This window comes from Phocoena phocoena, chromosome 17, assembly GCF_963924675.1.
Source record: "Phocoena phocoena chromosome 17, mPhoPho1.1, whole genome shotgun sequence".
In the NCBI taxonomy this organism is placed as follows: domain Eukaryota; kingdom Metazoa; phylum Chordata; class Mammalia; order Artiodactyla; family Phocoenidae; genus Phocoena; species Phocoena phocoena.
In genome coordinates this window covers 25,536,199-25,608,287 of record NC_089235.1, presented here as the reverse complement: position 1 = coordinate 25,608,287, position 72,089 = coordinate 25,536,199, and positions in this window count along the sequence as shown.

Below are 72,089 nucleotides of genomic sequence, written 5' to 3'. Positions count from 1 at the left end.
GACAGAGAAAGAAATCAAACAATGGTGCAGGCTTGACACACCTTTGGCCTAACAAGTAGAGATTTGGAGAGAAAGTACTACCATCACAAATGCCCTGCATCAAGCTGGTATTTAAACCCCTGGCAGGCTCTTGTCACCGGATGTGGATTTCACTGGAAAAGACATGACTTTGTTGAGGAAGCTCTCTACTTCTGACGAAGGCCATGAAGGAGCTGACAGATGGAGGCTCACCACACTCCCCATACCTGGGCAGGAAGTCCTTTCTTGAAGTGGTGTCTGGGTGGTACGTCTCTTGTCTACTACAGTGGACTAGTGGCCGGCAAGGAGGAGGAATGAATAACAACATCTACAGAGAAACCATAGTCCCTTTGCACTTTTCATTTAATCCTTATTCTTTATAATCTCAGGACTAAATTATCATAGTTAATAAATATATAAAAAAGAGAATTATCAATTTTACTAATGAATACAGAAACAATTATAAATAATATATTAGTAAATTAAATGTACATATTTATATAAAATTATATTGCAGGGATTTTTAATAGGCATATGAGTGTTTTATTCAGACCATTTCTAAGGATTCTGCTTCAAAATTTAACATGCAGCATTCATGCTTATCTTAATGAATACAGTCTAGTTTTTGAGAGATGATATATCATCAAGGTCTGTAGAATTTTAATTATCATTTACAACAAGGACTTCTCTATTCTTGCAAGTTCGGAAGCCATTCAGATCAATTAGAATGGTGGTGACTGTGTATATATGTACATAGTACATTAAATATATACACACATATGCGTCTATGTGTGTGTATGTGTATGTATATATATATATATATATATATCTCACTTGTATATGAAATCCAAGTGTTGGAATTACTGGTACATAATGACCAAATGACTTCTCCAGTGTTTCCCCCATATGTCTATCTAGGCTCCCCAGTGATGAGAAATTCATGTGGCAACCATATTTATTGTGGGTTGATTCCTCAAAGGATTAAGTTAACTGCAAGGCTTAAAAACATAAGCAAATAATTGAAACCCAAATGTGGATGACTTTAGTAGAGGTTTGACAACAGCAGACTCACTGTTTATAGTAGCTTTGAATATCTATATCATGTAGTTATTTTTAGGTTTGCTGTTCATATAACTTGAAAAAACATGCATGGCAAGCAGGCAAGGGAGATAAGCTGATTGCCAAATACCACTACCAGTGAGGTTGGAGTAGCAGTTGTAGTATTTGGAATTGCATTTATTTATTCAAATAGAAAATCCTCACAAATCTTGTTTGTTTATATAAAATGTAAAATGGTTTATAAATGAAAACACACAGTGGGAGTGGATAAAGAAGTAAAAAATTTTTGGATAAAGACAAAGAGAGCAATTATTCTAAGCCATAAAATAGTAGTCCTGGGGACATTACATATTGTCTTCGGGTTCACACACCGGGGTTATTGAGATGTTCTCAAGATATGTTGCTTCGTGTCAAAATCTATTCTATTATTAGCCTCCTTGACAAGGAAGGTCACAGGTTTTGGGGCACAGGTTTTTGAGAATAAATTCTTTAATGACTCACCAAGGTCATTTCAGTATGACCTTGTTCAAATTAATTAGCTTTCTTCAGTTTCAACTTTCTTATTTCTAAAATAGTCAAATAATACGTATTTGGAATCTATGAATATTAAATTAAATGAAGTATGTCAATAAAGTTACCCCACTTATTCTTAGCCACACTACCCCCTCCTGTTTCCCAATCACTTGCAAAATTTTATCCTTTACTTGATTATACTACAATCATAAATTTATTTATTCTAATAAAACATTTAAAAATATGTCCAGGCCTATATAACAGTGTTTATTTATTTATCTATGTGATTATTCTAATATCTTCCTGGATAATTAGCTATTCTGGATAAAATTTTTCAAACTTAGTTATTACCACTTAATGGAAAAAGAGAAATAGAAAGATAAGAGTCTTAGAGAAAATCAGTAGTATATTATGTAAGGAAAAATATCTAAAATCTGCAACTAAATACAATAAAGCTAAAATTATATTTCAAAAGTCTAAGAAATTATGTTTTTTTGGTGATGTATTATTAAGAAAATTAATATTTTAATAACTCTATTAGATTCATGAAATGCATGATGCTTTACATTCTGTTATAATTTTAGATTAGAATAACATCAAATACTTTCTAGTAATAATTTTAAATTCACTTCCATGTGTAAAATAGACCCACATACAGAATACTGAATCCAGTGTTATTTACCTTAAAGGACCAGGAAAATTTATTCAAATATATCTAAGTTTAGGAACTGAATGTTAAACTAGTATAGTCAGTGCAAGACGAAAAGCAATAAAATTTTCTTTTTTCATTAAGGATTAGTTTGGAATGTTGATGACTAATGATAAATATAATAAAAATGATCAGTTTATCTCTTATTTGCTTTTGAATAATCTGTCATCTGGAGTTATTCCAAAATAAATAGCAAATGGACCCCCCGTGCTAAAAAAAATGAGATAGCAATCCAACTTTCTAGGCAAATATATAATGACGTTTTCCGATAACAGAAGAGAGCTGAACAGCAATGCAATTAGATTTCCCTAGCAATATATGTCACTCAAATCTATTATTAATTTTGTGCCTTACCCAGCACATAGAGGTGTAGTTAAGATTAGAGTCCATTAGATAATTTAAAATTCATAAAGTTTCTTGAGCTTCGCAGAGTAAGGTGCTATATAAATATTAAATAGCAATAATCATGATAATGATGAAATTATTATTCTAATCTTCATTTTGCACATGCTGTAAGTAATTCTCAGCCACTTTACCACTTGGCTATGTGCACATACACAAAGCCAGGGAGGTTCTGGGGGTCTGGAATTCCCTTTGAAATCAATAGGAGCTCTGCAATCAATTCAACTCGGCAGGGGGCTGGGGAAGAGAGTGGGGAGGAAAGGAAAATTGCACTATAACACTGAATAATAATCAAAGCAAATAGAAAAAAACACAGTTCAATGGTTTTAAAGTTAAAAAAAAGATACGACTGCTGTTTTTAATTAAAGAAACAAAATTCTAAGTATTATTTCATAGGAAAAAAATAAACATAAAAAAAATAAATTTTTAAAAAATAGCCATGCACTTTCTTGTATAAGAAATAAAAAATTTCCATTTTTTTAAATATGTTCATTTATGTTTCTTGCAAGTTCCTAAACCTTATTTTGGATGTGAAAATATCTTTTCCAGTATCATATTTTAAAATCCTCTTTGTGTCTGCTAAAATTGGTTCCTGTAATAGTCCTGAAAAGATGGTGGTAATAGATTGTATTTAAAAAGACAGCCTTCTGTCGTTACTGAGAACTGCATTAGCACATGTGGCCAAGAAAATCATAAAAATTGATGCCTTCAGAAAAGATGTGATAAGGTGGATTTCCTTGTAATTAGCATAGTGGAAACTACAAATATGTTCATGTTTAATATTGAAAACATGGTGCAAGATTCAGGGAAAGATATCTTTTTGAACTGCTATTTATATATCTTAAAAGCTGTCTCTTCTAATTTTATCCTTAAACCCATACTTAGCCCAGAGATGGAAACCATATTTATAGAAACAATCTTCTTGAGATTCTTTAAGATAAGAGGGCACAAACCAACACCTACAAATGTATAGTTTACTCAGCCAGCTAGTAACCATGGAAACAGATTGACCATTTACACAGAGCGAGCCCTTGTGAATTCAACCCTGCCTCTCTGTCTTGAAAATTGCTAACAATGTAATCTGATTACTTTGTGTAAGAGCGTATTACCATTCAAACAACCAACCAACCAATCAAGTATGTATATTAAAAAGTTCTCGTTACATCGTTGTATAAAAAGGCTTAAGACATGTCTAACATAAAAGTTTAACAAAATCCTTTCCACAGAATCTTCTTTTACTGGAGCAAGATAGAGATGTTGCATCAATAAGACCCTTGATTATTGCCATCTGCCCATGTTGTTATCCTACACTTCATTTTTCTGTGCATCATCAAACTTTCAAATGCTGTCAAGCATATGTCCTTTATAATATTACTTCACATCATCCTCAGCCTCCATGTAAATGTGTTAGAACAATGACTATTGACAACTCTTTGACAAATTAAATACATTATAAGTCTTTGATCTTAAGCAGTGACAATTACCTATTTTATTTGATACTATTATTATAAATAACTGTATTTGCTATTTTGGTATGTCTTATAGCTTAAAATGAAATCTCACATATATTATTAATATTGAATCTCCCAACAGCTCTGGCAGAAAGACATCATCATTGCTGCTTAAAACAGAGAGAATTCAAAGAGTTCCAAGACAGTTCAAACATCTTATCCAAGTTAAAATTAAATGAAGAAAAAAAATATATAAATAAAGTTTTTTAACGGCAAAGTCAAGATTTAAACTTTAAACATTTGACCCTAAGTTTGTCCTTCACTCTATACCTTTAATTATTCAATTCCCAGTTAATATCCTAAGACAACTAAGCTTTTCTAATTAACCATACTTACCAAAAAATCAAAGTTTCTCTGTACATCTAATTCTCATCATACTTCACTTATTCTTCTTGTATGGCCTGTGGTGATTATAAAACTTTTTATTTTGGCCTAGGCTATGTAATCAAATATCAAAGATTAAAAGATTACACTAACAAATACTATTATCAAAATAGCAGTTCTCCTTTTGCTGTTACCAATCACCTATTGAAATCATATATATATATATGATACTTCCTGCCCATGATAATGAAGCTATAGTTGACATATTGGAAAAGTTAATTCCTTAATATTTCTACAATACTATAAATTGAGTGCTTTTATTTTCACTATTTCAAAAGTTTCAAAACAGAAAGATAAATTTTAAAAAAATGTATGTAAATATGCTTGTTTCAGTTTTTATGGAGGAGAATTAAAAATTAAATTGTATCCTATTCATATTTTATTGTTTACAATGAAGATGGAATTCAGGTGAAATTGTCACCTAAGACATTTAAACAAATACAGCAAAAGTAAAATCCCTTTAGTATCCCCTACTACTGTAAGTTCCTATATGCAGTGAATCAAAATTCTTTATTACCCTGGCATATTGCTTATAAAATTTATCACATTTTATGTTTCTCATCTGTTTCTATGTAACTCCTGAAATGTAGACACCATAAGTTATTCAATATTTGTATAAAATCTCAGCATAGGTCATGACACTTGACATTCAATAAAAAAACTTATGAATAATGTAACTTAGCAACATGTTATAGATGTTAGCCAAGGCCAAAGATACCCATGAGGTTAGGATTACTTTGAAATCTGTAATAGATTATATATAAATACATATTATATGTATATAGATTATAAATACATATACATGCATATATGTGTTTAATGTGAAGAAAGATATCTCCCTTGATACTGTTTAAATAAATAAATTTTTATGGGAATAGCATTTTTCAGACTTTTTTTCTATAAAGCTGAGAGTCGAGAAACAAAGAATTTCAGAAATCATAAGGTATAATATTACAAGTTACTTAAAATTTTGATTTATATTAAGCCAGTGGTAAACTTACCCCACATATGAAATGAGTCAAACTCTTGCAAAACACTAAGAGTGTGTTAAAGGAAAGGAAAACTGTACTAAATAGTTCATGCTGCTTTACAAGATTTCATTTTTCACAGTGGGAAAAAGTTATTTCCTCCAAAAGAATGACTTACTTGTCAAGGCTCACAAAATTATTGGATATTTTTAGATTGGACCTAAGCCTAGAAATATGGTTTAAGAACTTAAGTTTACAGACACTGCATCATGTGCCTCCTTGTATATCCAGACTCCTTTACAGAGGCTCTTAAAAACAAAAACTACTCTTATTGCCTATGATATAAAACCAACCTAGATGTTAAAAAGATATATATATATTTTCTCCCATTCTGAGGGTTGTCTTTTTGTCTTGTTTATGGTTTCATTTGCTGTGCAAAACCTTTTAAGTTTAATTAAGTCCCATTTGTTTATTTTTGTTTCTATTTCCGTTACTCTAGGAGATGGGTCAAAAAGACCTTGCCGTGGCTTATGTCAAAGAGTGTTTTTCCTATATTTTCTTCTAAGAGTTTTATAGTGTCTGGTCAGAATGGGAGAAAATATTTGCAAATGAAACAACAGACAAAGGATTGATCTCCAAAATATACGAACAGCTCATGGAGCTCAATATCAAAAAAACAAACAATCCAGTTAAAAATGGGCTGAAGATCTAAATAGACATTTCATCAAGGAAGGCATACAGATGGCCAAGAGGCACATGAAAAGATGCTCAATGTCACTAATTATTAGAGAAATGCAAATCAAAGCTACAATGAGATATCACCTCAGGCTGGTCAGAATGGCCATTATCAAAAAATCTAGAAACAATAAATGCTGGAAAGGGTGTGGTGAAAAAGGAACCCTCCTGGACTGTTGGTGGGAATGTAAATTGATACAACAACTATGGAAAACAGTATGGAGGTTCGTTAAAAAACTAAAATTAGAACTACCATATGACCCAACAATCTCACTACTGGGCATATACCCTGAGAAAACCATAGTCCAAAAAGGATCATGTACCAAAATGTTCATTACTGCTCTATTTACAATAGTCAGGACACGGAAGCAACTTAAGTGTCCATCAACAGATGAATGGATAAAGAAGATGTGGCACATATGTACAATGGAATATTACTCAGCCATAAAAAAAAAGAAACTGAGTTATTTGTAGTGAAGTGGATGAATGTAGACTCTATCATACAGAGTGAATTAAGTCAGAAAGAAAAACAAATACCATATGCTAATACATATATATGGAATCTAAAAAAAAAAAAAATGGTACTGATGAATCTAGTTACAAGACAGGAATAAAGAGGTAGACATAGAGAATGGACTTGAGGACATGGGTGGGAGGACAAAGCTGGGGTGAAGTAAGAGTAGCATCGACATATATACACTACTGAATGTAAAATAGTTGGCTGGTGGGAAGCAGCAGCATAGCACAGGGAGATCGGCTCAGTGTTTTGCAACAACCTAGAGGGGTAGGATAGAGATGACAGGAAGGAGGCTGAAGAAGGAGGAGATATGAGGACATGTGTATGCATATGGCTGATTTGCTTTGTTGTGCAACAGAAACTAACACAGTATTTTGAAGCAATTATACTCCAATAAAGATCTATTTTTAAAAAAGATATTAAATCATTTGAAGCATTTTCATTATCTAAAAAGAAAACAGAACATTTTATGAATATTTTATGTTTTAATAGCATATTAGTTTTCTATTGCTGTGTAACAAATTACCACAAGCATAGCACTTTAAAATCCATTTATTATTTCTGTGTTATATAGGTCAGAAGTTTGGGTGGGCTTCACTGGGTTCACTGCTTATGGTTTCACAAGGCTGAAATCAAGGTGCGAGCTGAGCTGGCTCTCATCTGGAAATTCGGGGAAGAATTCACTTCCAGGTTCATTCAGGTTGTTGGAAGAATCTAGTTCATGTGGTTGTAGGACTGAGGTCCCTGTTTCCTTGGTGACTTTCAGCTAGGAGTGGCTCAGCTTTTAAAGGGTACGCCTTGGTCTTTGCACTTGCTTCCTCCATCTTCAAAGCCAGCAATGGAGCACTGATTCTCTCTCTATACTTTGATTCTTTCTGACTTTCACGTGGAAAACTCCTCGGCTTTTAAAGGGCTCATATGATTAAATTACTCCTAGCAGGAAAATTTCCCTTTTGCTATATAATGTAACATAATCCCAGAAGTAACACCACAGGGTGAAAATCATCAAAGCCATTTAAAAATTCTGCTTAGGGCTTCTCTGGTGGCGCAGTGGTTGAGAGCCCACCTGCCGATGCAGGGGACACAGGTTCGTGCCCCGGTCTGGGAAGATTCCACATGTCGCAGAGCGGCTAGGCCCGTGAGCCATGGCCACTGAGCCTGCACGTCCAGAGCCTGTGCTCCTCAACAGGAGAGGCCACAACTGTGAGAGGCCCGTGTACCACAAAAAAAAAAAAAAAAAAAAAAAAACCTCTGCTTAGCACAAACAGGTATTAAAGTCTTAGTTGTTAAAAGAGCAAGTGATTAAAAAAAAAAAAATGTTTGTTTTAAAGAATCATAGGTTTAGTTTAAAATAACACCCAAATGAAGGGTAAAAGCTATTAATGACAATTTTAGTTATGTGTAAATTTTCTGTATATAACAATATATATACAACATGCAAATGATTTTATAGTAGAGGTTTTGAGGATATTAATCTACATAGCTGATAACCTAAGTAAACCATCTAAATTTTACTTCACAATATAAGACAAAAAAATAGTGTGGATAAAAGTAGAAAATTAAAAATTGTTTCACCATGTAAAGTCTATGCATTATTTGAAAGTATCCAGTAATTAGGTAATGATAAGGTAAATTAGTATTGAGATAAAATTTATATGTAAGAAAATCTTAAAAAAAAAACTTGAAAAAAAAAAGAAAATCTAAATAGATTATATTTTGACTTCCTATAAATGATGCCAGAGTCTATTTTTACCCATTTCCCTCTTAGCACTAAAACAAAATTAAATTTAAAAAATAAATGAAAAGAAAACTTTACCAGAAGAGATATGGGAACATATGTATATGTATAACTGATTCACATTGTTATAAAGCAGAAACCAACACACCATTGTAAAGCAATTACACTCCAATAAAGATATATATATATAAAAAGAAAACTTTACCTTTAATGTAACTATGCAATAGACACTATCTGAAATTAAAATAGTATGATTATCTACAAAATGAAATGAAGTGTGGTCCAAATCAAGGACAACACCAATTACCATATACCAGCCAAGATGTTTGACAAGATGCATATTCTCAATATATTGTGGTCCCCAAAATAATTTACATAATCCTTAAAAACTCTAACACCACTCCTGTTCTTGAAGCCATGTGAAAAACACCATTGACAAGCCAATGTCAGAGTCAGGAAAGATTCCTATTGGTCCTTAGGGAAAGTGGAACAAAAGGTGATAAAACTCAAAACATGCCATCCCTATCATTTTGTGTGACTCTGCTTGAAATCAATAGAAGTAGCAAGAACTTGAAGAGTAAAAGAGATAAACCACAGTCACCATCCGGCTGTTGACCAATATCATTTCAGCAGAGTTAAATAAGCACAAAACCAACAGCTTAAAATGCTGGTGGCTGTCTTATAAGGTCAAGAGAAATGTCTGCTTGAGACGCTCTACCTCTAAATTTTCTTAATGTTTTTTGATTACTTGTGTCATTCAAATCTCCGCTCACATATAATGCTAACAGCTACATTTCCTGACCGACTTATCAATCAATCCCCTTAACTGATTTTTTCAGATAGCATTAATTGATCCTAAAATCATATTTACCACCTTTTCTACTAGAATATATGCACTAATAGTGGAAGAAGAAATTTCTCCTATATTTTTTACTGCTTTATCCCTAGCATTTAGAATAATGTCTATTATATGCCAGGCATTCAATTTATACTTAATGAGTGAATGGATGGATGACAAATTAAAACTTATTTTTTAAATGTGTACTTGAAAGAGGCACATCAAATTCACCATGACAGTTGCTTCTGAGGAAAAATCAGAGAGAGAGAGTGTGTGTGTGTGAGAGAGAATGAGTTATGGAGAGGGAGAGGAGAGACAGAGACAATCAGAGTGAATGAGACAGAGAGAGAGAAAAAGAAAATATGTTTTCACAAGCTGTGGTTTGCCTTTTTATTTTCTTATAAAAGGGATCTAAAGAGGACTCTAATTTTGGGGCAAACATTCATTTTATCAAAACTTGAGTTTAAAAATGATAAAATATTGACAAATATTCATTCTGAATGGCAGCTACACAGGTATTCAATATTTGTAGTATTATTCTCTATGCCATTTGGGAGTTATAAAAATATTCAAACTTTAAACATTTCAAGCATATGAATTTAACTCAAAAATAACAAAAAATTGATTTGTTTACAGATTACCTTAGAGATTAATGAAAGAAAACACACATATACATTAATAGCAAAAACAACAGTAAATAGACAATACAGAAGTAAGGAATTCTTAAAACAAAACTGCAACATAAATAAATGACAGTAATAAGAATATATACATATATATATATAACATGTAATACATTATACTATATTCATTATAATTAATAAAAATATATTATAAATGGGAAGAACAAAATTGGAGGACTCATATACCTCCTAATTTCAAAACTTACTGCACACCTCCAATAATCAAGACAATGAGATACTGGCATAAAGTAGACATTTAGATCACTGGAATAAAAATAAGAGCCCAGAAATATATTCTTACACCTTAAGGTCAATTGATTTTCAACAAGGATGTCAAGGCACTTCAGTGGGAAAAGAATCATTTTTTCCACAAATAATGCTCAGAAAATTGGATATCCACATGCAAAAGAATGAGTTTAGACCTCTACTTCATATTATATATAAAGATTAACTTAAAATGGAGCACAGATCTAAATGCAAGAGCTAAAATTAGAAAAATTTTGGAAGAAAACGTATGAGTAAATCTTTTTGACATTGGATTAGGCAAAACATTCTTGAATATGACTCTAAATGCTAAGATTACAACAGAAAAAAATAGATAAACTGGATTTCATTGAAATAAATAATCTTGTGCTTCAAAAGACAACATTAAGAAAGTAAAAAGACAATCCATAGAATAAGAGACTATAATGCAAATCTTATATGTGAGAAGGAACTTATACTCAGAATATATAAATAACTCATAACCCAATAATAAAATGACAAATAATCCAATTCAAAAATGGGAAGAGGATTGAATAAACATTTTCTGCAAAGAAGATACACAAATGGCCAATAGCCACATGAAAAAATGTTTAACATCATTAGTCACTTAGAAAATGCAACTCAAACTAAAATGAAATATTATTTCATCCCACCTAGTGCCTAAAATTAAAGACACTGATAATGACAAGCATTGACAAGGATGTGAAGAAACAGGAATCCTCATATATTGCTGGTGGAAGTGTAAAATGGTGCAGCTGCCTTTTAAAATAGTTTGGAAGTTCCTTAAAATGTTAAACACATATGTTTAACAAAATGTTACCACAGTGCCCAGCAATTCCAGTCTTTGGTATACAGCCAAAAGAAATGAAAACACTTTCATACAAAATCTTGTATATGAATGTTCACAGAAGCCTTAAAAATCTATAGAAAAAAAAAATGGAAACAACCCAAATGTCTTATCTGGCAACGAAAAGGAATAAAGTGATAGTATATACCACAATGTGGATGAACACAAAAAACATTTTTCTAAGTGAAAGAAGCCAGACAGAAAGGACCAGATATTGTGTGGTTCTATTTACATGGAATAGACAATCCTAGAGAGACAGAAATTAGAGTAATCATTGCCTAGCAGTGAGGGTAATGGTGGGAAAAAAATGGAAAGTAATTGCAAAGGGTATGGCATTTCTTTTTTAGAAGGCAAAAATATTATAAAATTATATTGATTGATTGGTGATGGCTGCATAACCCTGTGAATGAAGATACTAAAAAAGGATAGAATTTCATACTTTAAATGGGTAAATTTAAATGAATGCAATGTATTGTATATGAAGCTATTGAAAAAATATGAGTAGAATCAACTCATCTATTTATTGGAAGGAAAAAGGAATGTCAGACTAAATAAAGAAGAAATACCCATTTTTTATGTAATATTTAAAAACTGCATCTAAAGAAAATAGTTCAGAGACTTTGCAAGTAACAGATTATACAAATATACATCAGAAAGAAACAAAAGGCAGAATTCATGATATTAATACCAGAAAAAATTGAAATCCAGACAAAAAACATTAAGAAAACAAGCTTTGTCTTATACATGAAATGTCTCAAATATACTTTAAAAATCATGTAGCATAATATGATGAACAGCTATGTACCCTCCACTCAACTTATGCAAATCTTAACTTTATGCCATATCTACTTCAGATTTTCTTTTCTTTTGTTCTATTTTTGTGTATGGAATTCTGTGTGTCCTCCCTCATCATATTTCTCTGCCTCCATCCTTTACCTTTCTAGGTACCTTCTCTTTAGAGAAAGTCTTTTACAAGGTCATATTGCAACAGTGTTCATAGCCACATTGTTCATAAAAGGAAAAAATTATAAACAATATAAAGTCCCATTGATCTGTATATTGAGGAATATTCTTGCAACTCCATATATTATGGAAATTAAAAATGAATGAACTAAGGCTACATCTATCACTTTTAAAATATATTATTAAATGAAAAGAAAAACCAAGTTAGGATATTATTTATAAAATGTGCAAAATCCTGCCAAATAATAATATGTATATATTATTTGAAAACCTATACAGTATTAAAATCAAGTTAAGAAATAATAAGAAGTAAAGTCATGTGTTATTTTTACTGTGCAAAAGATTTAAATTTTAATGAAATCTATGTATCAATTGGTTCTTTTATGAATTGTGGGTCTTTTTTTCTTCTCTTGAAACTAGCCTTGTCAACCACAAGACAATAAATATAATAGCCAATATTTTCTCCTAAAAGGTTTTCTCTTTTGTATTAAGGTTTTATAACCTAGCTAGAATTGATCTTTATGCATAGTAGAATTAGAATCTAAATTTATTTTTTTCTATAAAGTTAGTCAATTGTCCCAGACCATTTATTATATTCTTTCTCTATTGATGTGCAATGCCCCATTTGTCATGTATCAGGCCTCCATATATTCACAGACTGTTCTAGAGATCTTTGTTACATTGATCTATTTTTATCTCCACCCTAATATTACTCTGTCTTTATTTTCTTATATATAAGGAAAGTTCCTCCAACTTCTTCAAAAGTGTCTTGGTTCTTCTTGATCTTAGATCTTATGTGTAAACATTAAGATCAGCTCGTTAAAATTTTGTGAATATTATAATCCTTAAAATGGCGTATCCCTCACTTAATCAGATTTTCTTTTCTATCTTCATAATACTCTTCTATAATTTTCTCCATGTACACATTGTCATATTTTATTAAGTTTATTCCTAGATACCTTACCTTATTTGGGAATATGTAAAGTCTTTATCAATAAAGTACAAGCAAACAATACATAGTCAAAAACTCTTGGCTGCCATTATTAAAGTGTTTTTTGTTATATTCTCTACTAGTTTTTAAAATTGTATAAGGATGATTTTGAGTTTTTCCCTGTTGATTTTATATGTAAGAACACTTACTTCACTTTTTTATTATTCACGAGGCTCTTTTGTGATGTTCTTGGATATGCTACTGGTTTTAATATATTTTATCACTTTATGGATATAATCTTCAATTTTTAGCTTCCTAAGATATATATCTTGAATAAATGTTAAATTGTTCAAAGGTTTTCCTTTTATATTTTTCTTTAATATATTAGTATTATTCCATTACTGGTTGGGTTTCCCAGCATGAATATTCTGAGATGGAAGTTAACATGTAGAAAGCTGATGAGTTCTGGAGTCATCATCTATGAAAAGAAAGGGAAAGAAGCAGGATTGGACAGAGGGAGAAGTTAGGCTGTAACAAAAATCTCAAGAAAAACATCAGCTAACACCACAAGAATCTCCAAAGGGGCCATGTACTTGAAATCCCCCAGTCATTTGATGCAAGTTATTTAGGAAAAGGAATTTGACCATGGACAAGGTGACTCTCTTCAGCCAGTCATTTTTTTTGAAACTGGCCAATAACTGAGGTCTAACTGATCGTAGCATTCCCAGACAGTAGGAAAATAGTCCTTAAGTCCAGAAGGAGTAGTTAGTGGTACATCACAGTATCAGCTAAATATATATTTCAATAATAAATTTTGTGGTGTTGAAATTCCTCAGATTACTGGGATAAAACATATTTGATCATAATGTGATTTTTATATACATACTGATAAATTCAGTTTGCTAATATCTTATACTGTTTTACAAGCACTACTGAGTTTTATTTGCTAATATATTCTTTCCCATCTTTAAACTTATATTCATAAGTTATATCATTATACTTTTTATTCATTTACTTATGGAATATTTACTGAGTGCTTTGCATGTGGCGTATACTATTGGACTGTCTCACCCTCTGTATGTCACCCCGTTCTGTCAAGCTCTTTTAATGATGCCTGTAGCCGACCCTACCTGTCAAGAATATATGACCATACTCCTGATGTGTTGAGGGATATGACAAATCCAATCAAGATACTTTGGGCTCTTGGAGATTAGCATAACCCCCAGACGAACTTGGAGGCAGTTTTTTTCTGCTAATCTTGTGAGCAGGGTACCACCATAATCTTTGTTTTCAACCAATGAAATATTTTATGTGAAAACCCAATGTTTGAAAACCTCAATGATCTTTAATGATAGGAACTAAACTCTGGCATCTGCCACTCATTTATTAACCTAGAGACCAGCAAGATTCACAAGGTCAGCTCTTCTTATCACTGTTCATATTCTGCCCTATAGAGACATGTGCCCTTTATTTGAGCCTATCTATATCTCTGTATTTGTTTTTATTATGTTATATATTATTAGCATTTAGATTTAAATGTAAACATTAATTAATTTTACCATCTTGTCCTTAAATATCTGAGAGGCACATTAAATGATAAATAATGTAGTACTGCTCTGACTCTCATTGCAACAAATAATAGCATCTATAACCAGACATAAAATTATTTAATGAAAGAAAGAATATATAAGAATCTAATGAATCTAATAATATTTTTCCATCTCTGCAGCTTGGAAATGCAACTTCTTTTTGTAAGCATTAATGTTTTAGGCACTTTTATATATTACCTTATTTAAGCCTCAAAACAACCCTATAATATATATGCCATCATTCTATCATTTTATAGACAAGGAAACCAAAACACAGAGAAGTTAATTAACATCTTTAAAAGACACACAGCTGTTAATTTGTGAAGCAAGAATTCAAACCTAGGTATCTAACCTCAGAACCAAACTCTTGAGGGAGTGGCCAAGATGGAATGGTAGGAAGACCCTGAACTCACCTCCTCCCATGAGCACACCAAAATTACAAGTATTTACAGAGCAACTATCAGTAAGAATGATCTGGAGACTAGCAGAAAATATCTTCTACCAGTAAGTCATAAAGAAGGAACCACAATGATATGGGTGGGAGTGGTAGGGACACTGCAGAGTCAAAACATATAACCCTAGTAGGTGACCCATAAATGGGAGAATAATTATAATTGTAGAGGTTCTTCTCAAGGAGTGAGGGGTCCAAGTCCCACATCAGCCTCCCCAGTCCAGAGGTCTTACACCAGAAAGACAAGCCAGAACATATTGCTTTGAAGGCCAGCGGAGCTTAATTTGGGAAGACCAAGAAGGCTGTAGGAAATAGACACTCCACTCTTAAAGGGCACACCCAAAATATCACATGCTCCAAGACCCAGGACAGCAGCAGTAATTTAAATGAGCTTGGTCAGACATACTTGCTCATCTTGGAGAGACTTCTGGAATGGCAGGAGAAACTGAGACTCACCCTGGGGATATAGATGCTGACAGAAGCCATTTGTGGGAGCTAATTTTACCACAAAGACATGGGTGCTGGAAAGTGCCATTTTGAAACCCTCCCTTTAGCTTATTAGTGCCAGGGCCCGGCCCACCAACTAATTTTTTCCAAAGTTAGGACAGCTTAAGAGACCACTGTGACAACATCAAGTATACTAATAGTCATATTATAGGGATCTCAGAAGGAGAAGAGAGAAAGAAAGGGCCAGATAACATATTTTAAGACATTAATAGATGAAAACTTCCCAAATGTGTGAAAGGAAACAGACATCCAGGTCCAGGAGGCAAAGAGAGTCCCAAATAAGATCAACCCTAAGAGGACCACATCAAAACACATTGTAAATTAAAATGGCAAAAAATAAAGATAAAGAGAGAATATTATACCAGCAAGGGGAAAGCAAATAGTTATATACAAGGAAACTTCCATAAGATTATCATGTGACTTTTCAGCAAAAAATTCTTCAAGCTAGAGAGAGTAGCATGATATAATTAAAACGTTGAAAGGGAAAAACCACAACTAAGAACGCTTTACCTGGCAAGGCTTTCATTCAGATTTTACAGAGAGATCAAAAGTATTACAGAAAAGTGAAAGCTAAAAGAGTTGTGCACCACCAAGCTAACGTCATAAAAAATATTAAAGAGACTTCTTTAAGAGGAGAAGAAAAGGCCACAACTAGAAATATGAAAATTACAAAAGAATAAACTCTTTGGTAAAGGCAAATATACGGTAAAGGTAGTATTTCAACCACTTATGAAGCTAGTAGGAAGGTTAAAAGACAAAAGTAGTAAAAAAAAAAAACATTTATATCCACAATACGGATACAAAAAACTGAAGGATATAAAATATGACGTCAAAAGAAGTAAATGTAGGTGAGAGAGTAAAAATGCAGGGTTGTTAAAATGCATTTGAACTTAAGAAATCAGAAACAGAACTATATATATACTTTATGGTAACCACAAACCAAAAATCTATAACAGATACATGCTCCAAGACTCAAAAAAGAGAAAGGAATACAAGCATGACACTAAAGATAGTTTTCAAATCACCAGGGAAGATAACATAAGGAGAGGGAAGGAATAAAAATGAACTATAAAAAAAAACTGGAAAACAATTTTTAATGGCAATAATATATAACTATCAATAATTATTTTAAATGTAAATGAAATAAATGGTATAATCAAAACATAGTGGCTAATAGAAAGAAAAACAAGACCCATATATATGCTGCCTACAAGAGACTCATTTCAGATGGAAAAAGGTATTCCATGCAAACGGAAACAAAAAGTCAAGATAGCAATACTTAGACAAAATAGACTTTAAAACAAAGACTCTAACAATAGACAAAGAAGAATATCACTAAGTGATCAAAGGATCTATCCAGCAAGAAGATATTACAATTGTAAATACATATGAACCCAACATAGGGGAACCTAAATACATAAAGTAAATATTAATAGACATAAAAGGAGAAATTAACAGAAACACAATAATAGTAAGGGATTATAAGAAGACTTCAATTACATCAATGGACAGATCATCCAGACAAAAAATAAGAAACATTGGCCTTAAACAACACATTAGTTCAGATGAGCTTGATAGCTATATATGGAACATTACATCCAAAAGTAGCAGAATACACATTCTTTTCAATGCACATGCAACATGCTCTGAGATAGAACACATGCTAGGTCACAAAACGAGTCTCAGTAAATTTAAGAAGTCTGAAATCATATCAAGTATCTTTTTGGACCACAAAACTGTGAGACTACAAATCAACTACAAGAAAAATATTGCAAAAGCACAAACATATGGAGGTTAAACAATATGCTATTAAACAACCAATGGGTTAATAGAAAAAATCAAAGATGAAATTTAAAAATACCTGGAGACAAATGAAAACAAAAACACAGCATCCCAAAATCTATTAGACACAGCAAAAGCAGTTTGAAGAGGGCAGTTTATAGCAATATAAACTTACTTCAGGAAACAAGAAAAATGTCAAATATACAATATAACCTTATACCTAAAAGAGTAGAAAAATAGAAAACAGAACCCAAATTAATAAAAGGAAAGAAATCATAAAGACTAGAACAGAAATAAATGAAATAGAGAATAAACGACAATAGAAAAGATCAATGAAACTAAGAGCTGGCTCTTTGAAAAGATAAAATTGTTATACTTTTAGCCAGACTCATAAACTAGAATTAGAGAGAGGATCCAAATAAATAAAATCAGAAATGAAAAAGGAGAAGTTACTACTAACAACACAGAAATACAAAGGAGCATAAGAGATGACTACAAACAATTAAATGCCAATAAAATGGATAACCCAGAAGGAATGGACAAATTCCTATAAATGTACAATCTCCTAAGTCTTCATTAGGAAGAAAGAGAAAATATGAACAGACCAATTATCAGTAATGAAATTGAATCAGTAATAAAAAAAAAAAAATCTCAACAATCACAATCCAGGACCAGAGGGCTTCACAGGTGAATTCAACCAAACATTTAGAAAAGAGTTAACACCTATCCTTCTCAAACTATTCCAAAAATTTGCAGAGGAAGGAATGCTTCTGAATTTATTCTGTTAGGCTGGCATCACCCTAATACTTAATCCAAACAAAGATACTACAAAAAGAGAGAAATACAGACCAATATCACTGATGAACATAGATGCAAAAATCCTCAACAAAATATTAGCAAACCAAATTCAATAATACATTAAAAGAATTATACAACATGACCAAGTGAGATTTATCCCAGTGATACAAGGATGGTTCAGTTCCACAGATCAATCAATGTGATAAGCCACATTAAAATTTTGAAAAATAAAAATCATATTACAGAATTCTAAAGATGCCACTGAAAAGCTACTAGAACTCATCAATGAATTCAGTAAAGTTGCAGGATACAAAATTAATATACAGAAATCTGTTGCATTTCTATACACTGATGATGAACTATCAGAAAAGGAAATTATGAAAATAATCCCATTTACAATCACATCAAAAAGAATAAATTACCTGAAAATAAATATAACTAACGAGGTAAAAGGCCTGTAAAAAAAATTGTAAGACACTGATGAAAGATATTGAAGACAACACAAACAGTTGGAAAGATATACCATGTTCTTAGATTAGAAGACTTAATATTGTTAAAATGATGGTACTACTCAAGACAATCTATAGATTCAATGCGATTTCTATCAAATACCAATGGAATTTTTCAAATAACTAGAACAAATAATTCTAAAATCAGTATGAAAGCACAAAAGACCCTGAATAGGCTAAACAGCCTTAAGAAAGAAAAACAAAACTAGAGACATCATGCTCTTTGATTTGAAACTATACTAAAAAGCTACAGTAATCAAAACAGTATGGTACTGGCACAAAAACAGACACAAAGATCAATGAAACAGAATAGAGAGCCCAGAAATGAACTCACATTTATACGGTCAACTAATCTACAACAAAGGAAGTAAGAATATACAATTGGGAAAGAGAGCCCCTTCAACAAATAGTGTTGGGAAAACTGGACAACTACATGCAAAAGATACAAATTTGACTATTTTCTCACACCATATATAATAATAAATTCAAAATGGAATAAAGACAAATTTAAGACTTAAAACCATAAAACTCTTAGAAGAATACATAGGGAATACACTCTTTTGATATTGATCTTAGCAAAGAAGACACACTGATGGGCAACAGGCACATGAGAAGATGCTCAACATCACTAATCACCAGGGAAATACAAATCAAAGTCACATTGAGATATCACCACCACATGTGTCAGAATGGCTATTATCAAAAATGACAACAAATAACAAGTGTTGGCAAGGATTTGGAGAAAAGGTAACCCTCCTGCTGTGTTGGTGGAAATATAAATTGGTGCAGCCACTATGAAAAACAGTATGGAGTTTCCTCAAAAAATTAAAAATAGAATTACTATAAGATTCAGCAGTTTCATCCCTGGGTATTTATCCAAAGAAAACAAAAACACGAATTAGGAAAGATATATGCACCCTTCTGTTCTTTGCAGTCTTATTTACAATAGCTAAGATACGGAAGCAACCTCAGTGCACATCAATAGATGAATAGAGAAGTTGTAGTATATATAGAAATAGTACTCAGGCACAAAAAAGAATGAAATCTTGTCATTTGTGACAACATGGATAACCTAGAAAATTATGCTAAGTGAAATAAGTCGGATAATAAAAGACAAATACTGTATGATTTCACTCTATGTGGAATCCAAAAAACAAAGCAAATAAACAAACATAACTAAGCAGAAACAGAGTCATAGTTACAGAATAAACAGGTGGTTGCCAGAGGGGAGGATGTGAGGGAAATAAAGAAATAGGTGAGGGAGATTAAGAGGTACAAACTTTCAGTTACAAAATAAATGAGTCACAAGTATGTAATGTACAGAGTGGGGAATATAGACAATAATTTTGTAATATTTTTGCATGGTGACAAATAATAACTAGACATATCATGGTGATTATTTTGAAATGTATAGAAATACCAAATAACTACGTTGTGCATCAGGAACTAACATAATGTTGTCAGTCAGTTATACTTCAGAAAAAAGCAAACAAGCAAGCAAACTCATAGAAAAAGAGATCAGATGTGGGGTTACCAGATGCAGCATTGGGGGGAGGGAGAATTGGATGAAAGTAGTCAAAATGTACATATTTCCAGTTATAAATAAGCACTAGGGATGTAATATAAAACATGATAAATATAATTAACACTGCTGTACATTATGTATGAAAACTGTTATAGATTCTAAGACTTCTCATAACAAGAAAATTTTTTCTTTAATTTTGTATCTACATGAGATAATGGATGTTCACTAAACATTGTGATAATAATTTAATGATGTATGTAAGTCAAACCATTATGCTGTACACCTTAAACGTATACAGTGCTATATGTGAATTATATCTCAATAAAACTAGAAGAAGAAAAAAAAAGACATGGAATCACATTTAAAAAAAAATAAAACAATGAACTCTTGCCTGGAGGAAAATCACTTAGAGATGTACAATCAGCAAATTGCCATGTTCTGGAAATGAAGACAGAGTTATATTACTGATGATAATTACACTGTAGGAATGAATGAGGTTACACAAGAAGGCATATAGCATGAGAAGGAGCTGAGGTTAAGACTTGTAGAAACCCAGTTTTAAGTAGAAGTTAGAGAAGAACAGCAAAGGAGATGAATAATCAACCCAGAGATGTGTCTTCCAAGAATCCAAAGTAACCTTCATATAACACAAAATATTACATTTTGGGGTTTGGGAGATTATAGGTTATTTTTTAAATTCCCTGTTAGAATAAACAGGGATAATTTTCTTGATACTAAAATTCTACAAAAATAAGGTAGCATTTAAGTAGACCAAATGATTCGAGTAAAGTCTAGAAAGTAGTATTTTTCAAGTATCATTTAGAATTAATTAAATTGAGTAAGATTTTTGCTTTACATAAAAATTCAAATGAATTAAATATCTTGAGATGAAAAGTGCATTTATAGAAAAAATATATTAATTTTCCTGATATGCCATGACCCATATATTCAACTTTTAGTAAATTGTAATATATTAGAACAAGATTTAATCACAAACTTCACTGATCTGGATCAGCATTTAGTTTAGATTCTTAGTGTAATACTGTTTATATTATTTCAAAACACATATTCAGTTTAGATTCTCAAACACTGTTCAGGTTAATTCTTTTTTATACACTGATTTTAGATTGAGATGCATACCTTTCTCTGCTTCACACTCAATACAGTGAGACTTCATAATTAAAATTTTATATTTTGTGATAAATTGATTGATACCTGGATTCCACACTAATCCATCAGTTCCATGAGTGCAAGGTCTGCATCTATTTTTTCACTGACCTTTTCATTCCTAGGCATAGTGGAATGCCAGGATCACAGGACGAACTCAATCATTATTTTTGAATACATGAATCATTATAGATAGAGAATTCTTGATGGAGTATTTCAAAAGCTGCTTTGGGAGGAAAAATACAGCTGCTGTTTTTCCTCCTACCACAGTTAACATAGATGAAGCCCAAAACAAAGTTCAAAGAAACAAACACAAAATGTTTTTATGAGGGAGGAGTCCTAACAGGCCTATACAGCACTAAAACAACTAAATTTTTAAAAAGTGCACTTATAAATCTGGCTACCCAAACAATCAATCATGTTCTTAGCAATTGATATGAGTAAATCATTCAGAAGTCTGAACCAGTCATTTTGATATATTATCTCATCCCTGAAAAGGAGTCTTGAAACAGGACTTCTGAACTTACTGCTGACTCCTGAGTAAAGCTAGTGATTTGTACACAGAGATAAATTAAACATCTCTTCTTCCCTCCCAGACCCACTGGTTCCCCTATTCTCTGGCCCAATTAAAAACTCCCTCCTCCTTTAGTCGTTCAAGCTGGAATTCTAAAATATTATTCTTTAGTCCCCACATGTAATAACTTACCAAACCTTGTCAGTCACACCTGTTCAAAGTCCCTCTCATGTGTCAATTTATTCTTATTTCCACCACATTAGTTCATGCCATCATCTCTTCTTACCTAGACTACACAATAACTTGCTACTTGTTCTTTTTTTTTAATAAATTTATTTATTTATTTTATTTTTGGCTGCATTGAGTCTTCATTGTTCTGTACAGACTTTCTCTAGTTGCAGCGAGCAGGAGCTACTCTTCGTAGCAGTGCGAGGGCTTCTTATTGCAGTGGCTTCCCTTGTTGCAGAGCACAGGCTCTAGACGCGCATTCTCCAGTAGTTGTGGCACGTGGAGTCAGTAGTTGTGGCTCACAGGCTCTGGAGCGCAGGCTCAGTAGTTGTGGCTCACAGGCTTAGTTTCTCCACGGCATGTGGGATCTTCCCGGACCAGGGCTTGAATCCGTGTCCCCTATATTGGCAAGTAGATTCTTAACCACTGCACCACCAGGGAAGTCCCTTGCCACCTGTTCTTAATTCTAGTTTTGAATAAAAGATTTATTTTGTTAAAATTACTGAAATCTGGGTTCTATAATTTCCTGAGCTATCAACTGAAAAGAGCCTCTTTTATCATCTATTAAATAAAAGGATGGGTACTCTCAAAATTCCCCTAAAATCATATTATTTTCCCCCAGTTAAAACCTCCCTTCACATTTCATTATATTCTCAATGTAGATCAAATATCAATTTCCTACACAAATGCTTCCCACAGGAACTCAGTGTCAACAGAAAAAAAATCCAAGTAACTTAGAATGGGATTCAGCAGTACCCAGCATCTGTACCCAACCTAACTTTTCATCATTTTCTGTCACTTTTTTCTTCCAAGCACATGCAATCCAGAAATCCCTGATTTTTTCATTTCCCAAATCTGCCCTACACTTTCTTCCTTCAATAGATTAACCCCTCTGAAGGACCCTCCCTTATAAAAACACATGTCAGTGCCTTACCCATCCTTCAAGAGCTGTGCTAATGCCATTTCCTCCAGGATTCCTGATTCCTGGCTATACTTAGAACCTTCCTCCCCTTTATATCCATCAAAACTTGTTTAAACTTTCATTTGCTTTGCTTTTCATTTTGTTTAGTCTTATCAACTAAATTTTTTTCTTAGTCTGGATGAGAACTAATTTATTTTATATTTTTTACAGCACTTACTGCTTTCCAATGAAAATAATAACCAGCTAAAAAACTTATATAAATAAATATTGCAACTCCTAATTTATTTATCTCCTCCTCCTTTTTCTTTGCTTTTTATCATTCCCTATTACCTCTAATTTTAAAGTAAAAATATTTTTCTTTTTAAAATGTAATTTGTTTGTGTGGTGCTTATATTTAACTATACTTACATTATTTTCTCAGTCTACTATGCAAGCAAGTAAGATGCTAAAATCACATATGCTAAGATCACTGATGAATTTTCAATGAATTAGTGATATTCTTTCATGTTATTGTGAATAATAATAGTTCATTGGCTTACATAGGTATATATTTGCCAAAATCTACTTTGGATGAATACTTGGATAGAGTCTAGTTGAGAGACATTATGAACAACACTGCTATGCACATTCTTGTTTATGTATTTTGGTACATTAATAACTCTTTCGAAAGTACCTAGGAGTAGAATTGCTGGATGATAAGGAAAGTTGATGTTCAACTTTAGTAAATACTGTGAGATAGTGTTCCATAGTGGTTATGCCAATGTACAGTCCTGCCAGTAGCAAATGATACTTCCACTTGCTTTACATTCTTGCCAAATCTGTGCAGAATCAGTCTTCTAGATTTTAGCTACTCACATTCCAGCCTTTGTATCTGACACCCAAGGGATGGCCCCTGGATCACCTGGCTCTAATAGCCAATGGCACTAACATTCATGAGTCATAAAATACTGTAGCAAACAAAGAAGCAGTTCTTAAAGGGCTAGCAGTTGATCATTCAGACTATGCCCCCAGATCTCAGTGCAGAGTAAGTGTGCAAAAACAACCATTTCCCAGTCTTTTTCTGAAAAGGAACTCACTGTATAGTTTACAAACTGCTGTCTGAGGGTCCAGGTTCTTATTAGCCAATAGGCACTTCCATTGCCTTCTCCCTCCCTGTTTACTCCAATGATAAAACCAGGTCACAAACACCTCTCTGGAAAAGCTTGTACTCATGCCCTGAGTGCTAGCTTTTATGGCTGTTGCCACAGAAAAAAAAAAAAAAACATTTTTCCACTGATGTTCTGCTGTATCACCTTTGTCATTCTGTTTCTAGAATCTCTACATTTCCTTTAGTCTGTATTTGGAATAATCCTATACTGTCTTCATTAGTGTACTTTTACTAAATGCTTTGATATCTTGTTATTCAAAATTTTCTTGGTTATATGTGGTCCAAGAATTCTTGGTTCATATAAAATTAAAAATCAGTTCGTAATTTTCATACAGAAGAAAAACATGATGCAATATTAACTGAGATTGCATTGAAGTTATAGGTTCATCCGTCAAGGAATAATGGACATCTTTACAATATTAAGTTTTATAAAACTAACTACACTTTTTAAATCTCTGGTTCAAAGAAAATAAAATAAATCAGCAGAGCAAATGAAACAACAAGGAAGGATGAATTTGAGACAAAAAAAATAGAAATACACAGTGTTGAACAGATTGAGATGAAAAAGTTATTATCAAAGAATGAGTTGCATCCTCTATATCTCCTGTATCATCTAATATCATCTATGGTTAGATAGCATAGCTAATTCAGCAATCAGCCCTTCATTATTATAAAGAGATGAGTTATCTAAAAGAAATATGGAGATGAAAAATTAGTAAAAGTCAACAAAATCACTCATAAAAATCATAGAAATACATTAGATGTATACCAATTAATTTAAAATTATATCAATTTGAAGGACAAAGAAACTAAAATACTTACATATCAAAATATGTAATAAATAATAAAAAGAGAGTTTGTTTCAGGGCAGCTAATAGATTGGCTAAGAAGATCACTTGAAACAATAAATATGTGGTCAATATTTTTTAAATTTGCTGGTAATATAAAGAATCATTTTGATCCAAGGGATCTTCTCTAGCAAAACGTCAGAAGTCCAATACCTATATCAATTAAAATTATAAAGGTTTAATGCAACAAGGATTTTATGGGTATAATATTATTCTCAGTATCTATATTTTCTCCACATCTTTTTTTTTTGCACAAAGCCTTCCAATTGGAACAACTGTGATAAAAGTTTGAATTTAATGATATCTATAATAGCTCCATTTGTAGTGAAGCATATGGCATAATTAAAATACATCTAAACCCAAAGCTTCAAGAAGTGAGTTGTCTCATTAATAAAATGCCTAAGTAGTCTAAGAAGAACAAAAACAGTCCATCAGAGTATAAGGAAGTTTAAAATAAATATTACTCAGGATACAGTAATGACGTGGCTTTTCAGTGCTTGTGTCAATGGAAGATGACTTTCTGCTTTCAATAGAAAATCAGTTGTAATATTATGAAGATACCCTTATGTTAGAGAGAGTAATGTTTATAAAAATTATAAAGATAAAAATGTTCCAAAAATGGGAATAGTTCTATTTTCTACTTATACACATACATTTTTTAAGAATGCATATGAAAAGAACAAATAAAAATATGTATGGAAGGAGAACCCAGGGATTTTCATTAGTCTTTCTAGAAGGGTGCTTTTAAAAATCTATTAGGGAACTTATGAAAACGATGATAACTTTCCTGTGGGAACCTGAGGAAAGAAACAAAATTCTCCCTCATTATAGATATTAAAATACAATTTTATGCCAATGACTTCCAAAGGCTCCAAAGACCAAATTTTTCTCACAGCCTTTAATAACTACTGTTCCAGTAACATCCCATGCCCTTCTCACATTTTTCTCACTACATTCTAAAAACGCTGGCACTTTTCAATCTGTTAACTCACCACATATGTTCTGGCCTCAGGGTTTCTGCACATGCTTTTCCTTTACCTAGAAGGTAATTCCTTTCACTCTCAATCAGCTAAATCCTACCTATTTTCCTGTTCTCAGAAAATACTGCTTAAATATCATTTGCTCGGAAGGTTATCTCCAAATCTATTTTGTTCTCTTTTAAAATTCCTTTTCTAAAAATCTTAACAAATACTCTAATATACAATAATGTATTTATTTTTGTTTATTATTTCTCATAGTAGTCAAGCAAAAGAATATTCAAAAATAGGCAGCTAGAATTACCAAGAGATATAGAAAAATGATTAGGATTTTCACTGAGAATAATAACTATTAAGAGAAAACAGGAGGTTGTAAAATTAAGATTTGTAGGAAAAGATGAACAGAAATCTATGCAAAATTCTATATATGGATAAAGTTAGATTATGTTTCTACACCACCATAAGCCCACAAAATTTACTTGTATAATAAAAACTACTCCAAGATATGGATAATTGGAAAATATTTTATTTTAAATATTCAAATGTTGAAATGTTTTAAAAGTAACTTCATGAGTAATTTCAGATATATTCTGGCTTTAATTTAGTATCAAAATATTCTGCCTTTTTCCCAAGACTCCAAATACTTCCTTTAGAGATAAGATATGGGATTGAATCAATAATTAATCTCATACAACATAGAAATACTAGTGTTCTTGATCCCTTTGTTTAGGGTAATAAATTCTAGCAAAGATTTGCTTCTCTCTGCTTTCATATATTTACTATAAACCCTACTACCAGCAACTTACGACATATACAGTGATAAAGAACAAAGCGCTCATGGTTTGCAAAATACAAAAGTGTACACCAAAACTTAGAGAAATAATAAAATCTAAAAAATTCTACTTGTGTGTTATGATAATTATTTTCTTGAAGTACAAAGAAATAATACAACAAATATTCCATTGAAACACAAATAACTCATGCAATTTAAATATGAAAGACATGAGGTAGAATAACCATAAACATTCAGAATAATGAGTCAAGATGTTTTAATATGCATAAGTGTTAGGGGAAAAAATCCCTAGAGTCTTCAAAATTATTGGATACTAAACTATTGTATGGTCTTTTAAATAACTAAGAAATTGTGATAAGAAAAACATGTGTTGGAGAAATCTCCTCTAGTGCCCTGAAATTTATGTACGTATGGAATTTCCTATATATACAAACTTTCTTAGACCAATTTTAATTGTTTTAATGGATTTAGTGTTTTAGTTTTCAGAAACACAAAGTTACAATTAGAATAAGAGTTAGGCAAGAAACTAAAATAGAAACACTCAAGTGAAAAAAGTGCCCACTTTCAGTCTAAGCTCAGTAGATTCTTAATATGTCTTAGAATAATTTCTGAGATCTTTGTAACATAAAATATTGATGCTCAATGCAGTACAGTATAACATAAGAATTACTGTATAGGTAAGGATGGATAGAGAAAGACAGGTCATATTGATATGCAGATACTAAGTATCAGTTGAGGACATTCATGGGCTAGATGGCAGTTCTCCCAGTGCAAATGATTTAATTGTTTGCTTAAACAAAATTTCAACTGTAAAAACTACCCAATTAGTGAAACAAGGTGGCAAATTTGACTTGGATCCAGACATAAAATCCTAATTTTTTTTTTGGTTCTTGCTGTTTCCCACAGTTGCCCATTATTGCAATGACATTGTACATTGTGGACTCCAAATTTCCTTGTTCTACATTCATAGAAATAATCTCCAATGACTAATGGTTATTAGTCAGGTGCTCACTGTCATCATTAATCAAGACATACATGTGTATGAATTCTTTCAGGACACTGTCTTGTCTGATAGTCTTCTATTGACATATTAGAAAATGGGTGTGGTTTAAGGACCATAGAGAAGGACTGAATATCCCAAATTAATTCTTAAGTGTTTCTGATTTTAGGTCTGAAATTTAGCAGTTAAAACTTAGTCTATTAACTACAGTGTAAATTCTTCAAGGGAGAAGTAATTCTTCAACTGCTAATTATGTTTACCTTCATGTGCATAGACGATCAAACAAATGACTTGTTAACAAGCAGAGGGAAAAATAGATTATGGATTTCTAGGAATGGATAAAGAAGGGGTTTTTGAGGGTTGGAAAGTTATTAATCTTTAGCTACTTCACAGATTTGTCTGTGACTGAATCCATTATCAAATATTTGGCAAAGAAAACCAGAAGGAAAAAAATGGATTGTGCATTTGAGGTTTATTTTTTATTTTTATTTGCAGTAAAGGTAGCCGAGAGATATTCTCCTGATAAGCTAGAAAGTTTACCCATTCTCTTCAGGTACCTGAGAGATCAAAGAGACTTCAAAGCAAAGAGGAAAAAATGAAGAGGCTATTGAAAATCTCACAGCAACATTAGAACAGGAGGTACTGCTTCCAGGAACGTGTGGCACCTGAGGCCATCCTGTGCTGTGTCAAGATTAAGAATTCGTTACAACTCAAGATTCAATTTTCAGGTAACTGAGATTGAAAAAGACCTGTGACTTCACATTCTGCAATGTGATCGGCCATTTCCAACTACATGGCCAATGTTCAGAATCTGAATCATATCAAACCAGGTATGAAAACTGAGTTCAGTAATTTAATACAAAAAGTCCCACAGCTTACTTTTTTCTGTGGATTGCTAGAACATTCTTTGGGGAATTTTAAATCATCAAATTTGCCTCTTCTCCCACAAAGTTCATACTGTAAATCGTGACCAGCGGCTTCAGCATCATCTGGCATTTGTTAGAAATGCCAAATACTGGATCCCACTCCAGACCTACTATATCAGAATGTGTATCTTAACACTAAAGTGCCTTAGATTTGTATGAATTAAAGTTTGAAATACATTAATCTAAAATCTGCTTCCTTGATAGTCAACCAAGTCTATGGGTCCTTCCCTTGGAGAACATAGACCACTGATTATTTGTGTATGGTATCTTAATGACAAATTTTAGTGATCCTTGAAAATCTGTGTTTCTATTGATACTTAATTTAAGTGAAAATAGTAAAAGTAATTCAACATTCTCTTTGGATAGTACTGAATATTAATTTTCCTTCTCCACTAACTTTTCTCTCTTTCTTCAATTCCCTTCTAACAATTACTTTAAATTTAACACAAACCCAACACAGCCAATGATGAGACTGTGAATATTTACATATTCAATTCCTTACCAATATATAACATATTTTGTAATTATAAGTAACATTATAAAACGTATAGCTAATGTCACTAATATTCAAAATATTAATGTATGTATAAGGTAGTATTTTGAATATTTGTCTTAACTCTAATGTACAATTGTCAGCTTGTATTTCCACATTAAACTCCTCCCACATCAAAAAATTAAACATAACCAAAGCTAAAAGTAAGCAAAGAGTTTTCTTTACACCCAAAATTCCTTTTTTACCTATGCTCTCTTTACTGGTTAATGACATCTCCTCCCTCACAAGTCATTCTGGACAATAATGAAGTCATGTCCTGTTCTCCCTATCATCCAAGTCCAATCTGTTTGTTCTATTTCCTTTCCATTCTGCTTCCAATACTGTAATTCAGATCCACATCACATCTCAAATGAACCATGGTGATAGCTTACTAACTGGGTCTTTATATCTTTAATTTCTATCTTCTCCCAAATTGTCAGCCATCATTAAACTGAAGTACAAGTTAGATCTTTGTAGCCCTCAAAAACTTTTACCATATTCTATTTCTTGTAAGGATAAGATTTTAAACTCCTTACCCTTAGTGTTTAAGGCTCTTCACAGTAACACATTTGCAGACACATCTCTTGCTGCTTCAGCCATGAACCCTATTTTCCAGCCACTTGTAATTTCTAAACATTGTTTAATGTTCAAATATATATTCACTCTTACACCTCTATGACTTTAATTATCCTGTTCTCTCACACTGGACTTCCCTTTCCTCCTTCACTCCTTATCTGCCTGTTAACATTTGCCCATTTTTTCAAGGTTGAGCTTTATGATGATGCTCTTAGCCTTTATTTGTTTTGTTTTGCTTTCCTTTTTTTTTCCTTTCCCTAAGTTCCCTTATTTATGTTAAAGTTCATTATTTGGTGACTAACTCACACACTCAACTGTAAGATCCTTAAGAAATGGGTTTCTAAATAAATTTCTTCTCTAAATAAGATGTAACACAATTATACCTATTCAAAATATCTGTTGACTGAAATATTTACTTTGTTACAGCAGAGAGAAAATTTAAAGCTTGTCAAGAGACAAAGGATATTTATTACAGAAAAAATGTTATAAATACTATAATTATATATTAAAAAATGGTCTTGAAGATACAGATCTATGGTTGAATCTGTTAAATTGAATCTGACACAGGTAATGCACTGGGTTGTATTTTTTTTTAATTTTTTAATTTTTATTTTTCTAAACTTGCACCTCAAGCAATTAGAGAAAGAAGAACAAAAAAACCCCAAAGCTAGCAGAAGGAAAGAAATCATAAAAATCAGATCAGAAATAAATGAAAAAGAAATGAAGGAAACGATAGCAAAGATCAATAAAACTAAAAGCTGGTTCTTTGAGAAGATAAACAAAATAGATAAACCACTAGCCAGACTCATCAAGAAATAAAGGGAGAAGACTCAAATCAATAGAATTAGAAATAAAAAAGGAGAAGTAACAACTGACAGTGCAGAAATAAAAAAAATCATGAGAGAGTACTACAAGCAACTCTATGCCAATAAAATGGACAATCTGGAAGAAATGGACAAATTCTTAGAAATGCACAACCTGCCAAGACTGAATCAGGAAGAAACAGAAAATATGAACAGACCAATCACAAGCACTGAAATTGAAACTGTGATTAAAAATCTTCCAACAAACAAAAGCCCAGGACCAGATGGCTTCACAGGTGAATTCTATCAAACGTTTAGAGAAGAGCTAACACCTATCCTTCTCGAACTCTTCCAAAATATAGCAGAGGGTGGAACACTCCCAAACTCATTCTACGAGGCCACCATCACCCTGATACCAAAACCAGACAAGGATGCCACAAAGAAAGGAAACTACAGGCCAATATCACTGATGAACATAGATGCAAAAATCCTCAACAAAATACTAGCAAACAGAATCCAACAGCACATTAAAAGGATCATACACCATGATCAAGTGGGGTTTATTCCAGGAATGCAAGGATTCTTCAATATACGCAAATCTATCAATGTGATAATCCATATTAACAAACTGAAGGAGAAAACCCATATGATCATCTCAATAGATGCAGAGAAAGCTTTCGACAAAATTCAACACCCATTTATGATAAAAACCCTCCAGAAAGTAGGCATAGAGGGAACTTTCCTCAACATAATAAAGGCCATATATGACAAGCCCACAGCAAACATCATCCTCAATGGTGAAAAACTGAAAACATTTCCACTAAGATCAGGAACAAGACAAGGTTGCCCACTCTCACCACTATTATTCAACATAGTTTTGGAAGTTTTAGCCACAGCAATCAGAGAAGAAAAGGAAATAAAAGGAATCCAAATCGGAAAAGAAGAAGTAAAGCTGTCACTGTTTGCAGATGACATGATACTATACATAGAGAATCCTAAAGATGCTACCAGAAAACTACTAGAGCTAATCAATGAATTTGGTAAAGTAGCAGGATACAAAATTAATGTACAGAAATCTCTGGCATTCCTATATACTAATGATGAAAAATCTAAAAATGAAATCAAGAAAACACTCCCATTTACCATTGCAACAAAAAGAATAAAATATCTAGGAATAAACCTACCTAAGGAGATGAAAGACCTGTATACAGAAAATTATAAGACACTGATGAAAGAAATTAAAGATGATACAAATAGATGGAGAGATATACCATGTTCTTGGATGGGAAGAATCAACATTGTGAAAATTACTCTACTACCCAAAGCAATCTACAGATTCAATGAAGCAATCTACAGATTCAATGCAATCCCTATCAAACTACCACTGGCATTTTTCACAGAACTAGAACAAAAAATTTCACAATTTGTATGGAAACACAAAAGACACCGAATAGCCAAAGCAATCTTGAGAACGAAAAAAGGAGCTGGAGAAATCAGGCTCCCTCACTTCAGACTATACTACAAAGCTACAGTAATCAAGACAGTATGGTACTGGCACGAAAACAGAAAGATAGATCAATGGAACAGGATAGAAAGCCCAGAGATAAACCCACGCACATATGGAAACCTTATCTTTGATAAAGGTGGCAGGAATGTACAGTGGAGAAAGGACAGCCTCTTCAATAAATGGTGCTGGGAAAACTGGACAGGTACATGTAAAAGTTTGAGATTAGATCACTCCCTAACACCATACACAAAAATAAGCTCAAAATGGATTAAAGACCTAAATGTAAGGCCAGAAACTATCAAACTCTTAGAGGAAAACATAGGAAGAGCACTCTATGACATAAATCACAGCAAGATCCTTTCTGACCCACCTCCTAGAGTAATGGAAATAAAAACAAAAATAAACAAACGGGACCTAATGAAACTTCAAAGCTTTTGCACAGCAATGGAAACCATAATCAAGACCAAAAGACAACCCTCAGAATGGGAGAAAATATTTGCAAGTGAAGCAACTGACAAAGGATTAAGCTCCAAAATTTACAAGCAGCTCATGCAGCTCAATAACAGAAAAACAAACAACCCAATCCAAAAATGGACAGAAGACCTAAATAGACATTTCTCCAAAGAAGATATACAGACTGCCAACAAACACATGAAAGAATGCTCAACATCATTAATCATTAGAGAAATGCAAATCAAAACTACAATGAGATGTCATCTCACACCAGTCAGAATGGTCATCATCAAAAAATCTAGAAACAATAAATGCTGGAGAGGGTGTGGAGAAAAGGGAACACTCTTGCACTGCTGGTGGGAATGTGAATTGGTTCAGCCACTATGGAGAACAGTATGGAGGTTCCTTAAAAAACTACAAATAGAATTACCATATGACCCAGCAATCCCACTACTGGGCATATACCCTGAGAAAACCAAAATTCAAAGAGAGTCATGTACCAAAATGTTCATTGCAGCTCTATTTACAATAGCCCGGAGATGGAAACAACCTAAGCACCCATCATCGGATGAATGGATAAAGAAGATATGGCACATATATACAATGGAATATTACTCAGCCTTAAAAAGAAATGAAATTGAGCTATTTGTAATGAGATGGATAGACCTAGAGTCTGTCATACAGAGTGAAGTAAGTCAGAAAGAAAAAGACAAATACCGTATGCTAACACATATATATGGAATTTAAGGGGAAAAAATGTCATGAAGAACCTAGGGGTAAGACAGGAATAAAGACGCAGACCTACTGGAGAACAGACTTGAGGATATGGGGAGGGGGAAGGGTGAGCTTTGACAGGGCGAGAGAGAGTCATGGACATATACACTCTAACAAACGTAGTAAGGTAGATAGCTAGGGGGAAGCAGCCGCAAGGCACAGGATATTAGCTTAGTGCTTTGTGACAGCCTGGAGGGGTGGGATAGGGAGAGTGGGAGGGAGGGAGATGCAAGAGAGAAGACCTATGGGAACATATGTATATGTATAAGTGATTCACTTTGTTATAAAGCAGAAACTAACACACCATTGTAAAGCAATCATACCCCAATAAAGATGTTTTAAAAAAATTTATTTTATATTGAAGCATAGTTATTAACAATCTTGTCTTAGTTTCAGGTGTACAGCAAAGTGATTCCATTATACATATACATGTGACTGTTCTTTTTCAAATTATTTTCCCATTTAGGTTATTACAGAATATTGAGCAGTGTTCCATGTGCTCTACTGTAGGTCCTTGTTGGTTATCTATTTTAAATATAGCAGTATGTACATGTCAATCACAAACTCCCATTCTACCCCTACTCCCCAGCCCTTCCCCCCTGGTAGCCATAGTTTGTTCTTTAAGTATGTGAGTATGTGTCTGTTTTGTAAATAAGTTCATTTGCATCATTTTTTTAATATTCTGGATATAATCAATATATATTTGTATTTGTCTCACTTCACTTAGTATGATTATCTCCAGGTTTATCCATGTTTCTGCAAATGGCATTATGCCATTCTTTTCAATGGCTGAGCAATATTCCATTGTATATATGTATCACATCTTCTTTATCCATTCATCTGTCAATGGACATTTAGGCTGCTTCAGTTTTATGGTATAAAATATATGGGAAATGGGCTTCCCTGGTGGCGCAGTGCTTGAGGATCTGTCTGCCGATGCAGGGGACACAGGTTCATGCCCTGGTCCAGGAAGATCCCACATGCTGTGGAGCGGCTAAGACTGTGAGCCATGGTTGCTGGGTGTGCGCGTCCATAGCCTGTGCTCCACAGCAGGAGAGGCCACAACAGTGAGAGGCCCACATACTGCAAAAAATAAATAAATAAATAAAAATATCTATCTATATATATATATAGGAAAGACATTTAAAATGTGACTTCTACTGGCAAAGTAATATTGATTTCTTTTGATGAGAGATTTTCAGATATGCCATAATTTATTTTTTAATTCACATAGTCCCAGGAATAATACACCTGCAATAGAAGGAAATTACTACTGGAATATAAGATGCAGAAAACCATTTTTGTTCACTAATGTATTCTAATCATCTAGTACAGTGCCAGACACAGAGTGAGTACTCAGTAAATATTTGTTATGTGAATGAATTACTGGTTAAATGAAAGAATTAGAGGTAATTTTTATTCATTTGGGACTGTTGAATCAGGAAGAATAAAATCAATATAGCCATGAAGTAACATATGTATGAAATTAAAGGAAAATGACAGTAAATGGTAGGGATATTTGTACTGGACTTCCTTCTGATATGCTTACATATTGTTTACTCATATGAAATCACAACAGGAAATTGATTTATACTTGAGAGAGGTATTCACATTCTCCTAGCCCTGCAGAATCAATGGAATGGACTAGGAGGTACCAGAGATTGTATGTGATTCCTTAATTCTTCAACAATGTTAGTGATGATACCACTACAAATACACTTAGCATTACTACCTAAAGTCAATTAGTCATCCCAATTCTCCACAAATTTGTAGACATCAATTGAAAGTCATCATTTTAGTCAATTGAGCCTTTCAAGTCAATGAGGTATCTTTTTTGTTATTATTCTGTTTTCTCTTAGATTTTTTTTCTACATGCATTAATATAAAATTCATGGGATTGCTTTTCTGATGATATAATGATGACAACTTCCATGTTTTCATAAGTAAAACAAAGGAAGTTGAATTTGATTTTTTTTTTATTCAGACTAGATATTGCTGGTATATAAGGAATTTAATGATTCTTTTATATCTACTTTATATTTAACTCTTATTCTATGTATCCTGACAATAATAAAAATAATGACAATATAATAATAATAACAACCCCAGTACTCACACTGTGCCAGCCTCATGATTAGTTTTTGAGGCATATCATCTCATTTAAATTTCTCAAAATGAAGGATAAGCACAAGTAGCATGCCCATTTTAACCCATACAAAATGAAATTTAGAGAAGTTGAACTAGTGTCCAATGTTAAACAATTGTCCAAGGCAACAAATGGCCCAGCTGGATGTCAAACCTCAAACACAGGCTCATCATTATATATGCTACATGATGCTACATGTGTTCTTTTAGTTTTTCTGATGATTCTGCTGCCAAAGATACATAGATAATTCATCTGTAAATAACAAAATCACTGCCTCTGTTTCAGAATATTTGTATCTTTTAATTTGTGCTAACTGAAGTAGCCAATTAAACAGATTAAAGTTAAACATGAAGCATAATGCAGATTTTGAGTCTGAGATATATACTGTATATAGTTTTATTGGGTCAAGGCAAAAATTCTAGTCTTTTGAGGCAGAAATTATAATTATATTCAGTCAAATTTCACATGTAGATAGTTAAATATATTTCCATTTAGATCTGTTAAAATGAAGGATTTGGTTAATAAATTTCCTAGTATTGATCTATTCTTGCATTCATGAAATAACTCCCACTGGCCATGATGGATTAAGTTCTTTAAATACAGCTGGGTATCATTTGCTGATAATTTACTTGCTATTTTTGCATCTATGTTCATAATTGAGATTGATATTTTCTTTTTTACTCTTTGTTAGGTCTTATCAGCATTACAGCATAGCTTTTCTTCTTTATGTTCTGGAAACATTTAAGTAGGCTGAAAATTATCTTTTTCTTGAGGATTTGAAAAAAGTATCTTATAAAATGACTTGCATCCACTCTTTTAGGGAATAGGGCAATAGTCTCATTTACTTCAGCTTTATCAGGTTTTCTATAATGACTTTAGTCAACTTTGATAATTTCTGCTGATTCATCTATCTCACAAAAAAGCCTTGAAATTAATGAGATTTTTACAGAATGCATTTATTTTCATATTTCTTCTGTATCTACTTTTATGCACTTTCTGTCTTTGGTGGTTACCTACAATATTTTGAACATCTGTCATACAGATGGATAGTTTTCCACAAGTGAATCTCACTTTATGAAAAACAAATAAATACAACCACTATATTTCTTCACATCTGTGTCACTAGGGTGCTACTAGAATTCAGCTCTCCCAAAGTACCCATAGGATTCTTATGTTTAGAAGTTAGTTGAATGATAACCCAGATCAAACATGGAAACCCCATATTACTAAGATGTTATGGACTGAATGTTTGTGACCTCTTCTCCCAAAATTCATATGTTGAAGCCCTAACCCCCAAATGTGGCTGTATTTGGAGATGGGACCCTTAAGGAAATAATTAAGGTTAAATGAGGTCATAATGGGGAGAACTCAATCCAATCAGACTAGTGTCCATAAGAAGTGACATCCACCTCTACAAGCATGGAAGAAAACCTCACCAGGACTTGAATATGCTGACACCTTGACCTTGGACTTTCCTAGCCTGCTGAGCTGTGAGAAATCAATTTCTGTTGCTTAATGCATCCAGTCTGTGGCATTTTGAAATGCTAGATCAAGAAAACTAATAAACCAGAGTGAAAAGAAACACAGTAGCATGATTTGGAGCCAGGAGTAACTGCAGGCAGCTTCTACATCAGAAAGATAAAGTAGCTCTCTGGGACAATTCTGTTTGGTTGCATTGTTCCAGCCCTCCTAAATGTTCTGTGAGCAAGATATATCTCACACTAAATTATTTTCTACTTAAATAAGCTACAGTGTCTTCTGATAAGAACCTTACCCAAACAATATAAACATAATTTTAATTTATTTATTTAAATATTTTCATTTTTTATTTCTCTCTACATTTTTTTCTCATCAGAATTGCATATTTTACATTTCAAAGAGACAGTACTTGGAAGAGTAACATTTTAAGCATACTAATTGTGGCAGGCCCCCCAAAGACACGCACATCCTAATCTCCAGAACCTGTGAGTATATTATGTAATATGGCAAGAGAAACTAAGGTTGCAGCTATAATTCCTTGACTTTAAAATAGTGAAATTATACTGGATTATCTGAGTGTGCCAAATGTAATCAGAAGGGTCCTTTTAAAAGGTGCAGGGAGGCAGAAGAGTATCAGGGCAATGCTGTATGAGAAATACTCAGAAGGTCATCTCCTTTCCACAGATGGAAAGGAGCCATGTGCTAAGGAATGCTACTGCATTCCTCCAGAAGCTGGAAAAGGGAAGGAAATGAATTGTCCACTAGAACTTCTAGGAAAAACACAACTCTGTCAACACCTTGACTTTAGCCAAATGAAACCTATTTTGAACTTCTGAGCTCCCAAATCATAAGATAGTAAATTCGTGTTTTTGATAGTACCAAGTTTGTGGTAATTTGTTACAGCAGCAATAGAAAACTAATATACTGGTTAAGGAATAAACTTTGGAATCAGAGAGAACAGTGATCAAATTAGAACCTCATCATCTATAAACTATGTGCCCTTACCCAGGAAATATAATTTCCATAAGGCTCTGATTCCTCATCTATAAAATCGTATGACAATAATGTAATAATATCCTGCAAAAATATGGTATAAAATTGTGTAAAAACTGGCCCAAGGGGCAGTTGCGAGGATTAATTTACATGATCCATGACACCTAGTTGGCAAATATTTGACATATAATACTCACTGAAAAAAATTTACAAGAGTTAATTTTCCATTTATCTACTTTGTCATGATATTTTTTGTATATCATTCTCTTTCTCTTGCTTTGTCTAGTTTTATTTTTAATTTACTCATGTAATTTCTTAAACTACCAATTAACTAAGCTATCTTCTTTCCTATTTTTTAGTGAAAGCTTTTAAAGTTATTGCTTTTCCTCTAAGTATAGCCTTAACTGCATTATGTAAGTTTGGGTAAGTAGTGTTCTCATCATATTTAATTATTTTTAAAGGTCATAATTTCTACTTTGAGAAATTGTTTGGGAAAGTTTGTACTGTTTTAAATCTAAGAATTGCTGTAATTTGTTGTTATTGTTATTGATGACATTTAAAAAACTTTGACAATAATTTCCATCTGTGTTGTATGCAAATCAGAAAATGGGTCCTATATAATTGGACCATTAGTATTTATAAAATTTGCTTGAGATCTTGTTAAATGGACACTCAATCTTCTCTGTTTCCATAATAATTAAATTTTTAATAAATAATTTATATTCTGCAAACTTACTTACAAATTTATCTCTGTTTATTCTGGTAAAGGCTGGAATTCTCCAGGTATTAAAATTAACTTCTTGGTTATCTTCCCTTAGATTCCTGAAAGTTATTTTTCTATATATTGTTGTTCTCTGCTATTTACTTTAGAAAGCATGTCATCTCATCACTGAGGCCTGCATTTTTGTTTTCTATTTAAAATTTACTTATTTTGGGCTTCCCTGGTGGCGCAGTGGTTGGGAGTCTGCCTGCCGATGCAGGGGACGCAGGTTTGTGCCCCGGTCTGGGAGGATACCCCGTGCCACAAAGTGGCTGCTCCCGTGGGCCGTGGCTGCTGGGCCTGCGCGTACGAAGCCTGTGCTCTGTGGCGGGAGAGGCCGCGGTGGTGAGAGGCCCACGTACCGCAAAAAAAATAAACAAAAACAAATAAAAAAACAGAAAAGAACTAAAATTTACTTATTTTCCCTTCCAGGACTTTTAGTTTGCTGACAACTTTGCCTTAAATGAATATTTAATCTTTTATATTTTTATTTGCATTTGTTATTTCAACATTTGCCCATTAGTTTTTATCTGTTTGTTTTCTGTATATTTCTCATAAAGAGCATACATTGGAATTTTATTACCGTTACTCAAGCTAATAGTCTTTTCTTGGCAATATAATAGTTTAAGCATAGACATTTTTAACAGAAATTTTGATACTTTTACGTAAATAGTTTTATTATACATACATACACACACATTCATATGCTGTAATTATACATTAACATAGTGTTAATTTTATTACTGGTAATTTTCAAGAAGTTTTCAAAACAGCATTGAGGCTACGTGTATCAATGTGATGTAGATAAGCCTGAAGAACACCTATGTCAGTGTGATTTAGTCATTTCTTCCAAAAAAAACTTGGTCTATGAAAGATATGTCTGTAAAACACTATATAACTTCACTATTTCATTCAGGAAATCCCTATGACATTTATTTTAGAGATAATCTGCTCATCTAGACAAACATTTTGCTTATCAGTCAAGACTCAGTTCAAAACCCCTGCTTTGTTGTGTCCACCAAAACTAAATTATGATATTGTGAATCTAGCCCTATCTCCAACAGATTCCCTCTTGGAAAGACCTTCCTTGAAATCATTTGATCCTAGATTCAAAGTCTATAAACCTCCCTCTTTAGGTTTCCACTTTTGAGACAGTACTAAGTCTTTGTATTATTCTCCCTACTGTAGAGAGCTCTAGTAAATTGAACTTTAATAACAAGTCTGGAGCTAGTTTGTAATACTGAATAGTATTAGAATCAAAATAAGGTGCCATCTCTTTTTTATGATAAAGAATTTAACATCTCTCAATTTTTTCCTGCCCATTCCCACAGTACAACAATTTCTAATGTAACATGATTTATACCAAGGTTACTGCAATTAATTTTACAATCATAAATTCTCTCAAACAATTATTTAGGCTTAATTTGTATTTGTTTTCACATTTTTATACCTGATTTCTCCAATTTTGAGCATTTAATTTGGAATTGTTTTATAAGTAGTTGGAATATTACTGATATATCCACTGAAAACTTTTAAACACTTGTCAATGTAATTTGTAGTGAATCTTTTATATATTTGAATACTTATATTTTGAATACTTTGTATATTTGAATACTTGTCCTATTTCTAAAATTTGTTTGGATAAAAATTATCTTGAGTCTTCATAAACATCCTCTTCTAACATCTGGTATTTAGTGTTATAGAGAATTTGGAGGTTAGACCTCTTCTTTTACAGATAATCTATTTTTCTTTTTCTCCTTTTGATCTGTGTTGTAGATTTTAATTTTCTTATGTTTCTACTTGACTTTTTTCTAAGATAGAGGTTTCCTTTTTAAAAAGTTTTATCTGAAGTGGTAAAATTTTCCCTTTAGGCTATTTCATTTTGTATATGTTTGTAATTTTTTTGAAGAGACATTTCTCCAACAATAATGTTATGTCTTCAACAATAACTTAATACATTCTCCATCATTCCTTGTTATTTTCCTTTTCCTCTGCTATGAAGGAAAGTGTCTAAAGTCTATCTTCCATATCATTAAATCCTGGTTTTTAATTTTTCTGATAAAAATTTAATCTATACATTGAGTATTTGTTTTCTTGGTTACTTCTTTATCTTTTCCTTCTCCCTTTTCATCTTATCCTGTTCAATCTTGATCGTTTTCCACATCAAGGATGTCAAAGAATTTTCTGAAGCAATTTTATGGTTTCTATATTAATAGCTCATTTTCAAAGGTACTGTATTTTTCTGAGTCTTCATTTGATATTTTCTTTCCTTGGATCTGTGGTGTTTTCACTGTTCTCATTAAACTTTTCAGGAGTTATCCAGAACTGGTGCTTACCCAGAGATTTGGTGTTGGTTTGCTTTGGCAGATTCTTATTTTGGAAACAGGGCTGAGGAGCAGGTTGATATACAGAAGTCCCAGGCTGTTACCCAATTTCCAGAAAATATTCTGCTTAGACTAGGGCTTCTTTACATTTTTGTGCCATGGAAAGATTTTGCCATATATTGAACCATAAGGAAATGTTTAAAAAGTAAATTCCAATGAAAAAATTATATTAAAATCAGATAGTATTCTATAAAAAATAAAATACATACCAACATATGTGCTTTTTTGTTATTGGTATTAGTCATTAACACCAATACCTATTGAAAGGTCCCATAACTGCCATAAATCTAAAGTTTCCATGAGCATAAAAAATATTTTGAGATACCTGAAGCCATTGAAATAAGATATCATAATATTAATGACTTCTTTTGGGCAGAAAGTCATAAGTTATGCTAATAAATTGGTTTATTGTTTATATTCATACTTGTTAAGAATGTTACATTTCACTTTCATATTAATGAAAATAAAGTTTTCTTTTTCCCCAGCTAATTTCCTGAATCTCCTGAATTTGGACCTCAGATTAGGGCACCTGCTCTAATGTTATTCCATTGGATATATGTGGAATAATCTATTTCCTTGCATAACATTCTTAAAACTCTAAATTAATGGATTCCTTGAATAAATATGAGATATAGAAATGCAGTTTTCCAGGCATCTCTAGTTTTGCCCTTATCTTTCATCTGTAGGGATTTGGGGCTCTAGAAGTTGTAAGAGGGAAAGGATTACATTCTTCCCTTTTCAAAAAGCCATACCTTTGAAGCAAAAGGAGAGCATTCAATTTTTTTATTGGTACAGATCCTGTGTATCCAAGAACACTTAGAAAATAATGGTAAAAGAACAGAATATATTTCTATTATCCAGCAGGTCACAATGATAAGGGCTACTTCTCAGTTTCTTGAAGTGTATCCTACTTAGGTTATCTATCAAAGGTTTATTATCAAAGAGTTCTATCTTTAGTTCCCTCAGTCATATTTCTGTGTAACAATCTTGACATTTTTGGAAGTGATCTGGAGGTAACAATTACATCATTGTTGCTATTCAGATGCCAAATTAAACTAAAGATATATCAAACCTTTTTTAACTTTACACAGATAGCATATACACAACCAAAACATAATTTTCAAGGTATAGCTTGATTTTTTGAAACACTATTCCAAATCCATATTATATTATTGCTTCACAAGAAAAATTAAATAATTTCCATGAATGAATAAAATGGATCAGAGCTATCCTTGAATATAGAATCCTGGGAACAACTTTTCTCCTAAGAGTTTCAATTTTTCTATTTGTTGAGTTTACCTTAGGTAAAATTACACATTTGTATACTTGGATTTTCTTTTAATATACACAAATATGCACACACACAAACTATAATATTATACTTAAACTATTCCACACTTTTTGAAAAATCCAACTTTTTAAAGGAGTACATTCTTTTAGTCATACACAGTGGATAGATAGATAGATAATCAGTATATTGGTTATACTTTCAAGTCTTTCTTTTCTTTTCATTCTGGTTACTTTAACATTACTGAATAAGCAATAGAGATGGGGGGAGGGAGCTCTTACGGTACTTTTATAATAATTGTAAACTTAAAATTGTGTGTTCTAAACTGCTGCATGGCCATGAACTAAAGAATTATTCTCAGTTTATGCCTCATTATAATGACACTCTAGGCTTATCTCTCATCCAGCTCTGCACAGAACCACAGAGAGCAGAGGACTAGAAGCAAGTAACCATGGAAACCAGACTCCATACCTGTTTGCACAGAATGAAGAAGGTTATATTGCTGTGGAATTTCATTTAAATGAAATTTCTGATTGTCCTATGAGTTCAGATTCTCCGGAAAACAAAGCATTTCTCAAGTCAATCGGTTATTCATCAAGTGCAGGAACTGTGTTTTCTACAAGGGAAAATGATGTATTTTGAAAGTATTTTCAAGATTTTTACAAAGAAGAAATAGAGCAAACTCTCCCAGTTGAAAATACTCCTTGGCAAAAGCACAGAAAGGGTTCTCTACTTGTTATTGAGCTGGAGAATATAATCCTGCGAAAAGAGCAGCTATCTTAGAATAAAGGAATCTTTAAACTCCATTATCAGTTTAACTAGTCAATGTCTTTTCTTCTCCTTTTCAAAAGAAACTATTAACTAAACAAAACCCGCACAGAGAACATTTGGGTGTAGAATTTAGAAATAAATCTTGCTTTGTTCTTTGTTTACATAATATATTTATCAAAATTGTATCTTCAAAATTAAACCAAATATATCCAGCTGAATATAACAAAAAACAGTTGGGTATTCAAAGATGTTTTCTCCAAATGCTTTTCTTAGAATATTTATGAAAGACAAAGCTGAAAATGGTAGTGATTAAGGAACACTATTGGTAATTTGTAGATTCCCACATATTTCTGTATCTAGACCTTATTTTTAATTCAGTTTTTTAAAATATCTGAGAACAAAGAGGGTGCTATGCCTCTTGTCATATTTTTGCTCTAAATTCCTATCTTTTTTTGATTCTTTTGGGCATTTTTGTCTATATAAATATTCCCCAAGCATTGACATTTTTGGTTCATCATATTTGATAACATAATGTGCTATAATAAAACTACCTCTCAGTCCCCACACTGAAAAATATCTCAGAAAGTTTGAGTTATGTATTTGACAATAGTGTTACAGGTAGGAGTAGAAATCAAGGAGTCCATGAGGGACCTCCAGAAGACCACGATGCCTCAATTATGGTAACACTGAGGACCAACCATCCCAGAACACATCAACTTATGAGTTTTCTAAGTAAGTTATTTTAAAAATTATTCAAAAGGGTTTAGCTGTGAGACACAGCTAACTGACCCTGATTATTGTATTTGATTCCTCAATATACACTTTGAAGACCACATAGTTCTTACCAATAACTCAGGTACTAGGAGATATTTTTGTTACTCAAAACCAACTGAGAATAATCAAGTATTTTTGGAACACTCACTCTATTTCTGATACTGTGCTAGAGGGAGATAGAAGAATAAGGTATTCATCCTCAAGGATCTTAAAGTGTAGTTGGCTTACCCCCATACAAAAATGAAGAGTACATGAGACTATGCGAAGTGGTATAGAGGAAACATGATATAGGAATTTAGAGCAAGGGAAGATCTGTGTAGGATAGGAAGAAAAACAGAGAACACCCGAAGAAGGGAAGGGGGACTTGAAATGTGTCTAATGGATAGGTATGATCTAAAGAAGGGCAAACTTCTTTTAATGTTCAAATTTAGATGTGATTTTAAAAGTTCATTTATTAAACAGTAATGTATTTTAAAAAGCATATAAATCCAAAGTGAAGAGTAGTAAATTTGAATAACCTCCAAACTTGTGATATTTTATAGATGATCTAGGAGATTTGGGATTTCAATTGAAAAGAAACAGATGTTGAAACAATTATTTTTGTTATGTCAGATGTTTTAAAAATGCTAGCATAGCAGTTAAATACTTTAATATGATGCCCAGATTTGTTTTCAAAAGCAAGACAATGAGAAAAAAGAATGTAAACACCCGGGGAAAAATATAATTATACATTGCACTTTTTTGCTGATACCATTTTTATGAATCTTAGATTAGAAGGCCAGTTATATTTTTAATGCTTCTTTTAGTTTTAACCACCAAAAGTGTAGAGCTGTTAATTTAAGCATCTTTGTTACCTTACAATTCTTGCAGTAAATCAAAGAAATCTAAATTATACATCATTGTCTTTGCAAAAATAACATGGTAGCGGTACATATCACAACAATTTTCACTGAATTTCAGAATATTTTATCCCATTTTAGTGAATTCTTGAGAAGATTTTAGGAAATAAATCACTTCCTCTAGCATACATAATGCTTTCTGAAATTTGCTTCATTGGAGAATAGATTAAAAATTAGTAATTAATAAGACACAAGTGCCCTTTAAACTCAGTCATCATCATTTTACTTCATTCTTACAAAGTTGTAACCTTCTTTTGACTAAATTAATAGTTCCCATCATCAAATTTGTCAGTGCTAGGAATTAACAGAATGTTGGCATTGAGGATGAAGAACTGGTATAATTGTTCAGGTAGCCCACCATGTTTACATTCTGGATGGAGATGAAAACAGTTTGGGGGGGGCGGGAAGATGGCGGAAGAGTAAGACGTGGAGATCGCCTTCCTCCTCACGGATACACCAGAAATACATATACACGTGGAACAACTCCTACCGAACACCTACTGAAGGCTGGCAGAAGACCTCAGAGCTCCCAAAAGGCAAGAAACTCCCCACGTACCTGGGTAGGGCAAAAGAAAAAAGAAAAAACAGAGACAAAAGAATAAGGACGGCACCTGCACCAGTGGGAGGGAGCTGTAAAGGAGGAAAAGTTTCCACACACTAGGAAGCCCCTCCGCGGGCGGAGACTGCGGGAGGCGGAGGGGGGAGCTTCGGGACCGCGGAGTGGAGCACAGCGACGGGTGCGGAGGGCAAAGCGGGGGGATTCCTGCACAGACGATCGGTGCCGACCGGCACTCACCAACCCGAGAGGCTTGTCTGCTTACCCGCCGGGGCGGGCGGGGCTGCGAGCTGAGGCTCGGGTTTCGGTTTTGGACGGAGCGCGGGGAGAGGACTGGGGTTGGCGGCTTGAGCATAGCCTGGAGGGGTTGGTGCGCCACGACTAGCCGGGAGGGAGTTCGGGGAAAAGCCTGCACCGGCCGAAGAGGCAAGAGACTTTTTCTTCCCTCTTTGTTTCCTGGCGCGCGAGGAGAGGGGTTTAAGAGCGCTGCTTAAAGGAACTCCAGAGAAGGGCGCGAGCCGCGGCTAAAAAGCGCAAACCCCAGAGACGGGCGCGAGCCTCGGCTGAGGGCGCGAGCCCCCGAGACGGGCGCGAGCCGCGGCGGGAAGCGCGAGCCCCCGAGACGGGCGCGAGCCGCGGCGGGAAGCGCGAGCCCCAGAGACGGGCGCGAGCCGCGGCTGAAACTGCGGAGCCCAGAGACGGGCGGGAGACGCTGGGGCTGCTGCTGCCGCCACCAGGGGGGCTGTGTGCGAGCACAGGTCACTCTCCGCGCCCCTCTTCCGCGGAGCCTGTGCAGGCCGCCACTGCCGGGTTCCCGGGATCCGGGGACAGCTTCCCCGGGAGTACGCACGGCGGGTCTCAGGCTGGTGCAGCGTCACACCGGCCTCTGCCGCAGCGTCACGCCGCCTCTGCCGCCGCAGGCCCGCCCCGCACGCAGTGCCCCGCCTTCCCCCATCCCCCAACCCCCGGCCTGAGTGAGCCGGAGCTCCCGAATCAGCGGCTCCTTTAACCCCGTCCTATCTGAGCAAAAAAAACAGACGCCCTCCAGCGATCAGCGCGCAGGGGCAGGGCCGGGTACAAAGCTGAGCTCCTGTGAGCTGTGAGAGCAGGGAGGAGAGGGGGAGGTCTCTCCCGGCAGCCGCGGAGGCGGCGGATTGAAGCTCCACAATCAACTTGATGTGCCCTGCATTGTGGAATACCTGAATAGACAGGGAGTGAGCCCAAATTGAAGAGGGGGAATTTAGGAGCGAGATCGGTGATTTTTTTCCCTTTTCCTCTTTTTGTGAATGTGGGCATGTATGCTTCTGTGTGAGATTTTGTCTGTATACTCTTGTTTCCACCATTTGTCCTAGGGCTCTATCCGTCCATGGGTTTTTTTTTTTAAAAAAAAAAAAAAATTTTTTTTTTAATAATTAATTTTAATTGTAATAACTTTATTGAACTTTACCTTCGTTCTTTCTTTCTTTCTTTCCTTCCTTCCTTCCCTCCTTTAGACAACTAATCACCCCAAATTGAGGAGGTGGTCTCTGGGAGCAGGATTTATGATTTTTCCCCCTTTGCCTCTCTTTGTGAACGTGTAGGTGTATGCTTCTGTGTAAGATTTTCTCTGTATAGCTTTGCTCCCAATAGTTGTCCTAGGGCTCTATCCTTCCATGGTTTTTTAAAAAAAAAAAAAAAATTTTTTTCTTTCTTAATAATTAATTTTAATTGCAATAACTTTATTGTACTTTACCTTCGTTCTTTCTTTCTTTCTTTCCTTCCTTCCTTCCCTCCTTTAGACAGCAAATCACCCCAGGTTGAGGAGGTGGTCTCTGGGAGCAGGATTTAGGATTTTTCCCCCTTTGCCTCTCTTTGTGAACGTGTATGTGTATGCTTCTGTGTAAGATTTTCTCTGTATAGCTTTGCTTCCAACATTTGTCCTAGGGCTCTATCCGTCCATGTTTTTTTTTTAAAAAAAAAAAAAATTTTTTTTTCTTAATAATTAATTTTAATTGTAATAACTTTATTGTACTTTACCTTCGTTCTTTCTTTCTTTCCTTCCTTCCTTCCCTCCTTTAGACAGCGAATCACCCCAGGTTGAGGAGGTGGTCTCTGGGAGCAGGATTTATGATTTTTCCCACTTTGCCTCTCTTTGTGAACACGTATGTGTATGCTTCTGTGTAAGATTTTCTCTGTATAGCTTTGTTTCCAGCATTTGTCCTAGGGTTCTATCTGTTCTTTTTTTTTTTTCTTTTTCTTTTTTTTTTTTTGTTCTAAATATTTTTTAGTACAATAACTATATTATACTTTATTTTATTTTTACTGTATCTTCTTTCTTTCTGTCTTTTTTCCTTCTTTCCTTCCTTCCTTCCTCCCTTCCTCCCTCCCTCCCTCCTTTCTTTCCTTCTTTGCTTCTTTCTTCCTTCCTTCCTTTCCTCCTTTCCTCCTTTCCTTCTTTCTTTCCTCAAACTTCTACTAATTCTCTCTACATTTTCTCCTTCTTTCCCTCCTACCTTCCTTCCTTCCTCCCTCCCTCCCTCCTTTCTTTCCTTCTTTGCTTCTTTCTTCCTTCCTTCCTTTCCTCCTTTCCTTCTCTCTTTCCTCAAACTTCTACTAATTCTCTCTACATTTTCTCCTTCTTTCCCTCCTTCTTTCCTTCCTTCCTCCCTCCCTCCCTCCCTCCTTTCTTTCCTTCTTTGCTTCTTTCTTCCTTCCTTCCTTTCCTCCTTTCCCTCTTTCTTTCCTCAAACTTCTACTAATTCTCTCTACATTTTCTCCTTCTTTCCCTCCTTCTTTCCTTCCTTCCTCCCTCCCTCCCTCCCTCCTTTCTTTCCTTCTTTGCTTCTTTCTTCCTTCCTTCCTTTCCTCCTTTCCCTCTTTCTTTCCTCAAACTTCTAATAATTCTCTCTACATTTTCCCCTTCTTTCCCTCCTTCCTTCCTTCCTTCCTCCCTCCCTCCCTCCTTTCTTTCCTTCTTTGCTTCTTTCTTCCTTCCTTCCTTTCCTCCTTTCCTTCTTTCTTTCCTCATACTTCTAATAATTCTCTCTACTTTTCCTCCCTTTTATTCTGAGCCGTGTGGATGAAAGGCTCTTGGTGCTCCAGCCCAGGAGGCAGGGCTCTGCCTCTGAGGTAGGAGAGCCAACTTCAGGAAACTGATCAACAAGAGACCTCCCAGCTCCACATAATATTAAACGGTGGACATCTCCCAGAGACCTCCATCTTAACACCAGCACCCAGCTTCACTCAACGACCAGCAAGCCACAGTGCTGGACAACCTATGCCAAACAACTAGCAAAACAGGAACACAACCCCACCCATTAGCAGAGAGGCTGCCTAAAATCATAACAAGGCCACAGACACCCCAAAACACACCACCAGACGTGAATCTGCCCACTAGAGAGACAAGACCGAGCCTCATCCAGCACAACACAGGCACTAGTCCCCTCCACCAGGAAGCCTACACAACCCGCTGAAACAACCTTAGCCACTGGAGACAGACATCAAAAACAACGGGAACTACGAGCGTGCAGCCTGCAAAAAGGAGACCCCAAACACAGTAAGATAAGCAAAATGAGAAGACAGAAAAACACACAGCAGATGAAGGAGCAAGATAAAAACCCACCAGACCTAACAAATGAAGAGGAAATAGGCAATCTACCTGAAAAAGAATTCAGAATAATGATAGTAAGGATGATCCGAAATCTTGGAAGTAGAATAGACAAAATGCAAGAAACAGTTAACAAGGACCTAGAAGACATAAAGATGAAACAAGCAACGATGAACAACGCAATAAATGAAATTAAAAGTACTCTAGATAGGATCAATAGCAGAATAACTGAGGCAGAAGAACGGATAAGTGACCTGGAAGATAAAGTAGTGGAAATAACTACTGCAGAGCAGAATAAAGAAAAAAGAATGAAAAGAACTGAGGACAGTCTCAGAGAGCTCTGGGACAACATTAAACGCACCAACATTCGAATTATAGGGGTTCCAGAAGAAGAAGAAAAAAAGAAAGGGACTGAGAAAATATTTGAAGAGATTATAGTTGAAAACTTCCCTAATATGGGAAAGGAAATAGTTAATCAAGTCCAGGAAGCACAGAGAGTCCCATACAGGATAAATACAAGGAGAAATACGCCAAGACACATATTAATCAAACTATCAAAAATTAAATACAAAGAAAGCATATTAAAAGCAGCAAGGGAAAAACAACAAATAACACACAAGGGAATCCCCATAAGGTTAACAGCTGATCTCTCAGCAGAAACCCTACAAGCCAGAAGGGAGTGGCAGGACATACTGAAAGTGATGAAGGAGAAAAACCTGCAACCAAGACTACTCTACCCAGCAAGGATCTCATTCAGATTTGATGGAGAAATTAAAACCTTTACAGACAAGCAAAAGCTGAGAGAGTTCAGCACCACCAAACCAGCTTTACAACAAATGCTAAAGGAACTCCTCTAGATAAGAAATGCAAAAGAAGGAAACGACCTATAATAACGAACCCAAAACAATATAGAAAATGGGAATAGGAACATACATATCGATAATTACCTTAAATGTAAATGGACTAAATGCTCCCACCAAAAGACACAGATTGGCTGAATGGATACAAAAACAAGACCCTTATATATGCTGTCTACAAGAGACCCACCTCAGACCTAGAGACACATACAGACTGAAAGTAAAGGGATGGAAAAAGATATTCCATGCAAATGGAAACCAAAAGAAAGCTGGAGTAGCAATTCTCATATCAGACAAAATAGACTTTAAAATAAGGACTATTAAAAGGGATAAAGAAGGACACTACATAATGATCAAGGGATCGATCCAAGAAGAAGATATAACAATTGTAAATATTTATGCACCCAACATAGGAGCACCTCAATACGTAAGGCAAATACTAACAGCCATAAAAGGGGAAATAGACAGTAACACATTCATAGTAGGGGACTTTAACACCCCACTTTCACCCATGGACAGATCATCCAAAATGAAAATAAATAAGGAAACACAAGCTTTAAATGATACATTAAACAAGATGGACTTAATTGATATTTATAGGACACTCCATCCAAAAACAACAGATTACACATTTTTCTCAATTGCTCATGGAACATTCTCCAGGATAGATCATATCTTGGGTCACAAATCAAGCCTTGGTAAATTTAAGAAAATTGAAATTGTATCAAGTATCTTTTCTGACCACAACGCCATGAGACTAGATATCAATTACAGGAAAAGATCTGTAAAATATACAAGCACATGGAGGCTAAACAATACACTACTTAATAATGAAGTGATCACTGAAGAAATTAAAGAGGAAATAAAAAAATACCTAGAAACAAATGACAATGGAGACACAACGACCCAAAACCTATGGGATGCAGCAAAAGCAGTTCTAAGGGGGAAGTTTATAGCAATACAAGCCCACCTTAAGAAGCAGGAAACATCTCGAATAAACAACCTAACCTTGCACCTCAAGCAATTAGAGAAAGAAGAACAAAAAAGCCCCAAAGCTAGCAGAAGGAAAGAAATCATAAAAATCAGATCAGAAATAAATGAAAAAGAAATGAAGGAAACGATAGCAAAGATCAATAAAACTAAAAGCTGGTTCTTTGAGAAGATAAACAAAATAGATAAACCACTAGCTAGACTCATCAAGAAAAAAAGGGAGAAGACTCAAATCAATAGAATTAGAAATGAGAAAGGAGAAATAACAACTGACACTGCAGAAATAAAAAAAATCATGAGAGATTACTACAAGCAACTCTATGCCAATAAAATGGACAATCTGGAAGAAATGGACAAATTCTTAGAAATGCACAACCTGCCAAGACTGAATCAGGAAGAAATAGAAAATATGAACAGACCAATCACAAGCACTGAAATTGAAAGTGTGATTAAAAATCTTCCAACAAACAAAAGCCCAGGACCAGATGGCTTCACAGGTGAATTCTATCAAACGTTTAGAGAAGAGCTAACACCTATCCTTCTCGAACTCTTCCAAAATATAGCAGAGGGAGGAACACTCCCAAATTCCTTCTACGAGGCCACCATCACCTTGATACCAAAACCAGACAAGGATGTCACAAAGAAAGAAAACTACAGGCCAATATCACTGATGAACATAGATGCAAAAATCCTCAACAAAATACTAGCAAACAGAATCCAACAGCACATTAAAAGGATCATACACCATGATCAAGTGGGGTTTATTCCAGGAATGCAAGGATTCTTCAATATACGCAAATCTATCAATGTGATAAACCATATTAACAAATTGAAGGAGAAAAACCATATGATCATCTCAATAGATGCAGAGAAAGCTTTTGACAAAATTCAACACCCATTTATGATAAAAACCCTCCAGAAAGTGGGCATAGAGGGAACTTTCCTCAACATAATAAAGGCCATATATGACAAGCCCACAGCAAACATCATCCTCAATGGTGAAAAACTGAAAGCATTTCCACTAAGATCAGGAACAAGACAAGGTTGCCCACTCTCACCACTCTTATTCAACATAGTTTTGGAAGTTTTAGCCACAGCAATCAGAGAAGAAAAGGAAATAAAAGGAATCCACATCGGAAAAGAAGAAGTAAAGCTGTCACTGTTTGCAGATGACATGATACTATACATAGAGAATCCTAAAGATGCTACCAGAAAACTACTAGAGCTAATCAATGAATTTGGTAAAGTAGCAGGATACAAAATTAATGCACAGAAATCTCTGGCATTCCTATATACTAATGATGAAAAATCTGAAAGTGAAATCAAGAAAACACTCCCATTTACCATTGCAACAAAACGAATAAAATATCTAGGAATAAACCTACCTAAGGATACGAAAGACCTGTATGCAGAAAATTATAAGACACTGATGAAAGAAATTAAAGATGATACAAATAGATGGAGAGATATACCATGTTCTTGGATGGGAAGAATCAACATTGTGAAAATGACTCTACTACCCAAAGCAATCTACAGATTCAATGCAATCCCTATTAAACTACCACTGGCATTTTTCACAGAACTAGAACAAAAAATTTCGCAATTTGTATGGAAACACAAAAGACCCCGAATAGCCAAAGCAATTTTGAGAACGAAAAAAGGAGCTGGAGGAATCAGGCTCCCTGACTTCAGACTATACTACAAAGCAACAGTAATCAAGACAGTATGGTACTGGCACAAAAACAGAAAGATAGATCAGTGGAACAGGATAGAAAGCCCAGAGATAAACCCATGCACATATGGACACCTTATCTTTGATAAAGGAGGCAGGAATGTACAGTGGAGAAAGGACAGCCTCTTCAATAAATGGTGCTGGGAAAACTGGACAGGTACATGTAAAAGTATGAGATTGGATCACTCCCTAACACCATACACAAAAATAAGCTCAAAATGGATTAAAGACCTAAATGTAAGGCCAGAAACTATCAAACTCTTAGAGGAAAACATAGGAAGAACACTCTATGACATAAATCACAGCAAGATCCTTTCTGACCCACCTCCTAGAGTAATGGAAATAAAAACAAAAATAAACAAATGGGACCTAATGAAACTTCAAAGCTTTTGCACAGCAAAGGAAACCATAATCAAGACCAAAAGACAACCCTCAGAATGGGAGAAAACATTTGCAAATGAAGCAACTGACAAAGGATTAATCTCCAAAATTTACAAGCAGCTCATGCAGCTCAATAACAAAAAAACAAACAACCCCATCCAAAAATGGGCAGAAGACCTAAACAGACATTTCTCCAAAGAAGATATACAGAATGCCAACAAACACATGAAAGAATGCTCAACATCATTAATCATTAGAGAAATGCAAATCAAAACTACAATGAGATATCATCTCACACCAGTCAGAATGGCCATCATCAAAAAATCTAGAAACAATAAATGCTGGAGAGGGTGTGGAGAAAAGGGGACACTCTTGCACTGCTGGTGGGAATGTGAATTGGTTCAGCCACTATGGAGAACAGTATGGAGGTTCCTTAAAAAACTACAAATAGAATTACCATATGACCCAGCAATCCCACTACTGGGCATATACCCTGAGAAAACCAAAATTCAAAAGGAGTCATGTACCAAAATGTTCATTGCAGCTCTATTTGCAATAGCCCGGAGATGGAAAGAACCTAAGCGCCCATCATCGGACGAATGGATAAAGAAGATGTGGCACATATACACAATGGAATATTACTCAGCCTTAAAAAGAAATGAAATTGAGATATTTGTAATGAGATGGATAGACCTAGAGTCTGTCATACAGAGTGAAGTAAGTCAGAAAGACAAAGACAGATACCGTATGCTAACACATATATATGGAATTTGAGGGGAAAAAATGTCATGAAGAACCTAGGGATAAGACAGGAATGGAGGCGCAGACCTACTGGAGAGCGGACTTGGGGATATGGGGAGGGGGAAGGGTGAGTTTTGACAGGGCGAGAGAGAGTCATGGACATATACACACTAACAAACGTGGTGGGGTGGATAGCTGGGGGGAAGCACCGCAAGGCACAGGGATATTAGCTCGGGGCTTTGGGACAGCCTGGAGGGGTGGGAGGGGGAGAGTGGGAGGGAGGGAGATGCAGGAGGGAAGACACATGGGAGCACATGTATATGTATAGCTGATTCACTTTGTTATAAATCAGAAACTAACACACCATTGTAAAGCAATTATACCCCAATAAAGATGTTAAAAAAAAAAAAAAAAAAAAAAAAAAGAAAACAGTTTGGGCTTTGGATATGGACAGGGATACTTACTGATGCCTGGGTAATTTTCAGATGAGTTTTTGAGTTTGGTTCCAGAAAAATGTATTTGTCTTACGTTATACCTTGGGACAATCATTCATGTCTCTCTGAGTCTCCTTTTATTCATCTGCAATATATGCTTACATTTTCAGTAATTCTAAATCCTGGATTCCACCTCTCACACACTTTATTCCTCTGCTCTGGGTACCTTGTTGCAAGGTGTTGGAAGAGAGGTACAAAAAATATCAGGCATCCCATGTGCTTTGTGTTCTGAATTAGGTTCACATACAAATGTATATATACATATATATATATATATATATATATATATATATATATATATATATATAAATTAAATCAAATAATAAATAAATGTTTCAATTACAATAGGCAAAATAAAGGTGGCAACTGATCCAGGTATTTTAAAAAATCTTTTTGAAATGTTTCTATTCACAATATTTACTGATACTCATTAATAAGCTGCCCTTGATACTTAATCTGAATTTACCTATCGATATTATGATGACTTACCATAAATCAAATTGGGAGCTGAAATTTCAATGACCAAAGTAATGCAATATTATGGTAATTTCTAAATAGATAATCTAAAGAAATCAACAGAATCTTTTCAAAGATGCTTTATAACTATCACATAAGAAATTATTTAATTATGAACTTTTAGATAAAAAATGATTTCTACTTCTAACCATGACAGAACTTGCTTTGGTGCTGGATTTACCTTCTAACCATAAAAAGCAAGAACACTGGAAAAGCATGAAAAAACTCTTTTCAGATATTGGGAAAACATACAATGCATGGCTGTGATTCTTGAGAAAAAAACAATGGAAGAAAACACAGAAATCTCCCTCTTTTTATAGGCAGGCACTTACCAAACTCAGAGTGGAGAGGGGGACATAAACAAAGTGAAGTGGTATTGCTGGACTGTGGATACAAAGATGGGAATTTATAACCTATAATGGAAAAGAATCTGGAAAAGAATCTGAAAAAGTATATACATACATGTGTGTGTGTATATATATATATATATATATATATATATATATATATATATACCTGAAACTAATACAACATTATAAATCAACTATACTTCAATTGTTTAAAAACAAGATGGAAGTTCAAGGATACTGAGGTATCTGAACTTTAGCCACTTCTCCTGAGAAGCTTAGAAACAGTAAACGTCTCAAGAGAAACACTGGAATATTTGCTTCACTTCTCTGTACCTCCCTTCTGTCTGTGATCTTGATATTCCTCAAATCCAGGTGTTTTGATAGCACCAAACTCTATTTTTTGTCTCTCTAGATTTGAAAAATTGTTTAAAGTTCTCCTGACTTCCCTGCCTTTCAGGCTTCTCTCTGCCTACTTTGTCTCTCCACCCCACGAAGAATAAGCAAGTGTCCTGCAGGGCAAACAGGGTAAAAGGAAAGCAGCCTGCAAACGTCAGGGCCCAAATCAGTGGTTTTCCCTGCTCTTTGGAAAATTTGTCTGTCATTATTGCTTTAATTTTCATTTTCCTCCTAATATATAATAATTTTAAACAATTAGATTTGTCTCCTAAATGCATTAATAAAATTTAACAAGGAAAATCCTTGAGACGGTAAAATATTCTCAAATTCTAAATTCTGAGCATCCAAATCGAAAGAAAAGGAACATCAGGTTGGAGCGGAGATAACAGGTACAGTGAGAGTAACGACTAACTCCAAGGATAGTTTTACTGAAGAGAAAGAATTTTAAGATTAAAGAAAAATCTGGTCAGAACATTCAAGAAAAGTTCTAATTTTCATTACAGTAATAGAGTTATTCATGCTGAAGTGTGTATACACCTGAACACTGCTCTTGTTGATGTTATTGTATTTTTTGGCCTGGAATATGGGTTTTAAATAGATATTGTCAGTACCACCTTCATTAAAATAAACAAAATATTTGTAAAACCCTAAAGAGAGAGAGAGAAGAGAGGATGATAATCTGTGCCTTTATGGATGAGCGCAGTCTACTTGAGGGGGATGAAGCAGAAGGAGTGTGGTCCTGGTGCTGACTGGCTGTGGTCCCAGCCTGTAGGTGATGGAGAACTCACCCAGGAAGTGGCCAGTCATTGCAGGCTTGATTTCCATTTGGTTGAGGTCTTGCCATTGTAGACACTCACAGTGTTGCCCACCCTCTTGGACAGGATGACCCTATCCCACAGGTGTGTCTCTAACACCTAGAGCTTCTCCATGGGCACCACCTTTTTCTTGGCCTTTCTGATGCTTCAGCTGCATCAGCTGCACCCAAGACATGTCCAGCTGAGGGTCGAGGTCCACACCACGGGAGGTGAACTGACCCAAGGTCCTCTTCTTCTTCTGATCTACTTCTGCCATCTTGTCGATTTTATTTTTCAAGATGTTAGCTTTCCTATACATAAAGAAAAGTATATGATCATATTCTCTCTTCACATATTTTTAATTTTAACAAGAAATTTTTATTGTTTTTAGTTTCCAAAACACAGCTATGATCAATAGACATATAACACAAACCACATATGTAATTTGCAACATTTTAGTAGCCAAATTTTAAAGAGTAGAAAAGAAACAGGTGAAATTAGTTTTCATAATAAATTTTCATTTAACCCAATATATCCAAAATATTATCATTTACACATTTAATCAATATAAAAATTATTCATGAGATACTAGCAATGATATACCCGTCACACGCACTTCAGCACAACAACAATGTGGATACAGTGGTTAAAGTGAAATGTCGTCCTACTAAAGCAATAAAGATGTATTAAAGGAAAAAAAGCTTTAGAGGGTTTCACTTTTTAAATTAAAATTGAAATTAAATAAAAATTTAAATTCATTTCCTCCATTGCATTACCCACATTAAAGTGCTCAATAGCTTCTTGTGGTTAGTAGCTACCATCCTAGATGACACATTTCTAACCTCTCTTGATGAAGGCAATTAGTAATTTTCAGTGAAGGCTGTATATCACTGCCAGAGGTGGGTTAGTCAAAGAAATATCTCCCTCAAAAGAGAGACAATGTTGGGGGGAGGGATAAATTAGGAGCTTGGGATTAAAATATACATGATACTATGTATAAAATAGATAACTAATAAGGACCTACTGTATAGCACAGGGAACTATACTCAATATCTTGTAATAACCTATAATGGAAGAGAATGTAAAAAAAAAAGAATATATATATATATGTGTATATATATGTATATATATATATATATATGAATCACTTTGCTGTACACCTGAAACTAACACAACATTGTAAGTCGACTATATTTCAATAGAAATTTTGTAAAAAAGAGAAACACTCTTGAGAACGACTAACCAAAATGAATTGAGTTATATCTTAGACATATTTTAAATTTCAAAGAGTAAATAAGTTAGTTAAAATAATTATAAACAATGCTGTTGATCTTAAAATCAATTCTCTTGTTATCCTGCCAAATAACACTATTTTCAAAACCTTTACGTTGAAAATCTTATTTTTTTAATTTAAAAATATTTACCCTGTAAGCACTTTTCCTTTTATATTCTCACTATACAAATTGTTGAATTTCATCAAGACCCTGGAACTTTGGCATCTCATCTACTCTGTGTCATCAGTCTCCTAGTGACTGTATTTTTACCCCTGTTTGAACCAGACATTGTGGTGCCTCACTTTCCAGAACTCTCCACCCACAACCTACAACCACTTTGTTTTCTTGTCCTTCCACTACACTGCATCTGTAAATCACCATTAGAAAATCACTCCGAACATTTGCTTTCCCTGCTTTTATATGCAAACCATTAAGCACTGCTGGGAAAAATCATACCTCTGTGCCAAAACAAATTTCCTCTGCTCAAGTTCAGTCAACAATCCTATTGTTCTAACCTGTAAACTCCATTAGCCTTTCTACCTAGTAGGATCTCCAACTCTTTAACATCTTCTATTTCTCCACTCTATCCCCATGCCCATGCACACCCTCATGCCCTTCTTTGGTAGAGAAAATATATCTTCTTAAATTATAGCAAATATAGAAACCAAGTAGCAGAAATTCCTTCGACTTCCTACCTCCACGACAAGTGAATTTATATTCATTTACTACCTTACCTCCTTCTTTTATGTCTCATTGAGAGAAGTACCAAGTTACCTGCTCAAAAATTACTTTGAACTTTGATAAAACTCTGAATCTTTTCAGAAACATTTTTCCTCAGTATTTTTATTCCTTTCCTTTGTTTTCTTACCTTCAGGGTATAATAATCTCTGCTGTGTTAACAAAACAAAACAAACAAAAAAATTGTTTTTATTTTTCTCTACGTATTATATTATCTTTCTCCTTTTCTGCACAATTAGTCCCCAAGGGGAAAAAGAAGTTTCCATATTGTGTGACTTTCCTTATCTCCCTTGATTCCTACTTATGTCTCCACATGGTTTCCGTTCCCACAACTCCACTGAATCTGTTCTCAGTGAGGTCAATGTTGCTGTGCCAGATGCAGGAGACACTTATAAGGAGTTACTTTAACTGACCTTTCTCTTTGCCATTTGATTAATTCCTCTTTCTTCCCTGGTCCTTCCTAATGCTTCTCATTGAGAGATTTTTCCCAAATATTCTGGTCACTCCTTTGCATTCTTTGTCATTAGACCTTTTTCTGAGTTCATTTTAAGAAGTTAATTTTAATAATATAAATTTCTAAATAACATTTTCCATATTATAATATGGAAAATGAACATGGTGGGTTTCTTCTGAAAATCATTCAACCTGTTGACTTGATAAAAAGACAATTCACCAAGCCAGGTGAACTGAATGCTCTAAGCAGGAGCTTATGATTTTAGAAATAAAACCTCTATTCTTCAAATGTGTCCTGAGAGAAAGTTATGTAAAAATCTTAATAGCAATATAATCAGACTATTACCACACAACAATTGTACCATAAAGAACACCAGTCATGGATATAATCATAGAAAATTGCCTGGCAATTGCAACATTAAAATGCATCAATCATAGCTACAATCACACAAATGACTAAAATCAGTAGTAAAACTTAGAGCAATTACAATTTTTTAAGGAATTACTATGTGGAAAAATTATTTAAATAGCAATACAAGGTTTCTAAGTTTTAAATGAAAGAATGTCTCTGATATATGAATGCCTCACCACTAGAAGGACACTTCTGCAATAATCTCTGAGTTCTTTCAAATGCCCTGGCCACTTATCACTGTATCTGAACATCAATGTATCTGAACATCAAATCTCAATTTCAAAGACAAGACAGATACTAATACATAAGAAATAATGTACACTGGTATTTGAAAAATGTAATAGATTCCTAGAGGAAAAATTTTTTAAAAATTATGAATTCTATAAGGAAACGGTATCAAAATTGTAAGCCATTTACATGATTATTTTTGCAAAAGTGACTCTACAGCTATTGCAAGTAGATATGAACAATTAATAACACTAAGTATATAAAGCAAAAATGTAGGAGGAGCTTCAAGATGGCAGAAGAGTAAGACGCAGAGATCATGTCTCTCTCCACAAATACATCAGAAATGCATCTACATGTGGAACAACTCCTACAGAACACCTACTGAACGCTGGCAGAAGACCTCAGACCTCCCAAAAGGCAAGAAACTCCCCACGTACCTGGGTAAGGCAAAAGAAAAAGCAGAGACAAAAGAATAGGGACAGGACCTGCACCTCTGGGAGGGAGCTGTGAAGGAGGAAATGTTTCCACACACTGGGAAGCCCCTTCGCGGGTGGAGACTGCTGGTGGCGGAGGGGAAGCTTCAGAGCCGTGGAGGAGAGTGCAGCAATAGGGGTGTGGAGGGCAAAACGGAGAGATTCCCACACAGAGGATCGGTGCCGACCGGCACTCACCAGCCCGAGAGACTCGTCTGCTCACCCGCCGGGGCAGGCGGGGCTGGGAGCTGAGGCTCGGGCTTCGGTCGGAGCGCATGGAGAGGACTGGGGTTGGCTGCATGAACACAGCCTGAAGGGGGCTAGTCCACCACGGTTAGCCAGGAGGGGGTCCGGGAAAACGTCTGGAGCTGCCGAACAGGCAAGAGACTTTTTCTTCCCTCTTTGTTCCCTGGTGCGCGAGGAGAGGGGATTAAGAGTGCTACTTAAAGGAGCTCCAGAGATGGGCGCCAGCCGCGGATATCACTGCGGACACCAGGGACGGGCATGAGATGCTAAGGCTGCTGCTGCCACCACCAAGAAGCCTGTGTGCAAGCACAGGTCACTCTCCACACCTCCCCTCCCGAGATCCTGTGCAGCCCACCACTGCCAGAGTCCCGGGATCCAGGGATAACTTCCCCGGGAGAACGCACGGTGCACGTCAGGCTGGTGCAACGTCACGCTGACCTCTGCTGCTGCAGGCTTGCCCCACCTCCGTACCCCTCCCTCCCCTCCCACAGTGAGCCAGAGCCCCCAATCAGCTGCTCCTTTAACCCAGTCCTGTCTGAGTGAAGAATAGATGCCCTCAGGCGACCTATACGCAGAGGCAGGTCCAAATCCAAAGCTGAACCCCAGGAGCTGTGCGAACAGAGAACAGAAAGGTAAATATCTCACAACAGCCGCAGGAGCAACGGATTAAATCTCCACAATCAACTTGATTTACCCTGAATCTGTGGAATACCTGAATAGACAACAAATCATCCCAAATTGAGGAGGTGGACTTTGGGAGCAAAGATATGTATATGTTTTTTCCGTTTTTCTCTTTGCGTCAGTGTGTATGTGTATGCTTCTGTGTGTGATTTTGTCTGTATAGCCTTGCTTTTACCATTTGTCCTAGGGTTCTGTCTGTCCTTTTTTTTGTTTGTTTTTTTACTTTTTAAAATTTTTCTCTTAATAATTATTTTTTATTTAAATAACTTTATTTTATTTTATCTTCTTTCATTTCTCCCTTTTAATCTGAGCCGTGTGGATGAAAGGCTCTTGGTACTCAGCCAGGCGTCAGGGCTGTGGCTCTGTGAGAGAGAGCCAATTTCAGGACACTGGTCCACAAGAGACCTCCCAGCTCCACAGAATATCAAACAGCGAACATCTCCCAGAGATCTCAATCTCAATGCAAAGATCCAGCTTCACTCAACAACCAGCAAACTACAGTGCTGGACACCCTATGCCAAACAACTACCAAAGCAGGAAAACAACACTATCCATTAGCAGAGAGGATGCCTAAAATCATAATAAGGGCACAGACACCAGAAAACACACCACCAGATGTGGACCTGCCCACCAGAAAGACAAGATCCAGCCTCATCCACCAGAGCACAGGCACTAGTCCCCTTCATCAGAAGCCTACACAACCCAGTGAACCAAACTTAGCCACTGGGGACAGACACAAAAAACCAACGGGAACTAAGAATGTGCAGCCTGCAAAAAGGAGACCCCAAACACAGTAAGTTAAGCAAAATGAGAAGACAGAAAAACACACAGCAGATGAAGAAGCAAGGCAAAAACCCACAAAACCTAACAAATGAAGAGGAAATAAGCAGTCTACCTGAAAAAGAATTCAGAATAATGATAGTAAAGGTGATCCAAAATCTTCGAAATAAAATAGAGAAGATACAAGAAACGTTTAACAGGGACCCAGAAGAATTAATGAGCAAACAAACCGTGATGAACAACACAATAAATTAAATTTAAAATTCTCTAGAAGGGATCAATAGCAGAATAACTGAGACAGAAGAACAGATAAGTGACCTGGAAGATAAAATAGTGGAAATAACTAATGCAGAGCAGAATAAAGAAAAAAGAATGAAAAGAATTGAGGACAGTCTCAGAGACCTCTGGGACAACCTTAAATGCACCAACATTCAGATTATAGGGGTCCCAGAAGAAGATGACATAAAAAGAGGGACTGAGAAAATATTTGAAGAGATTATAGTTGAAAACTTCCCTAATATGGGAAAGGAAATAGTTAATCAAGTCCAGGATGCACAGAGAGTCCAATACAGGATACATTCCAGGAGAAACATGCCAAGACACATATTAATCAAACTATCAAAAATTAAATACAAAGAAAGAATATTAAAAGCAACAAGGGAAACAGAACAAATAACATACAAGGGAATCCCCAGAAGATTAACAGCTTAGCGTTCAGCAGAAACTCTGAAAGCCAGAAGGGAGTGGCAGGACATATTTAAAGTGGTGAAGGAGAAAAACCTACACCTAAGATTACTCTACCCAGCCAGGATCTCATTCATATTTGATGAAGAAATTAAAACATTTACAGACAAGCAAAAGCTAAAAGAATTCAGCACCACCAAACGAGCTCTAAAACAAATGCTAAAGGAACTTCTCTAGACAAGAAACACAAGAGAAAGAAAAGACCTACAATAACAAACCCAAAACAATTACGAAAATGGTAATAGGAACATACATATCATTAATTACCTTAAATGTAAATGGATTAAATGTTCCAGCCAAAAGTTATGACTGGTTAAATGGATACAAAAACAAGACTGGTATATATGCTGTCTGCAAGAGACCCACTTCAGACCTAGGGAAACATACAGACTGAAAGTTAGGGAATAGAAAAAGATATTCCATGCAAATGGAAATCAAAAGAAAGCTGGAGTAGCAATTCTCATATCAGACAAAATAGACTTTAAAATAAAGAATATTGAAAGAGACAAAGAAGGACACTGCATAATGATCAAGGGATCGATCCAAGAAAAACATATAACAATTGTAAATATTTATGCACCCAACATAGGAGCACCTCAATACATAAGGCAAATACTAACAGCTATAAAAGGGAAAATCAACAGTAACACAATCATAGTAGGGGACTTTAACACCCCACTTTCACCAATGGACAGATCATCTAAAATGAAAATAAATAAGGAAACACAAGCTTTAAATGATACATTAAACAAGATGGACTTAACTGATATTTATAGGACATTCCGTCCCAAAACAACAGAATACACATTTTTCTCAAGTGCTCATGGAACATTCTCCAGGATTGATCATATCTTAGGTCACAAATCAAGCCTTTGTAAATTTAAGAAAGTGGAAATTGTACCAAGTATCTTTTCCGACCATAACGTTATGAGACTAGATATCAATTAGAGGAAAAAATCTGTAAAAAATACAAACACATGGAGGCTAAACAATACACTAATGAATAACCAAGAGATCACTGAAGAAATCAAAGAGGCAATCAAAAAATACCTAGAAACAAATTACAATGAAAACACAACAACCCAAAACCTATGTGATGCAACAAAAGCTGTTCTAAGAGGGAAGTTTATAGCAATACAATCCTACCTTAAGAAACAAGAAACATCTCAAATAAACTACCTAACCTTACACCTAAAGCAATTAGAGAAAGAAGAACAAAAAACCTCCCAAGTTAGCAGAAGGAAAGAAATAATAAAGATCAGATCAGAAATAAGTGAAAAAGAAATGAAAGAAATGATAGCAAAGATTAATAAAACTAAAAGCTGGTTCTTTGACAAGATAAAAAAATTGATAAACCATTATCCAGACTCATCAGGCAAAAAAGGGAGAAGACTCAAATCAATAGAATTAGAAATTAAAAAGGAGAATTAACAACTGACACTGCAGAAATACAAAGGATCATGGGAGATTACTACAAGCAACTCTATGCCAATAAAATGGACAACCTGGAAGAAATGGACAAATTCTTAGAAAAGAACAACCTTCCAAGACTGAACCAGGAAGAAATAGAAAATATGAACAGATCAATCACAAGCACTGAAATTGAAACTGTGTTTTAAAAACTTCCAACAAATAAAAGCCCAGGACCAGATGGCTTCATAGGGGAGTTCTATCAAACATTTAGAGAAGAGCTAACACCTATCCTTCTCAAACTCTTCCAAGATATAGCAGAGAGGGAACACTCCTAAACTCATTCTATGAGGCCACCATCACCCTGACACCAAAACCAGACAAATATGTCACAAAGAAAGAAAACTACAGGCCAATATCACTGATGAATATAGATGCAAAAATCCTCAACAAAGTACTAGGAAACAGAATCCAACAGCACATTTAAAGGATCATACACCATGATCAAGTAGGGTTTATCCCAGGAATGGAAGGATTTTTCAATACACGCAAATCAATGTGATACACCATATTAACAGATTGAACTAGAAAAACCATATGATCATCTAAATAGATGCAGAGAAACGTTCAACAAAATTCAACACCCATTTATGATAAAAACCCTCCAGAAAGTAGTCATAGAGGGAACTTTCCTCAACCTTATAAAGGCCATATATGAAAACCCCACAGCCAACACCATCCTCAATGGTGAAAAACTGAAACCATTTCCACAAAGATCAGGAACAAGACAAGGTTGCCCACTCTCACCACTATTATTCAACATAGTTTAGGAAGTTTTAGCCACAGCAGTCAGAGAAGAAAAAGAGATAAAATGAATCCAAATCATAAAAGAAGAAGTAAAACTGTTTGCAGATGACATGATAATCTACATAGAGAATCCTAAAGGTGTTGCCAGAAAACTACTACAGCTAATCAATGAATTTGGTAAAGTAGCAGGACACAAAATTAATGCACAGAAATCGCTAGCATTTCTACACACTAATGATGAAAAATCTGAAAGTGAAATTAAGATAACACTCCCATTTATGACTGCAACAAAAAGAATAAAATATCTAGGAATAAACCTACCTAAGGAGAAAAAAGACCTGTACTCAGAAAATTATAAGACACTGATGAAAGAAATTAAAGATGATACAAATAGATGGAGAGATATACCATGTTCTTGGATTGAAAGGATCAACATTGTGAAAATAACTCTACTACCCAAAGCAATCTACAGATTCAATGCAATCCCTATCAAACTACCACTGGAATTTTTCAAAGAACTAGAGCAAAAAATTTCACAATTTGTATGGAAACACAAGAGACCCCGAATAACAAAAGCAATGTTGAGAAAGAAAAATGGAGCTGGAGGAATCAGGCTCCCTGACTTCAGACTATACTACAAAGCTACAGTAATCAAGACAGTATGGTACTGGCACAAAAACAGAAAGATAGATCAATGGAACAGGATAGAAAGTCCAGATATAAACCCATGCACATAAGGTCACCTTATCTTTGATAAAGGAGGCAAGAATATACAGTGGACAAATGACAGCCTCTTCAATAAGTGGTGCTGGGAAAACTGGAAAGGTACATGTAAAAGTTTGAAATTAGAACACTCCCTAACACCATGCACAAATATAAACTCAAAATGGATTAAAGACCTAATTGCAAGGCCAGACACTGTCAAACACTTAGAGGAAAACATAGGCAGAACACTCTATGACATAAATCACAGCAAGATCCTTTTTGCCCACCTCCTAGAGAAATGGAAATAAAAGCAAAAATAAACAAATGCAACCTAATGAAACTTAAAAGCTTTTGCACAGCAAAGGAAACCAGAAACAAGACAAAAAGACAAACTCCAGAATGGGAGAAAATATTTGCAAATGAAGCAACTAACAAAGGATTTATCTCCAAAATTTACAGCTCATGCAGTTCAATATCAAAAAAACAAACAAACCAATCAAAAAATGGATAGAAGACCTAAATTGACATTTGTCTGAAGAAGATATACAGATTGCCAACAAGCACATGAAAGAATGCTCAACATCATTAACATTAGAGAAATGCAAATCAAAACTACAATGAGATATCATCTCACACCAGTCAGAATGGCCATCATCAAAAAATCTAGAAACAATAAATGCTGGAGATGGTGTGGAGAAAAAGGAACCCTCTTGCACTGTTGGTGGTAATGTACACTGATACAGCCACTGTGGATAACAGTATGGAGCTTCCTTAAAACAGTAAAAGTAGAACTACCATACAGCTCAGCAATCCCACTACTGGGCATATACCCTGAGAAAACCATAATTCAAAAAGAGTCATGTACCAAAATGTTCATTTCAGCTCTATTTGCAATAGCCAAGACATGGAAGCAACCTAAGTATCCATCAACAGATGAATGGATAAAGAAGATGTAGCCCATATATACAATGGAATATTACTCAGCCATAAAAAGAAATGAAATTGAGTTATTTGTAGTGAGGTGGATGGACCTAGAGTCTTTCATACAGAGTGAAGTAAGTCAGAAAGTGTAAAACAAGTACCGTACACTAACACATATATATGGAATTTAAAAGAAAGGAGAAAAAAAAAAAGATCATGAAGAACCTAGGGGCAAGACGTGAATAATGACACAGACCTACTAGAGAATGGGCTTGAGGATATGGGGAGAAGGAAGGGTAAGCTGTGACAAAGTGAGTGAGTGACATGGACATATATACACTACCAGATGTAAAATAGATAGCTAGTGGGAAGCAGCTGCATAGCACAGGGAGATCAGCTCGTTGCTCTGTGACCACCTAGAGGGGTGGGATAAGGAGTGTGGGAGGGAGGGAGATGCAGGAGGGAAGAGATATGGGAACATATGTATATGTGTAGCTGATTCAGCTTGTTATAAAGCAGAAACTAACACACTATTGTAAAGCAATTATACTCCAATAAATATGTATTAAAAAAAAAGGAAAAATGTAATTTCAGAGAAAATTAAGTGACCAGAAGCTTATAAAGAAAAACAAGCATGCAAATCACTCTATCTAATCATATCTGAGATGATGGCTTCATTTTTCTTCTTTTTAATTTTTTGTTTCTGTTTATTCTCTTTATTTTTATTGATGGAGGTCATAACAAACATATATGTTTAATTCAAGCCTCCATACTTTTGAATAAAATGAAAATTCTGTTCTGTTGAAATGACCCAGTGCAAGATTGTCACAGACACATTCGAGCCAGATAATCTTGCTACCCATCAGGGTTCTTGGACTCCTTAATCAATAGAAATTGTTAAAAGGCCAGATGAGAGATTCAGGCAAGGCTTTACTGGGAGGGAGCAAGGCAGTCCGAGGGATCAAAAGAAGTAACACATGCCCTTTGGTCCCCATGGGCATGGATGCAAACTTGTCCCTTAAATGGGGTAAGGGTAGGGGCAGATCAGTGGGTCAGGCCACAGGGGAGGTTTAGGTGGTCTGCCATCCCCTTGGTGGTGCTATGTGCAGGGATCACGAGCAGTGTCCTGCTTTTGCTGCCAGTACCTTGGAAGTGCGTTTGTGTTTTGTCATTTTTGTATCTTATTGTTCATAATTGTCCTGACTGTGCATGCACACAGTTATTTTTATCCCCTTATAGTTTCTTTGTATTCTGTTGCTCGAGGAGACATTTTGTCCAGGTGCAAACATTGCAGCAAAGTGTCCCAGGTCCCAGCCTGTCTTAGTCTCTTGGTGTCACAGCCCTTAGCCTAAACTCCCACACAGCACACCCATGGTTTCACCAGGCAGGCAGCCTGTCCTGTGATGTGTGGTTCATCCATCTGTTCTTCCTGCCTCTGGATTTGTTGTGAGTACTGTGGCTAACTATGCTGACAATAATTATATCTTCAAAACTAGAAAAAGTTAAGAAGCTATGAAGAAAAGTACCATCTTAGTGGTCCCCAAACTTTTTGGAACCAGGGACCTGTTTCGTGGAAGACAATTTTTCCACGGACTGAGGGCAGGGGCAGGGATTGTTCAGGCGGTAATACAAGCAATGGGGAGCAATGGGGAGCGGCAGATGAAGCTTCGCTCTCTTGCCTGCCACTCACTTCCTGCTGTGTGGCCTGGTTCCTAGCAGGCCACAGACCAGTACCAGGCCACAGCCTGAGGGTTGGGGACCCCTGATCCTAGAGACAATAGCCCCCATAGGACACTACTGAACACAAGTTGGCCCAAACTTGTCAGAAGCTATCTACCAAACTCAAAGCCTGGAAAATAACCAATTGGATATTTATTTTAATTATCACATATATTATTTCTTAAATGGAAATACTGAGGGAAAACTTAAATAAATTTAAAGAGTTCAAAATGCCTTACTAACGGATTAACTTTCTCTAAAAGTATATGAGTTCTTCACTCTGAGGAAAGGAGAATTTTATATGAATATGGCAGGGCAGGAAAAACTGTAACAAAACTGTTACATGTTACAAGCTTAAGACCACTGGGACAGAGGATCTCCAGGAAATTGAATAAATGACCAGAAGGGATCATGGAAGGTTGCTAAACACAGACAGAGCTTAGGTCAAGATAATTCGTGTCATCTATCCTGAATCAAGCAATAAACTAAAAATGCTTATTTCTCCTGCTCTGATTGAACTCCTATTCCCACAGCCCTAATCAAAATAATTACTTTTATTGTCAATTCATCTACATTGGTAGCTAAATAGGCCTTCTTGATCTACCTTTAGAAAGTACTATTATACTAGTAAATAAGCCTGTAAGTAATATATAGCATATAAGTAAATACACTGTTTCAAATGACAAAAGTACTAGTAAACCCTTGTTTTAAATTCTGCACTATCAGAAAGATATTCCTTTACCTATGATTTCATTTCAAAAGGAGCTATATCAAAGACATAAACTGAGATATTTTGCTTTGGAAAATTAAACATAAAGCCCTATACACTGAAAAATGATACATTAAAAAGACCTAACACTTGGAACTTGGAAACATAAATAATTCTAAGGCCTTCAAATGAAAAAATCAATATGACTCACTTTTATTTTCTCCTGAATATTGTTGCTATCATTTATTTAATGCCACTAAACAAGACTGTCAGTTTTTTTCATGTTACTTTCCATTGGTAGACATAATAATATGCCCAACCTTTTAAGAAGCTTTGTTTATGTGCCAAGTACTTTACCAAATGCTTTGCTTATGTTATCTCATTTAATTCTTCCAACAACCCTTTTGAGAATTCATCATTTTCCCTATTTTACATATTAGAAAATTGAAGCTTGGAGAGGATGAGTGCAATTAATTGTTTAAAAAGGTAGAATGCAAATCTAAATCTATCTGATTACAAAGCCTGAGCACCTAACCTGTGCAATAAATGTCCTCCATAAATGACTAAGTTAGATCAGCTTAGCTCTTAAGAAAAAGTAATTCAACTTTCTAAGTACATTGCAGTATAATTAAATACAGGAATTTCTAATAATCTTAAAGAGTTAATAAACAAAGGTAACCTGAATTGAACATTTTACAAAGTAACTAGCCAATCCTCTTCAAAAATTCCAGGATTATAAAGCACAATGAAAATTTGAGGAACAATTTCACTAAAGAAATATGACAACTAAATATAAGGAGTCACCCTGGAGTGGATTATGTACTGGGGGGCTTGGAGGGAAGAAGTAACTATAAAGAACATTAATCGGACAATTGAAGATAAATAAATACGGACTGTAGGTTAGATAGTAATATTTATCAATGTTATGATTTCCGACTTTTATGGCGGTTCTATAGTATAATAGGGGGTTTGTGCTAGTTTTGCAGTACTAAGCTTAAAATTATTTCAAATTATATCAAAATAAAAAGTTGCTGATAAATAAAAGCAAACAAGTAAGGCAAACAGGAAGAAAATGAATGATTGATAAAATTTTATGATTTTTATATTCTGACAAATATATACACTAGGGTGAATAAAAAAGGAAATGAGTAAATACATTGCTTTAACTATTTTGTTATTTGAGGAAAGAATACTGTGGATTCCCTGTAGCATACCTCCAGGGGCATTATAGTTGATTATTATTATATTTTTAAATTTGAAAGAATCTCTCAGAGTTTTGCATAAGAAGATTTGGCTAATACTTTGTTTATTAACTTGTGCTCAACTAATCTTGAATTACAATGTAAGTCCATTGACAGAATATGATAGTCGTGTAAATACTATATAAATTCACTCATAATTTTATAAAATCATATTAACCTCCCTCATACTACTATACCATGGATTATTTATTAGATTGACAAAAACACTAAAGTTTGAAAACACATGCTGTTTGAAGACGTGGGAAACAGGTACTTTCATGTATTGCTGTTATGAATGGAAAACAGATTTAGTTTGAGTGTGGACCTAGAGATTATTACACTAAGTGAAGTAAGTCACACAGAGAAAGACAAATATCATGATATCACTCATGTGGAATCTAATTTTTAAAAATGATATAAATGAACTTATTTACAAAAGAGAAACAGATTCACAGATTTAGAAAATAAACTTATAATTACCAAAGGGAATGTGGTGGGGAGGGACAAATTAGGAGTTTGGGATTAACATACACACACTGCTATATATAAAATAGATAACCGACAAGGACCTACTGTATAGCACAGGGAACTCTACTCAATATTCTGTAATAATCTATATGGGAAAATAATCTGAAAAAGAATGAATATATGTATATGTATAACAGAATCACTATGCTGTATACCTGAAACTAACACAACATTGTAAATCAACTATACTCCAACAAAATTAAAAAAAAAAAAAAAGATTTAGCTCTATGGGAAGAATCTGGCAATATCCAACAAAACTTTATATGTGTTTACCCTTTGACAAGATGATCTCATTTTAGGAATTTGCCCTTAAGATACACTTACAAAAATAAAATTAAAAGACATAACCCATATACAAAAGATTGAATAAATAACTGTCCACCACAAAATGAAGTACCATACAGCTTTCACAAAAATATCAAGTAAATTTTTGTGAACTCATATGTAGTGATTTCCAAGATAGGCTCTTTTAGTGAAAAACAAACAAAAAAATTAATTATAATACAGTATCTATAATGCCCTTCTTTTTTGGATATGAAAGAATGAGAAGGAATATTTAATAGGTATTGCCTAAATTTTGAAAAATAAATACAGGAAGTGAAGGCCTGAAGCTAATGAAACTAACTACCTGCAGGAGTGGGTGACAATGCACAGAAATGGATAGGAAAAATCTTGGGTTCCTGGGAGAAATGCTGATTCCAGGGCTAAGGCAGGGAATCTATAAGATAAGACTAGAAAGTCTCCTTGTTACAGAAAGTGAGGAATCTCTTTTAAAAGCTATAGGAATATATCAAAAGTATCCTGGAGACAGTCTGGCCACATATGGGATGGTTTGGGTATCAACATGAATAAGAACATAGCACACTGCAGTAAGAAAGGAACCCAATATCTATTTTTTGTTAAATAATAATAATTGCAAAGAGAGAAAAGGGAAAATCTCTTCTTTATGGACAAATATCAACCAACAAATATTGAAAAAATTACAGAAATTAAAATGTACTATTTTTCACCTATCACAGTAATAACAGAAATAATCAATGGGTGCTAATAATATTAGTGGATTTATGTAGAATATGATATTCATATCCTCATAAAGTTTCCCCACAGATTACTTATTAAAAAGAACTTGTACAATGAATAAATCTGAGATGTAACACCTTAGTGAGATGATCAAGCCATATATCACCAATAATGGCAAAAACTGACACTATATTATGAACAGAGGACATAAAATCACCTTTGTAGTGTGTCTGGCAAAAATGTTTCACCTCAATCAATTTGTGCGAAAAACATTAGACTAATCCATATTGAGGTGCTTTCTTCCAATTTGGAAAAATTTGAGCTTAACTATTTTCAGATACTGCTAAGATTTTGTCAAGATGGTTCTCCCTCACTTCAATTAGTTGTAATAAATTTGGCTTTGATTTATTAACAACTCACAAAGCTTTACTTTATTGACAGACTAACGTGAGTAACAACTAAATGCAATGTGTTATTCTTAATATACTCAGGATCCAAAAAAATCTATTAAGGATTCTATTGAACAATTGCAAGAATTTGAATATGGACTATATTATTAAATAATTGTATTTTTCAATGTTATATTTCCTGATTGTGATAATTTTATTATAGTAGTGTAGGAAGATATGCATGTTTTTGGGGGGGGGTTGGGGGGGTTTTTTTGCGGTACGCGTACCTCTCACTGCTGTGGCCTCTCCCATTGTG